The 72,089-nt window shown below is 39.6% G+C and overlaps 2 protein-coding genes and 1 long non-coding RNA gene across 4 annotated transcripts, besides 1 other annotated feature; 1 reads left to right on the top strand and 2 right to left on the bottom strand.

Moving 5' to 3' along the window:
• The first annotated feature begins 8,450 nt into the window (after window positions 1-8,450).
• AGR2 (anterior gradient 2, protein disulphide isomerase family member) lies at window positions 8,451-21,639 on the top strand. Of its 2 annotated transcripts, none has more exons than XM_005249581.5 (8): window positions 8,451-8,497; window positions 11,647-11,792; window positions 12,067-12,130; window positions 12,247-12,299; window positions 13,633-13,706; window positions 15,756-15,819; window positions 18,431-18,514; window positions 20,493-21,639. In XM_005249581.5, the coding sequence occupies exons 2-8, from the start codon at window positions 11,654-11,656 to the stop codon at window positions 20,540-20,542; spliced, it is 528 nt and encodes a 175-aa protein (XP_005249638.1). In that variant the 5' UTR covers window positions 8,451-8,497; window positions 11,647-11,653; the 3' UTR covers window positions 20,543-21,639. The 2 variants fall into 2 exon arrangements, with proteins under 2 accessions (XP_005249638.1, NP_006399.1); NM_006408.4 differs by having other exon boundaries at window positions 8,451-8,515.
• Window positions 21,640-28,913: 7,274 nt separating this feature from the next.
• Window positions 28,914-59,695, bottom strand: TSPAN13 (tetraspanin 13). The gene is made up of 6 exons (NM_014399.4): window positions 59,420-59,695; window positions 37,072-37,239; window positions 36,328-36,408; window positions 35,539-35,652; window positions 34,334-34,447; window positions 28,914-30,033 (listed from the first exon to the last, which is right to left on the bottom strand). The coding sequence occupies exons 1-6, from the start codon at window positions 59,480-59,482 to the stop codon at window positions 29,959-29,961; spliced, it is 615 nt and encodes a 204-aa protein (NP_055214.1). The 5' UTR covers window positions 59,483-59,695; the 3' UTR covers window positions 28,914-29,958.
• LOC124901593 (uncharacterized) lies at window positions 30,904-33,102 on the bottom strand. The gene is made up of 2 exons (XR_007060228.1): window positions 31,667-33,102; window positions 30,904-31,266 (listed from the first exon to the last, which is right to left on the bottom strand). It is a non-coding gene; the product is annotated as an uncharacterized LOC124901593 (long non-coding RNA).
• Window positions 56,812-57,106: a silencer, noted in NCBI's record as "tiled region #12164; HepG2 Repressive non-DNase unmatched - State 24:Quies". NCBI's record gives its function as "represses a minimal TATA promoter and a strong SV40 promoter by Sharpr-MPRA in HepG2 cells {active_cell/tissue: HepG2}" and the evidence as "EXISTENCE:reporter gene assay evidence [ECO:0000049][PMID:27701403]".
• Window positions 59,696-72,089: the final 12,394 nt, after the last annotated feature.

Below are 72,089 nucleotides of genomic sequence, written 5' to 3'. Positions count from 1 at the left end.
CTATTAGCATAAACTGGCCCCCTGGGCACTATTTTTGCATTGGTCACTTCCTTCTTCTGAGCTTAATACGTTTGTGTTGGGTTATTGCCTAACCTGAAATGTTCCTCCAGAGTGCTTACCAAAGTGAAAATGGCCACAAAATCCGAACCTCAGAATAAATATGTGCAAAACTGCCATGTAAAAGCTGTCATTAAAAAGAAATTGTGTGCTAGTCTCAATCTTTAGTTCCACTGAAACCTGCGGTGTTTTCAGGTGACAAGATGCCACAGGATGTACTATTGTTTCTGGTATAATGTGCTTTGGAGACTAGTTTTTATTTAATTTCTCTTGGATCACATATGCCAGAATAAATATTATATTACTTTATACATGGTCTCTGGTTTACTCTGGCTCAGAACATGTAGTTAGTCAATAAAGGAAGGCAGTTTTGCCAAAATTCAGTCGTGTATACTTTTCAAAATAGTTATAAAAGTAACACTCATAACCCATAAAAATATAAATTTCATTTTTACTCATGAGTCATCTTATAGAAAAATATCTTCCAAATTCATATCTTAATAATTTCAAAGCAATCATTTTAGGTCCTTTAATCAACTTTTCCACAGTCTAGTAATACTAAATTATGTAAATGACCCTAATAGGCAAAATTATGCAGAAAAACCTTATGATAAAAAGTTGACAAATAGTGCTGAAAGTGCAGTAACTATGGCAACCAACTCACTACAAATAATTTGAAAAATGCAGAATATAAATGACCGATTACATTTTGAGAGTATCATGGTTAATAAACAAGTACCATAATAAAACTTCAGAAATCATAGCTATAGATATTAATAACAATTTAAAACATATACGAAGGTGTGCTTTCAGAAATTTTTAACACAATTTTCACAGCTTTTCTGCTTTATTTCCTTCCTCTGTGTTCAGGAAGTCCTTAATCTCAGTTTTCTAAACTAATCTGAGCTGAAAATGATACACTTTGGACATGTCACATAAAAGTAATTTGAAAGCACCCTGAGAAAAAATATTTTCATTTAAGAGCAGTATAAAATCAGCCTGAGCCAGGCCAGTAAAAATGAATCTAATGAGATCAGTCTTTAAGTCACAAACAAAATGTCCATATATTCGTTTGAAATTTTTTTAAGTTACTTTCCTATCTATAGTTTGGTGCTTAAAAAACAAAAATTGTCTTAGTGCTAATTCTGGTTTTTTAAACAAAGTGATCTTAATCATGTCATATGGAAATCTCCTTATAAAATATCTACACTTCATGCCTTGGATACATTCAGATATCCCTCAAACCACATTGGCAGCCTCAGAAAATTCACCAAATTCATCAAATAATTTACCATTTATACTAATTAGTTGGTTGAATTGCTTGGACTAAGTGATCCTTTCATTCGGCAAGCCAACATAAACTGGGAATAATAGAAAACTAGTTTAACTGTAACTAAGAGACACGTATAAAGTTACATCATAAGTATTCACTGAATTGAAACCCATTTTCCCCCATTATACAGAGTCTAAAAGCCCATAAATAATGAACAAGTGTGATCTTTCCCTAAAATCACAGGTTAGAAAAAAAAATGGAATGCAGTGAATATAGCAAAGCTTAGTCTTGAAATGATGACGAGGACTTAAAGAAATCAGGAAGAAAGTAAATGTGACAAGTTTCTTCTCTGTTTGCTTTCTAGGCTGACCTATTGCTGAGGACTATGAGAAAAAAGTTATTACAGAATGAGTCATATGGAAAACACTTGCAAACAGAAGAATATTGAGAACATAGTACGTGTTATTCTCTCATTGGTACTTAACATTAAGGATAAAACATAAAAAGCAGGGTAAAGCATCCCAAAATAATCTGTGAAAGCAATAAGTGATTCTGCTTCTTTAAGTAACAATATGGCAGGTTTTTTTTGAAAACCCAAGGTTACCCAAACTCTGACCTTTGAAACCAATTCCTCCATTTGGAGAAACAATACAATAAAACCAACTGGTATAAAAGACAAGCACAAGCCCATTCACTAGAGGCAAGTTTGGAATCATAGATCACAGAAAAAGTAGTTTGGCCTTCCTAGAAATATATTCAATTACATGCACACAAAAGGTGAGGTCTTGGAAAGTTACTTATTACTATTTGAAAGATGAGAAAAATATAATCATAATAGTATTTTCTTTTGAGCCTATTTAATAATAAAGTGTGTATTCTGTTGTGAATTTAAAATATTATAATTTGGGGGGTTTTGCCTGTTAGAAAAAACTTCATAAACTGAAGTATTATATTACATGTTGTAGTATACCACGTGCTATATTTACCAAGTTAATATTGATATGTAATACACTTATTATTTCCATAATATGTTGGTTTTTTATTTACTAATGTTCCTTATGAAACACCTGCCTTTTCAGTATACAGATGACTAGATAATGAGATAGAAAATTCTAGATCTAGTCATGACCACAAGATAACTGTTTACATTTGATAATAACTATGTAATAGTTTTCAAAGGAATAAGGTTTAAAAAAAAAGAATCAGAAGAAATTTCATGGAACTTAGTCAAGGTAAAGCTGTCTTACAAGGTGGAATTAGGCCTTTTTTTTAAGTCACTTCCATGCTTAAGGAAGAATGACATCTTCTGACAGCATCTCTGTTTATTCAGTGCTCCACCCGAAGGAGTGTATTTATCATCTAACAATATTGACTCTAGGGTCAGACTCGAACTGCTAAGGACACGTCGTCTTAATCTGTACAAAATCTGCCTTTCATATATGGTGAAAGTAGTTACTGAACCCAATTTGTTTTTTAATGCACTGTTTGTAGCCTATTCAACCTCATTAGCAGCATATCATTTCGATGGAAAATTCTTATTGACTGAGATTACTCACTGCAAATTCTAAAAGAAAGATCTTAATGTCTGCTTTATAAATACCCATCTTCTAAAAGATAAGAGTTCGTGGGGAAATCACTTAATAACTCTAGGTGTTATTACATTTTAAATTACTTTTTATTCCTCCTCCTCTACAAAGCACACCTCCACCATGATGTAAAAGAATTTTAGGCTGTGGGACTTTATTCAGAGCAAACAAGGGATTTGAATGGCTGTGAGACTAGGATTCCTTCCAGCTTAGTACAGGGTATAAAATTTCTGCTCACCAGGAAGAAAGATTAGATTATGCTGTAAAACAAGTGTGGAGAGTTACATGCCAAATCTCAAGCTGTGGGCTCCTTGAGAATGGCTAAGCATAGAAACTTGAACACAAGAGCAAACGTTTGAGGGTTTATAAATCCCTCAAAGAGATCCTAGGATTGGGTTCAGTATATAAGTGAACCCTCTGAAGTAACTGTAAAATTTTGCATATGCCTATATATGTGTATCTTACCTGCAGATAAATTCAATAGATTTCATCATCCAGATCATGTAACTTATTGTCCAAATCATGGTACTTTTGAGAATGAAAGAAGACATTCTCAATTATTATACCCAGCAACAGGCTTAAACTGAGGCTCTCCTGGGCAAACTGAGAAGTATAATCACCTCATTCATGACCCCAAAAGGTAATACACTACTGCACCAGAACACTTAGCTTTTCATTATTTCAACCCAAGAACCCTTCATGAATTTTCGTTTAAAGCCACTGATTTTTATACAATCAGTGTATTCTCCTAGTGTCTAGTTACAAGTCTCGCCGCATTTGGCACCAGTTGTTGCCTTGAGATTTGTAGCTCCTACTGGACTTGGATCCAGGGCTATGACACTATCCTGCCTGTCCTCACACTTTATACTTTCTGTGCTCTGCAAGTATTTCTTTTCCTCACTCCTAAATGGACAATCATTACCAAAGTTGTATGCTGGTCCTTTTGCTCTATACTTTCCCGCAAGAAACACATCTAATTGTATGACATTAAGTTTAACATATCAATGACTGGTTCTCAGCCTTTGACACATATCATGGTCCCAAACTTTAGACCCAGGAACCTTCATCCACCCAAGCAGTAAATCTGCTCCTCCATCACTAGTCTCAGGAAAGAATACAAAGAAGAGTAAAGCTGATAAGCTTACTCAAAGAAAGGTTTTGCTAATTATGTTTGCAAATCTGCTCTGTTGGGCATTTAGAAAGTTTAAGAGAATTAGATATATAAGTACAGTTTAAACTATTTTTAACAATTTCATTACTGGATATCAATTAAAACTCCAGAAACTCTAAACCATTCTGTGCACAAAAGCCCAATTCAGAAATTAAAATAAATTCAAATGGTAACCAAGTTTTCCTCTGTCAAAACACAAATTTTTATGTGTCCATTTCTCTAAGCTAGAGTTAGGGAGAATTTATTCAGCTATTTGGTCAGCAGTTAGATATGTTTTTGACAAGTCTTCTCTGAGGCAAACCCTTTGAGTACAAGAAGTCATTTGCACTTCCCTCTGCATAAGGCTCATAATAATTCAGTAATGTGGAATTCTATGCATCTACAGGCTTATCTCATTATTTCCTGACATCAGAAGGCAGCCTGATGGACTGAAAGAAATACTGGATTAATTATCACCAACTATGGAAAATTTTAGATCTTCTCTCTGTTCATCAATTTTGTGGCTTTGCGCTAATTATGTCCACTCACCTGAGCCTTTTTACTTTTTTAAAAGAAAATAATGAAGTCTGGTGAGATTGTTATAATGACAAATGAATATTTCCAATGAATATATGTGAAAAGTTTAAGACTTGTGATAGGCTATAATCAAAGGGTAATCCAACAAAGATTCTGCTGTCATAGACTGAGACCTAAATGATCATAATACAGAGAAGTAATACATTCTGTATTACTAACTAATATTTTTGAGTGCTTACTATGTGTTATGTACCATTCTAAGCACTTTATGTCTATTATCTTATGTAATCTTCCACAGATCCTATATAGTAAAAAAGTAGGGATAGGAAGACCTACAAGTGAGACAACTAAAGCACAGAGAAGTTAAGTAAGTTGCCTGGATTAGTAGAGTATGTAACAGTCAGGAAACTTGATTCAAACTCGAACCTATCTGAATCTACAGCTTGCCCTCTTAACCCTCACATGCTTCCTCTTGAGGGTAAAGTCTAAACTTAGAATGGCATTAAAGGCCCAGGCAAATAGCCCCAAAACACCCCTCCAACCCTATTGTCTATGAGCTACCCAGATGTCTCTCACTTCAGCTAGGCTCGTCCTTAAATATCCCACAAATATATTTTGCAAATTCTATATCACCGTCTCTATTTGGAAATCTTGCTTTCTGCCGTCAAGTTGAGCACTCTAGTAGGTAGCAATCTCTACTCTCTCTGAAAAATAATCACACCTGACGTCTATCCCACTTACTTGTTTCTTGTTGCGTGCCATTCTCATGTGAATGGCTAATTTTTAGTGTTGTTCCATCTTAATTCTTCAATCAGATCGTAAGTAACCTTAGAGTAGAAACAGTGTTGTAAACTGCTACATGTTTTCCCCATAGCATGGCCCATCACTCCGAATTGCAATTATCTATGTGTGTGTCTGGCTACCTCAATAACTGACCATCATTTTTTCATTTTTATATATTTAATGCCTGGCACAATATTTGCTACATAAACAGAGTTGATGAATACTTGGTGAAGAAAATAAATGAATGAGTAAATGAAACACAAGAGTTAGCTACTCATGCATGCTAGATTACACAATAATTGCCAGTTATAAGTCTCCTGTTTTAACTCAAAAATAGGATATAATCCACTTTAAAATATGCTTGAATATGGATGCAGCTGGAGGTCATTATCCTAATCAAATTAATGCAGAAATGGAAAACCAAACACCACATGTTCTCACTTAGTAGTAGCTAAACATTAGGTACACATGGGCACAAAGATGGGACCCATAGACACTGTGGACCCCAAAAGGGTAGAGGAAAAGAAGGGAGAAAGGGCTGAAAAACTACCTATTGGGCGCTATGCTCACTACCTGGGTGATGGGATCAATCGTACCCCAAACCTTAGCATCACGCAATATACCCATGTAACAAACCTGCACATGTACCCCCTAAATTTAAAAGTTGAATTTAAAAATATAAAATAAAATATGCTTGAATAAATGCCTCTAAAATTATAATGTAATAAACATTTAAAACACAAAGGTATAATATCCACTTAATTACAACCATTGTTATAGGATCCCTGGTACCAAGCTTAGTTTTACTTACTATAATATTAGACCGGTATATCAAATTATCAAATCCTACTTCAGGAAGTCCTACTCAGGTATTATCCAAAATATCTACCTGATAGCGACATATTTTTACAGTATCAGGCAAACCTGAAGGACTGATCACATGGCATCACTGTTAAAAGTGATGAAGTTTAATAGCATAAAACAAAAACCCCTCCTTTGCTTGTCTCAAAGCATACTATATGTACCATCTACAGAACCCTAGTTACCTCACACCAAGACAGATATGCCAAAGATTCCACAGCCTCAATAGCATGTGTAGGATATCTGCTAATAATTACCTCCTCCTTGCCATCCGTCAGCCACTATGACAAACTCTGGGTTTTTCCCGACATGAGATTAGGCACATGAGTATAGAATAATTATATCACTATAATTAACTGTAACAAATCAAAGACTTTTTTTTTTAAGTTCCGGAGTATGTGTGTAGGATGTGCAGGTTTGTTCCATCAGTAAACGTGTGCCATGGTGGTTTGCTGCACTGATCAACCCAACAACTAGGTCTTAAGCCAGCCTGCATTAGCTACTTTTATCAAATGTTATGGGCTGAATTGTGTCCCCCCCAAAAATTCATATGTTGAAGTCTTAATCCCCAGGACTTCAGAATAGGATCTTTACAGAGGTAATTAAGTTAAAGTAGGTCATTAGGCAGGACCCAAATACAATATGACTGGTGTCCTTATAAGAAAAGGAAAAAAATGACACAGACAGGTACAGAGGGAAAAACCATGTGGCAATACAGGGAAAAGTCATTTAATATTCAAAATGGTCCCGTATGTTAATATTATCCCCATATTATAGATGGAGAAACTGAAGTTTTGGGGATGTTAAATGAGATCTCAGATCATCCTATGAGCAAGCACCAGGATGCAGGATTCAGATGGGAATCTCGTGACTCCAAATCCCATCCACTTGTTACTTTCAGTGGATAAGGGACTGAAGGACTTTGGTCCCAACTCTGCCCTAAACTAGTTGTGAGACCTTCAAAAAGTTATGAATTTTTTGCCATCTTCATTTATTCATCTGTAAAATGAAAGACTGGAATTGAATATTACAAGGGTCTATCTAAGGGCCTGCTAGTTTTAAGAATTTTGCTCAAATCATCGTTTTCAAACTCCTGAAGAAATTACTTCTATAAATTCATTAGAATTGAAAGGAAATTCAGTATTTGGAGAATCACGATTTTGCCCACAGAATTCAAGGATTTATTGGAAAAATATACATACTTGCAAATGTTTTTGAAATATTATGACCTTAACTCATTTTAAAAAGTCATTTATATAGGGCTTGCATCCCATTCATTAACTTTCTGTTGTTAACATTTTCTTCATTCTGAGCTTTTAAAGACTGCACACAACTTCATGAACAAAATACAGGATTAAAATTTTCTGACAGAAAATTTAAATTCCAGTTTTAAAATCTTCAGGGAGTAATTAAATGGTCTTGAGGGGAAAAAAAACTTGGTTGCAGACCTTAGTTTTTAGGTCTGAGAAAATGGAGTAAATGGCTTCCTGCTTGCGTGGCAGGAAAGTTTGCCTTTAAATAAGAGATTATCTGTGAAATACCTTTGAACTCTGTGGAGGGAAGTTGCTGCATACATTCAATGGCAAGGCATTTATTACAAGCTCACGATATTAGGCTGTTTTTTTTTTTTTTTTTTGCCAATACTTCCTCAGTTTTGAAAAATTACGTGGGTTACTTGATTTGTATTTTTTTTCATACCTGTAGAAGTTAGGGTGCATTGTTTTGACAGGAGCAGGGAAGTATTGTAGAAAATAATTTTTATCATAATGGAGTATGGCAGGTTATATGACTGCGAGGATCAGAATTGTGAATCATCTCTTGTGTGTCTTCAAGTAAATAAAGGCAATCTGCCCACGGAGCAGAAAAAAAATCTACAAACTACAAACTCTGTCCAATCATGTAAAGACAAATCAGCCTTCAGGCAAATCAAATGTCTTCATTCAAAGTCTACCTGGATTTGGCACTCTGCCCATCGTTTCAAAACCTCTTAACAATACGTTTCACAAATAGTTAAAAACATGCATACTGAAAAGCATACTTTTGCAATGTTATTTTTAAAAACAAGGAACTCTTTAACCCAGGGAAGATAATCACTTGGGGAAAGGAAGGTTCGTTTCTGAGTTAGCAACAAGTAAATGCAGCACTAGTGGGTGGGATTGAGGTATGCCCTGGTGCATAAATAGAGACTCAGCTGTGCTGGCACACTCAGAAGCTTGGACCGCATCCTAGCCGCCGACTCACACAAGGCAGGTGGGTGAGGAAATCCAGGTAAGGCTCCTGACAGCAGCTTTAGAAGGGTACTTGCTGGAGTGAATTCGGGCCTCTGATTGCTATATAAAGTTGTAGGCAATCAAGCAACAGAGAACTGCAAGTTTCCAAAGGCAATGAAGTAGGATACGGAAGGGAAATCATGGAATTTCCACAAAAGTCTTACTGGGGCCTTTCTTTGGCTAGAGCTGGCACAGTGTGACGTTCCCGAGTTAGTTCAGAGAAATGCTTTCTCTTTTGCGAAACAAAATTTCCAAGAGTAGGTGAATCCTAGGATTTTTCAAGCCTGGGACAGGGTCCAGGGATTTTCGTCTCAGTCACCATCTAAAGCTTTCTTTCCCACGGGCTAAAGCAAAGCCCCATAGGCTTCTCCACTATGACACCTCAGCTCGGATTGCCCGCTTGGAATATATTATTGCAAATCAGAAAACAGTTTTCTTTCTCTTTTTGCTGCAAAGACATTCTTGTTGCCTCTGCAATCTTTAAATTCATGGGATAGGCTATTAGAGGAGAGAGCTGGTTGCTTTCCTGAAGCATCTACAAATAGGGACACTAAAATGTCTTGCAAGTTCATTATTTGCTAAAGACAAGAAGACAGGGATACGGTGATGAGTAAAAAGTGCTGGCTTCACATAATGTGTGTGTGTGTGTGTGTGTGTGTGTGTGTACCTATGTCTGTGTGTGTCTCCAAATTATCAATATTTTCCATGGAATTGTGTTTTGAGGTGGTTTATGCAGGAAATTTGCAGAGCAGAATCTATTCACATTACGAAAACTCAGTGGAGTGAATCTCAGAAAGTCACCCCACAGCAGGATGTTTGTACAGCAGGAGTTATGTTAGCCTTCCTTGAGTCATCCTGCCGTAAAACACAAGCAATATATCAATAGTTCCAACCTGTGATCTTTGGAGATACTGCAAGGTCCTAATAGCTACTTGGAAAACAAGAACTGTAAATGGGCTAAGTAAATAAAAATGCCTTACCATCAATTTACTATTTTTTAGAATATATATAGATGCTGTTATAAATAAAAGATAAAATCAAATGTTTGTTGATAGATTCAAAGAAATTATTTGCCATATGTTTCTGAACCAGCCAGTATTCCAAATGTATAATTATTCTCATGTAAAAGTTCTTGATTTTTTTAACATTACAAAGAAGTCTTTATACAAAGAGGGCTGAGAATTGTTGACTTACAGTGAACACTTAGGTTGTTTTTGCAAAACTCTAGAAGACAAAAGTTATTGGCATTTCCACATCTTTGTAGGTATAGAAAATGAACAAAGTATATCCCTGATTTTTGCTTACATCTTTTCTGAGTAAGACATTTTGTGCTTACATACTATGGATTAGTTAATCATTGGTCAGTTAAATACAAAACATCATTTCGATCTGGTAGCTTAGCAACACTTAAAAAAAAATCAGCTAATGCTTAGCAAAGGTTTCCACTCAAGATATTAGATTATGAAAAACTTCCTGCTTAACAATAGTAATTCCTTGCAGAGTTTATTTGACTTCATTCAAAACCATTCACCAATACTAGAGTTAGGTGCCGGGGTTTCATATTTCCTTTTTAGCACTTTTAGTGTTTGGTTTTATCAGAATCCCAAATCTCCAGCCTTCCATGTTACGGCCCCGTGGACAACCTTAGTGACTTGCTAGAGCAACTCACTTTGCTCCCTCCCTCCCTCCTCACTCACAAAACTTATCTTGCCATGTACTTTCCTTTTCATAGGCTTTAGTTTTTCCTGGGAATCAACTGTGGCATACCAGAAAGAAAAAGTAATTTAACTAAGATATCAGCTAGGCGTGGTGGCTCACTCCTGTAATCCCAGCACTTTCGGAGGCCAAGGCAGGAGGATCACTTGAGGTCAGGAGTTTGAGACCAGCCTGGGCAGCATGACAAAACTCCATCTCTACTAAAAAATACAAAAGCATAGCCAAGTATGCTGGCACGTGCCTGTAGCCCCAGCTCCTTGGGAGGCTGAGGAGGGAGGATCACTTGAACCCAGGAGGTGGAGGTTGCAGTGAGCCACGATTGTGCCACTGTACTCCAGCCTGGGCAACACAGTGAGCCCTTGTCTCCAAAAAAAGTAAATGTAAATTTTCTTAGCTACTAGAGTATGTATATCTATTTTCTCAAAATATATCTCTATTTATCTATTTCTATATAGATATATATATCTATATAGATAACTCTATATCTATAGAGATCTATATCTTTTTGTCTTTATCTATGTGGATCAATAGACAGCTATCCATACTATATACAAACAGTCCCAACTTACAGAAGTTTGACTTAATTTTTTGACTTTATGATGGTGCAAAAGCAATACACATTCAGTAGAAACTGTATTTCAAGTATCCATATAACCATTCTGGTTTTTACTTCCAATAGAGTATTCATAAAAATTACTTGAGATATTTAACACTTTACTATAAAATGGGCTTTGTGTTGGATGGCTTTTCCCAACTTTAGGCTAATGTGAGTGTTCTGAGCACATTTACGGTAGGTTCAGCTGTGGTGTTCAGTGGGTTAGGTGTATTACGGTAGTTCCCCCATTATCTGTGGGGGTTATGGTCCATGACCCTCAGTGGATGCCTGAAACCGCACATTAGTACCAAACACTACATATGCTATGTTTTTTCCTATGCATACATATCTATGATAAAGTTGAAATTATAAATTAAGCACAATAAGAGATTAATAAGAGCTAATAATAAAACAGAACAATTACAACAGTATCTTATAATAAAAGTTAGGTGAATTTGGTCTCTCTCTCAAAATATCTTATTGCACTGTGCTCACTTATTTTGGACGCGGTTGACCGTGGTTAGCTGAAACCGCAGAAAGTAAAACCCTGGGAAAGGAGAGACTACTCTGGATGCATTTTGACTTGCAATATTTTCAGTTTACAATGGGTTTATTGGAACATTACTCAATTGTAAGTCAAAGACCACCTGTATTCTTAGGAAAATCCCATGGAACAGAGCTATTTACGCCAATCTCGTATGTCCAGTCTCAGCAGAGCCTCAGTTTCTGGTATATTCCACCGTTGTGGGGCAACCTGCAGACCCTGAAGACTGCTAGTTCAATTTTGTTTACTGATTTTGGTTGGTTTTCCATACTAGAGTTGCCATGGAGAAAATTCCAGTGTCAGCATTCTTGCTCCTTGTGGCCCTCTCCTACACTCTGGCCAGAGATACCACAGTCAAACCTGGAGCCAAAAAGGACACAAAGGACTCTCGACCCAAACTGCCCCAGACCCTCTCCAGAGGTAGGAGTCAGCTTCTTGTTGGCTTCCAACTGCTACTTAATTGGAAAAGATTTCCTCTCTCTTGGTGCTTAAACCTGGTTCTAACCTGGTGCCAGGTTATTTTTGGTTGTGTTCCTTCTAGACTTATCACTGTTTATAATTATTTCTACTTTCTCCAGGGGTTTTTCTTCTTCTTTAGTATAGGGTCTATTATCCCAGTCTTTACCATTGCTTTTCAACAGCTTTGGGTCTGAATTTATACAAGCTTCAAATATACTGATTCATTTCATTCTAGGTTGGGGTGACCAACTCATCTGGACTCAGACATATGAAGAAGCTCTATATAAATCCAAGACAAGGTAAAGATCAGGATTACTCAGAGCTCCCTCAAAGCTCTCAAGAGCACCACCTAGTGACATCTAGATATATGTGAAATCTTACTCATTAAAATTTGTCTAATCTCTGTCTTTTAAAGCAACAAACCCTTGATGATTATTCATCACTTGGATGAGTGCCCACACAGTCAAGGTAATTTATTCTTCTAAGTATGATTTCCTTTATAGGCTTTTAGCCTTAGGGCCAGGGTTCAGATCACTCATGTTTGTATCTTTAGAACCACAGTTGCATTAAAGAAAGAATATTTTATATAGTAAAAACATATTTAAAAGTGACTTCAAATATCTCCACATTTTGTGATAACCATTGGTACATATTTTGAAAAACTAGTTTTAGGATTCATCTTCAACTTCTTGATTTCTCTTACAGTCCACATTCAATACACCAGCAAATACTGGCTTTATCTTCAAAATATATCCTTAAACCAGCACCAGCTTCACAGGCATGAAGCCTGTGCCATCTCACAGGGCCCCAAGCTTAGAAGGTTCCCAAACTTGGTTTAAACTTGGCTATCATTGTCTTAAAAGTCTTAGTAATTCTTCAACAAGGGGCTCTACCCTTTCATTTTGCACTGGGCCCAAATCCAACCACTTCCTATTGCCTCCATGCTACTGCCCTGGTCCAAGCCCAGATCAGATCTTGTCTAGACTACCATAACAGTCACCTAACTGGCCACCCTACAGCCAGTCCACACAGAAGCCAGAGTGAGGCTGGTAGACATAAATCAGATTCCATCACTCACGTGCTCAAGTGGCTTCTTATCACAGAACTAAATCCAAATTTCTGATCACAACCTATGAGGCTGACATGATCAGGCCAATGGCTATCTCTCCCTTCCTACCACTCTCCTCTTGCTTTCTTCACTCTCTCCAGCCTGGCCTTCGTGCTGTTCCTCCCACAGGTGAGCTCATTCCCACCTCACAGCTAGTGCTTTTGCAGTTCCCCCTGCCCACAGTGGCCTACCCCAAAATGGACCACTCCCTCACTTCAACGTTAGCTCCTCAGGAAGATCTGCCCTGACCACTCACAGTTTTTAAACCCTTTGCTTTGCTTTATTTTTCTTCAAAGTACATATCTCTACCTGAAAGTATCATCTACTTATTTCTTTGTTTATGGTTTGTCTCCCACACAAGTATGTGAGCTCTGTGAAAAAACACATGCTTTTTTTTGTTCACTGCACCATCCCTAGTACAGAACACAGTGCGTAACACATGGCAGCCATTCAATAAATATGAGCTGGAGAAAAAAATGAATTGATGAATGAATGGATGAATGAGTGAATAGAAAGCAGAGGTAGTCAATGCCATAGATATTACTTCACTAATCATTTGCTAAAAGGCCAAAGTAGAATACTGTATTTAAAATGCAATTCAATAAGTAAATAAAATGCAATTTAACTGAAAATTGAACAAAGCTTTTAACCAATGCTAAGATGGATGCTTAATGATTTTTCTTTATATTATAGCTTTAAAGAAAGTGTTTGCTGAAAATAAAGAAATCCAGAAATTGGCAGAGCAGTTTGTCCTCCTCAATCTGGTTGTAAGTTTCCTTTTCATCATTACTAACATTTCTCTATGGCTCATTACTTGAAATGGATGATTCATTTTTCCTATACATCTTAGTTATACTGCATTAACTGGGATTGCTTCCAAATATCCCATCTCATAAATTAGAGAGAAAAAAGATATTTCGTTGTATTAATAATCCATTTGGTGTGTCTGTTTTTATTTAGTAATTAATCATCTTAGTTTGTCTGAAAAATTATCTCCCGTAGTCAGAATTTTTTCTGTTGCTGGAAGGTTTTTGTTACTTGCTGTGCCTGTCCCTCTATAGTCCTGGCTTCTCTACACCCATTCTTAATCCTGGTCATCTCTTGGGAAGAGACAGCTCTCTGGCTTTCCAACTCTAATCATGCCTCTTGTGCTTTAGCTTCATGCATTCCCACCTTACTTCACCACTACCACCCCTCACGGTGCTCAAGCTTTCTGTCTCGGCAAGTTCTTTTTACTGTATACAAATGTTTCATTTTCCTTCTAAAAGCAAGCCAACAAAAAAATGACTCTACCTAATCATATGTCCTTTTGAGCCCTCCGGCCCTTCCTCTTCACAGGTTGGCTTCCTTAAAGACCACTTCGCACCAGTAGTTCTTCCTTGCCTCTCTTCCATGGGCTCTTCCTCTTCCTCTTCCTACTCCTTAATGTGAGTGACATGATGAATCTCTACTTGACCCTTTTCTCTTTCCATATTTTGTATTCAGTGAACAACTCCATCTACAACTGCCTTTAATCAATTCCGACACACTAATAATTCCTACATCTTACCCAAACATGAAACAACTTCCAAATTGTCTATCCAACCATATTCCAGATATCTCATAATCAGCTTAAACTCAGTATGTTCCTCACTGCACATTAATCATCTTGGTTTGCGCTTTTCCAATAGCTCTTCTTTCTCTATTCCCTATTTTACTGAAAGTGGTACTGTGCTAGATTGGACTCTCCTACTTACCTACAGCATGCAATAAGCCCTGTGCTTCTAAATTCCAAGTATTCCTGCTACTAGTCACTTCTCTATAAACTCAGGACCACTATTTTAGTAAGCCTCTTTCACTTTCCCTAGCTTACTGTAATACTGCTAAATGGCTCCTGGTCTACAAGATAAACTCTGTCTAATCCCACATGGCTGTCAGAGAAGTTGCTTTACAGACCAAACTGGGGTCACAGTGCCTCTTCTAACATCCCTCCAGTGGTTCTTAACTATTTCTGAACAAAGGAAAACACTATGGCATGGTGTGCAAAGTCATTCCTAAGCCGGCCCCTGAAGCAGCTCTAGCACCTTCTTTCGCCACTGCCCTCGTGCATCCCCCCAACTCAGTCCTTCCCCAGCACTTGGCCATAGGAGAAAATGCTCCACCTGTCCTCTCCATACTCTTCCCCCTGCATGAAGTGTCTTTCTTTTCCACCTAACTGACTCCTGTTCATTTGTAAAGATTCCTCCTTATCCACTTCAGAAAGTCCTAGTCGGGGTGGAATCTGCATTCTGGGCTAAATGTCTTGCTCAAGGCAATCACCAAACCTGCATATCCTACACCGTAACATTTCACCCACTGCATCCTCAATATTCATTTTCCTACCTGTATCTCTCAATAGAGTGTGCATTCATTAAAGATAAGCACCATGCCTTGCTAAATACAGTTCTAAATAAAAATTGATAAATGGATAAATGAATACTCAAGAAAATCCCGTACTTGTCTCCGTAATTTCTCTAGAAATGACATCTGCTTTTTTCCTTAATAGCCTCTTATTTCATCCCAGATGTCTTCCCCAAACACAGTAACTCCTTCCAAATTCTCCCTTAATTTTTTTGCTCTTTATCACATCCATTCAGCACTTTATCTCATGTTCTGCTCTATCTTATTTATTATTTCATGCTTGTAACTTGTCTCCTCATCTGTACAATAAACTCTGTGTGGAAGAGTTATGATATCTTGAGATGCCTGGCCGGAAATGGACAGATTCTTGTATTAACAAGTTTGAAAACGACTGAAAAGTCAAAGTAAACTAAAAGATGCTTTTCTTTTTATTTTAGTATGAAACAACTGACAAACACCTTTCTCCTGATGGCCAGTATGTCCCCAGGATTATGTTTGTTGGTAAGCGGAAGTGACAGTGAGATAACTCGGAAACACATACTAGTGCTGCCATCCTCCTTCTCTCCTCCCCACTGTCCCTTGCCACGTTGCCATGGCCAATGTCATCACTAAGCTCTAGCAAGGAGCATGACATTCCTTTAAGTTCCGCAACATATTTTCTTTAGAAAATGTGAGCTTTTACCTATTTCCACACAACACTTTCTTTTCTCACATGCTAATTGTAACTTTTCATCTTCTGCTATAATACTTCTGAGAACAAAGCACCCTATTCACTATTTAAACATATTGATAAATTTCCTGAATACGAGAGGCCTGCAAATATTTATTTTTTAATCCAGCAAACTTTCACTTTGTGTGTTAGATTTTTCTGACATTTTTTATCATTATTTTTAAGAAAGTTAGGAATAAGGCTGGGTGGCTCACGCCTGTAATCCTAGCACTTTGGGAGGCCAAGGCCGGCAGATCACTTGAGGTCAGGAGCTCCAAACCAGCCTGGCCAACAAGGTGAAACCCCATCTCTACTAAAAAATACAAAAAAAAAATTAGCCAGGCGTGGTTGCAGGAGCCTGTAATCCCAGCTACCTGGGAGGCTGAGGCACAAGAATTGCTTGAACCCAAGAGGCAGAGGTTGCAGTGAGCCGAGATGGCACCACTGCACTCCAGCCTGGGCAACAGAGCGAGATTCTGTCTCAAAAAAAAAAAAGGAATATGAGGTGGGAAAAAGAAATGAAAGGAGCCACATGCTCCTTCCTGCCACTGGTACTTTTCATATGCTTTCCCCACTTCCTTCTCTGTCCCCCAATTTCACATCATTAACTCCCCAATCATCATTATTCATTGACCGAGTCAAATCCCTACTATGTGCTCTTGTAGTCATACTTTCCTCAGGTATAATTTTGCAGTTTGGGGGTGGTTATGTAATAAATATTTCCCACATTGGACTATAAGCCCCTATGGCAGGGACTGTACCTATTTCTGCTCACCATGATATTCCCAACGTGACCCTGCAGTAGGCTCTCCATCAATATGTGTTTAATTATTGAATGAATGTACTGAGTTTGGCTTTGTTCAAAGTCATACTGATTTAAGGACAATCCATAATGAAATCCATCACTTACAACAATTCATGCTAATCATATGATTCACCTGTGTAATTCATTAAAAGTTTACACTGAATGTACAAAGCAGGGAAAAGAAAAACAAGAAATAGAAAAAAAGGAAGAAGGCTGAACTAAAGCACTAATTTTATAGGTTTAGTTTTGTCAGAATTTAGGACATTTGGAATCCTAACATTAAAAGGGAATTTATAGATGTCTGTTCATACCTTGTACAGGAATTCTTTGTACAGCATCCCTGTGGAAGGGCATTTTAACCCACATTCAATTCCTTCAGTCCTAAGAACCAGCTCCAAGGCAGCTTGCTCTTCTAGCTCCGTAGTAGCCACCCTGACTACATGTTTGAATCACCTGGAGGATTTTAAAGATCAAGTTGCCCAGGCCACACCTCAAACCAATTAAATCAGAATCTCTGGGGGTGGGAGGCAGGCATCCATAGTGTTTACAGCTCTCCAGATGATTCCAATGTGCAGCCAGGTGAGCTGCTAGTTGGGTATTTAAAAAGCCCTTCTTAGGTTAATTTCTTACAAAGATTAGACCGTGTCTTTGTATCCTCTGCACCAAACAGAAGTATAGTTGGTCTTAAATCTGGTGAATAAATGTACATCTGCTTCTTGTAATTTATGTGTCTGGCCTTAGTCCAACATTCTGAAATGACAGATTGCCCACTCCAGTACCAGCGACAGACTTTGCAAACATGCAGATGGTTCTCACATGTCTTCCTTGTCTCATTTTCAGGGCACGTGTCCTAGGTTCTTTCGATTACGTCTCTCAAGGCAAGGTTTCCAGATCTCTCTGTATCCTCACGCTTCCCTTTTGGATGCACCTTAATTTTAAAATACCTCTTTTTCTCATTAATTAGATCACTTCAAGTTAAATACAAAACATGGCAAGATGGATTTAAATTTAGAGGGATATAAGTATACATAAGAGAAGACCAATCTCTACTTTTAAAAATGCAGTTAATTAACAATAAAGTAAAATATAGTGAAGGTACTATATGCTTATTTGAACTTTGCTGTTGTTAAGGACTTGCATTCCTCTATTAACTTTTTTTAAAAAACTCGTTTTGAAAACTAGCATTGGATGTGGGTTTCCAATGATCTAGAAACATGTAAACTACAACATAATCGTTTCAAGAATTTAAAATAATTTTGCAGTAGAGAATGTTAATGTTTTCACCAAAAAAAAAAAAAACACCATGTCACCCCTAAATATATATTATTCTGTTTTCAGGTTGCCATAGATAGAACAGAAGGGTTCATAACCTTTTCCACAAATAGCACTGCACAGCTGTTGATGTTTCCAGCCCTGCATTTGCTACTAACTGCCAGGGGCTGGGTAGTAGAGTGGATGGATCAGAGCTCCTGTGAGTGCAGACACACTCCATTCCCTCACAGGACATGAATACATGAACTTCAGCTCCCCGGGGCAATAAATACAGGTTGTTTGAAAACAAACCATTCCATTCCCTTTTGCTTCATTTATCTTTGCAGACCCATCTCTGACAGTTAGAGCCGATATCACTGGAAGATATTCAAATCGTCTCTATGCTTACGAACCTGCAGATACAGCTCTGTGTAAGTGTGACCTTCAATTCGGATGTTGCCCAAGAGTTGAACACCTCTATTGCTGTAGTGATGGGACTAGAGGCTGCATGGTGAGGTGAGAGAGAGCTAGGCTTAGGGACGCCTCGGACTCAGTTTGACCCTAACTAGCCTTGCATCTTCAGGCAAATCACACTCTTTCCATCTCAGGTTTGTTTGTTTTTAATCTCAATTGAAGATGAATTATTTAGATTAGGTATCTTTTTCTCTAGGAGGATTCTATGACCACATTACCTGATTTTCAGGTTTTCTGTTAGGTACACGAGCACACACTCCTTCTATCACAGAACTGAGTGTAATAATTGTAATAATCTGCATGTCTTAATTTTTTAAATAACAAAAGTGAAAGAATGTGCAGTCCAGCTTAAAATTAAATTCAGGTTCAGTTTAAAGATCAGTTTCAAAGATGATCCAAATGATTGCCAAGAAAATTACCTTCCCTATGGTTGCCATCAATGGAAGAGAGACAGAGAGAGAGAGAGACACTGACTTAAGGCAGATGAGGTACCTCAATGCAACGCTGTAGCTAGCTGTGACATCTGATTAGTCCTCTGGGAAGAAAAGTGGGTTTTATCCTAGGAACCAACTCTGATCAATTAGTAGTGGCTGCCTAGAACTGCACTGTCCAATATGTTAACCATTTGCCACATGTTGCTACTTAAGTTAAAGTTAGAAATTCATTCCTTCAGTCACACTAGCCATATTCCAAGTGCTCAATGCCCGGACACTGAACATTTCCATCATCACAGAAATTTCTATTGGCCAGTGCTGACTTAGAACGTCATGTTGGGAAGAGAAGTGAGGCCGTGTCTAGGAAGCAGGAGAGATCATCATGGTCCATTAGCAATGTTTCCAGTGTGTGCTGGACCAGGGGAAGCACATTCCAAGTACTGTCAGCCATTACTGAGATAATACCATACATTTTAATAAGACTAAGCTCTTAAAAGGCACGTGTCCTACACAAGTAATATCACAATCCCTTGTAGAACAGGCACTTAATAATTAAGATTTGTAGGAAGAGTGAATAAGCGGCTGTTCAATGCCTATCGAGTGGACATCTTATTTTTAGTAGATCACATACCTCATTTTGATGAATTGCTGTTGAAGAAACAGTGACCCAGAGTTTGGGCTCTGGAACAGTAGCTCCATTACTTGTTAGCTGTGTGACCTTGAGCAAGCTACTCAGCCTCTCTCTGCCTGTTTCATTATGTATATATAAAGTTCTAATCGTGTTTGTATGAGGATTAAAGAATTCATCTGCATAAAGCACTTGGTTTGCTATTATTTATATTTCCCCTACTTCTAAAACAATTTACACACACCTACTAATAGACATTTCTTTTAAACATGATTTAAATTTACTTCTAAATGAGCCAAAATTATCTTCTGCTGCTAGAGCTTATAAAAGGATTCTTTTGGAAGTGAGGGTTGGAGATGAAGGATCTGGGAAGGAATGACTACACTAGAAAACTAGATTGTCACAAAAGCCATTTCATATAATTTTTTTAAATTACAATAAGATTACCAACTATTCACCTCATGATAAAAAGCATCCTATCAGGCTGGGCACAGTGGCTCACGCCTGTAATCCCAGCACTTTGGGAGGCCGAGGTGTGTGGATCACTTGAGCTCAGGAGTTCGAGACCAGCCTGGCCAGCATACCAAAACCCCATCTCTCCCAAAAATACAAAAATTAGCTGGGCATGGTGGAGCACACCTCTAATCCCAGCTACTCAGGAGGCTAAGGCTGAAGAATCACTTGAACCCAGGAGGCAGAGGTTGCACTGAGTGGAGATTGCACCACTGCATGCCAGCCTGAGTGGGAGTGAGACCTTGTCTCAAAAAAAAAAGCATCCCATTAAATAATGAATTGAGCATCCAAGTTTGGGGTTTATTATATCGATATAACGCACGATGGTGTCTTGACTCTCCTGCTTTTATCCCCCATTAGTGCTTGACAACATGAAGAAAGCTCTCAAGTTGCTGAAGACTGAATTGTAAAGAAAAAAAATCTCCAAGCCCTTCTGTCTGTCAGGCCTTGAGACTTGAAACCAGAAGAAGTGTGAGAAGACTGGCTAGTGTGGAAGCATAGTGAACACACTGATTAGGTTATGGTTTAATGTTACAACAACTATTTTTTAAGAAAAACAAGTTTTAGAAATTTGGTTTCAAGTGTACATGTGTGAAAACAATATTGTATACTACCATAGTGAGCCATGATTTTCTAAAAAAAAAAATAAATGTTTTGGGGGTGTTCTGTTTTCTCCAACTTGGTCTTTCACAGTGGTTCGTTTACCAAATAGGATTAAACACACACAAAATGCTCAAGGAAGGGACAAGACAAAACCAAAACTAGTTCAAATGATGAAGACCAAAGACCAAGTTATCATCTCACCACACCACAGGTTCTCACTAGATGACTGTAAGTAGACACGAGCTTAATCAACAGAAGTATCAAGCCATGTGCTTTAGCATAAAAGAATATTTAGAAAAACATCCCAAGAAAATCACATCACTACCTAGAGTCAACTCTGGCCAGGAACTCTAAGGTACACACTTTCATTTAGTAATTAAATTTTAGTCAGATTTTGCCCAACCTAATGCTCTCAGGGAAAGCCTCTGGCAAGTAGCTTTCTCCTTCAGAGGTCTAATTTAGTAGAAAGGTCATCCAAAGAACATCTGCACTCCTGAACACACCCTGAAGAAATCCTGGGAATTGACCTTGTAATCGATTTGTCTGTCAAGGTCCTAAAGTACTGGAGTGAAATAAATTCAGCCAACATGTGACTAATTGGAAGAAGAGCAAAGGGTGGTGACGTGTTGATGAGGCAGATGGAGATCAGAGGTTACTAGGGTTTAGGAAACGTGAAAGGCTGTGGCATCAGGGTAGGGGAGCATTCTGCCTAACAGAAATTAGAATTGTGTGTTAATGTCTTCACTCTATACTTAATCTCACATTCATTAATATATGGAATTCCTCTACTGCCCAGCCCCTCCTGATTTCTTTGGCCCCTGGACTATGGTGCTGTATATAATGCTTTGCAGTATCTGTTGCTTGTCTTGATTAACTTTTTTGGATAAAACCTTTTTTGAACAGATCTTTTGGCATTATTAATTTTTCCAGGGATATATTTTCAATCTTTTCTATCTCTCCTAGTGACTACTATCATTAGTAGGTGTTGAGCATATACTGCTGATTTAATGACATACAAATCTTCAGCAAAAATATCACAGGTTAATCAGCTCCCTTCTCACAAGTAGATAACTTACATGTGCTGAAAAAGGTAAAACATTCCATTTAAAAAGATCTCTGAGGGATAACAAGAGGAAAAAGAGGTTTCCCTTCCATAAACAAATATTTTAAATGACAAGTTCTAAGTGATTCAAGTTTCTCCTATAGTATAGCAAAATATTTTTTCATTGGGCGGACGTGAAATAAGGTTAACTTCTTAAAATGTATTGAATGGCAAAATATCTTAACACATACAAATACTTTTTAAATATAAATAAATATTTAGGAAATCAAATGTTACAGCTGTAAGGAAAATAAGTCCCCCTTTTAAAAGCATTGAAGAAACACAAAGCATGAGTCATTAATTGACTTTGTCCCATCAGTCTCCTCCACCACTGAGAATTTATCCTAAGGAAATCATTCAACAGAAACAGTTCTGTCAAGATGCCAATGGTAACATTATTTAAACGTACCACAGAAAAGCAACCTCCCAAAAATATAATGGCCACATGGTATATTAAGACAAAATGCAGTTTTTTAATCCTGTCTAGGTGAGTAGTCATAAAAATTCTTCTCTCCCTCCCCCTCCCCCTCCCCCTCCCCCCCCCCCCCCTCTTTCCACGGTCTCCCTCTCCCTCTCCCTCTATTTCCACGGTCTCCCTCTCATGCCGAGCCGAAGCTGGACTGTGCTGCTGCCATCTCGGCTCACTGCAACCTCCCTGCCTGATTCTCCTGCCTCAGCCTGCCCAGTGCCTGCGATTGCAGGCGGGCGCCGCCAGGCCTGACGGGTTTTCGTATTTTTTTGGTGGAGATGGGGTTTCGCTGTGTTGGCCGGGCTGGTCTCCAGCTCCTAACCGCGAGTGATCCGCCAGCCTCGGCCTCCCGAGGTGCCGGGATTGCAGACGGAGTCTCGTTAACTCAGTGCTCAATGGTGCCCAGGCTGGAGTGCAGTGGTGTGATCTCGGCTACAACCTCCACCTCCCAGCCGCCTGCCTTGGCCCCCCAAAGTGCCGAGATTGCAGCCTCTGCCCGGCCGCTACCCCATCTGTGAAGTGAGGTGCGTCTCTGCCTGGCCGCCCATCGTCTGGGATGTGAGGAGCCCCTCTGCCTGGCTGCCCAGTCTGGAAAGTGAGGAGCGTCTCTGCCCGGCCGCCATCCCATCTAGGAAGTGAGGAGCGTCTCTGCCTGGCCGCCATCCCACCTAGGAAGTGAGGAGCGCCTCTTCCCGGCCACCATCCCATCTAGGAAGTGAGGAGCTTCTCTGCCCGGCTGCCCATCGTCTGAGATGTGGGGAGCGCCTCTGCCCCGCCGCCCCGTCTGGGAGGTGAGGAGCGTCTCTGCCCAGCCGCCCCGTCTGAGAAGTGAGGAGACCCTCCGCCTGGCAACCGCCCCATCTGAGAAGTGAGGAGCCCCTCCGCCCGGCTGCCACACCGTCTGGGAAGTGAGGAGCGTCTCCGCCCGGCAGCCGCCCCGTCCGGGAGGGAGGTGGGGGGTCAGCCCCCCACCCGGCCAGCCACCCCGTCCGGGAGGTGAGGGGCGCCTCTGCCCGGCCGCCCCTACTGGGAAGTGAGGAGCCCCTCTGCCCGGCCAGCCGCCCCGTCCGGAAGGGAGGTGGGGGAGTCAGCCCCCCGCCCGGCCAGCCGCCCCGTCCGGGAGGGAGGTGGGGGGGTCAGCCCCCCGCCCGGCCAGCCGCCCCGTCCTGGAGGGAGGTGGGGGGGTCAGCCCCCTGCCCGGCCAGCCGCCCCATCCGGGAGGTGAGGGGCGCCTCGGCCCGGCAGCCCCTACTGGGAAGTGAGGAGCCCCTCTGCCCGGCCAGCCGCCCCGTCCGGGAGGGAGGTGGGGGGGTCAGCCCCCCGCCCGGCCAGCGGCTCCGTCCGGGAGGGAGGTGGGGGGGGTCAGCCCCCCGCCAGGCGAGACGCCCCATCCGGGAGGGAGGTGGGGGGTCAGCCCCCTGCCCGGCTAGCTGCTCCGCCGGGAGGGAGGTGGGGGGCTCAGCCCCCTGCCCGGCCAGCCGCCCCATCCGGGAGGTGAGGGGCGCCTCTGCCCGGCCGCCCCTACTGGGAAGTGAGGAGCCCCTCTGCCCGGCCACCACCCCGTCTGGGAGGTGTACCCAACAGCTCATTGAGAACGGGCCATGATGACAATGGCGGTTTTGTGGAATAGAAAAGGGGGAAAGGTGGGGAAAAGATTGAGAAATCGGATGGTTGCTGTGTCTGTGTAGAAAGAAGTAGACATGGGAGACTTTTCATTTTGTTCTGTACTAAGAAAAATTCTTCTGCCTTGGGATCCTGTTGATCTATGACCTTACCCCCAACCCTGTGCTCTCTGAAACATGTGCTGTGTCCACTCAGGGTTAAATGGATTAAGGGCGGTGCAAGATGTGCTTTGTTAAACAGATGCTTGAAGGCAGCATGCTCGTTAAGAGTCATCACCATTCCCTAATCTCAAGTACCCAGGGACACACACACTCTGCCTAGGAAAACCAGAGACCTTTGTTCACTTGTTTATCTGCTGACCTTCCCTCCACTATTGTCCTATGACCCTGCCAAATCCCCCTCTGCGAGAAACACCCAAGAATGATCAATAAAAAAAAATAAATTAAAAAAAAAAAAAGACAAAATGCACTATGTTGTCATCCATAAAAATAATAAACATAATGGCAAAACAGAAAAGGCCTAAGTAAAAAAGAATTTAAGACCTTCTATGCTATAATTGCAACTACAGGAAATGTGTACATACAAGGTTAAAAACAGAATTGAGGTCAATCGTGGTGGCTCATGCCTGTAATCCCAGCACTTTGGGAGGCGTATCGCTTGAGCCCAGAAGTCCGAGACCAGCCTGGCCAACATGGAGAAACCCCGACTCTACTTGAAATACAAAAAAATTAGCCGGGCACAGTGGCCCATGCCTGTAATCCCAGCTACTCGGGAGGCTGGGGCATGAGAAACCAAGGGAGGCGGAAGTTGCAGTGAGCTGAGACCATACCACTGCAATCCACCCTGGGTGACAAAGAGAGGCTCTGTCTCCAAAAAAAAAAAAAAATAGAAGATACAAACATGGTTGTTCTAAACTCATTGAAATATTAGCAATGTCTGTTCTTTCTACCAAATCCCTCTTCTGTCATCTCACAATCTATCATTTGCATTTAAATAAATTTCAAGTGAAAGTATATCTTGACTACTTCTCTGACTACAGAGAAGTAGAAGAGTACTAGAAGACTGAAGAGTGCTATTTCAAACAGCCAAATAAAAATGTTAATAACATAGTGGGAATATAAAATGGTGCAGCCATTTTTGTTTTGTGGAAAACAATATGGTGGTCTCTCAAAAAATTAAATACAGAACTACCATCCAACCCAGTAATTCCACTCTTGGGTATATGCTTATGAACTAAAAGCAGGGAACAGATATTTATACACCCACGCTCATAGCATTATCCACAATAGCTAAAAGGTGGAAGCAACTCAAGTGTCCATCAATGGATGAATGAACAAACAAAATGTGACATATACATACAATGAAATATTATCCAATCTTGAAGAAAATTCATGGCTGGGCGCAGTGGCTCACGCCTGTAATCCCAGCATTTTGGGAGGTGGAGGTGGGAGAACTGCTTGAGCCCGGGAGTTCAAGACCAGCCTGTCCAACATACCAAGACCCCATGTCAATGGAAAAAAAGAAGAAGAAAGTTCTGGCATATGTAACAACGTGGATGAACCTTGAGGACATTATGCTCAGTAAATAAGCCAGTCACGAAAGGACAGCTACTATACAATTTCACCCATATGGGGTACCCAGAATCGTTTTCATATAGAAAGTGGAGTGCAGGTTGCCAGGGGAAGAGGGGAATGAGGAGTTATTGCTTAATGGGTACAGAAGATTAAACGTTATGGAAATGCATGGTGGTGATGGTTGCATAACAATATGAATGTACTTACTGCCACTGAACTACAAGCTTATGAATGGTTAAAATGATAGCTTTTATGCTATATGTATTTACCACAATAACAAAAATTTCAGTTTTATCTGAGATTCAATAGCTTAGGGAGAAAAAAACAGGAATTAACTGTTAAAAAAATGTAGCTAACATAAATCATCTGTAAACGTCATTTACACAGACGGTCAACATGCCTAATTAAACCATTTTTACCAATTTCGGAACAACAGTCTTCTTCAAGTGATCTTCCATGACTGTCTAAATCTGTTTTCTTTCTTTCTTGAATTCAGCAATTCTAAGTAGTCTACTGAGAACCCTCTAACTAGCAATCACTGATAAGAATACCAGTCAGGAGAAAAATCATTAAAAGCTCTAAGGCAAGAATAGAACTTCCTTCAGTTCAAGGACCTTGACTTCAAAGTCCAAGTCAAGTCAGCTTAACCTATTAAAAGGCTACTTGTCAAGTTATGACTCCCTGATCTATGAAAAGCAAGATCCTAAAAGTAGGCAAAGTGGTTTCACCCCCCAAGTGATGTCAAAGTCCATTCTTTGACATATATTTTAACTCACAGGCCTCAAATCCTCATTTGAAAATGAATTCCAAAAGCTGGTTTTCCTAAGGAGAGTGATGAGAATTGGCCTGCCACATGGCAGAGTTTGATTTTCCCCTTTCTCATATTTTCAAGAGGTATTTCAATGACTACAATTGCTCAGTTATGACATTTAAGAAAAACATCCACATGACAAGCCCCGTTCCCTTCTCTCCCTCTCCTCTTCTCGTGGAGTGGAGGTGTTGGGGAAAGGGTGGATTGCACTCTTAAATTTATTTAGAACACATTCACTAACACATATTGTAATTTCATTTGGCACAGAAAGCCTGGTCTAAAAATTATTTTAGTCCAAAACGTACCAAATACAGAACAAAACTTTACACCAATCCCTTCACTTATCCAGAACCCTGGAAAAGCTGGTTTTTAACTTTATTGTCATCTCTAATAAAACAATTCACACATGAATGATCATGTCTGTACAACCACAGTGACTAAAAGTGTTTTTCTCCTATGAAATACTATGGAAAAATTTGATTCTAACTTTTTTAGTACCAGCTAAAAATTGAAACAGTTTGACGTATTTAGTGTATTTGCAAAATAATGAATAAACTTTAACAGAGTTAAACAAATATTTAGAAAAATTGTAGGAGGAGGTTTTGGCTCAAGGAAACGAAGAACTAAAAGCCACACTTCTGGTTTCCTTTCCTTCTATGAAAGGTTCCATTCAGCAGCATGTAACTTAGGTTGAACATGCGAAACTGGTTTTCATACCAAACACATTGTTGCTTAGATAACAGAGTATCTGAGATGAATTTAAGCTACAACAAGCTCAGATTTTAGAAATTATAGCTGAACTCTTTCTTCCTTTGTATTAGTATTATATTCTCTATATAAAATTTAACCCTTAACATCAAGGCTGACCGGGCAAATGTGCCAAAAAACATTCCTATAAATGGAATGTGCAAATAGAGAAGAGATTTTTTTAAGCAGCACAGTTCCTTTTTAAAGAAATGCTAGGTTTGGGAAGAAAGGACATCTAGGGTCTACCCTGATCTGAAACTCATCCTCCTCTGACACTACGTGTTTATGGCAGCATTTCTGTGCCCTTGGGCAGTGGCCCTCTCTAATCCTGGGATCAGGATGACCTTTGCAGGATCATAGCAGGGCCATCTGGGATTCAGGACTGACTTATTCAGAGGGTTTTCCACTAAATATGCACCCCGACACAAAGATCCCAGGAAGCATCACAGAAGGTGTTAGGTAATCTATCACCTTCAGATCTGCCAGAGAAAACAGAAAGCCCAGACTCATTTGACAAGGACAACCTTGGTGCTTGAAAATGTGTATTTCTTGAGTGGCTAACTGTCATTACCCACTCTTATAATCCCATAGTTTAGTAGTCCTAAATATTCATACTTCCCAGACCCTGGCTTTCTTTTTCATTAACTTATTTTACTAAAATCTTAACATCTTAGATATCTTTACATTTTGTTTTATTTAATATTTAGATATACATGTTTTTCTTAGCCATAATGATTTAAAATCCTAATTTAATGAACTCAATTTCATGAAGCCTTGAGCACGATTAAATGCATTTTGTCAGCACCAGGCTACTTTCAAAAATGTGTTTAGACTTCTCACCCTGACAGCTGTTCTCTTTGCACTTTGCTTTTTAAGTAACACACTTGAGGAAGGCTGACATCAGTCAATCTATATTTGAACAGAAGAAGAGACCTTCCTTTGTTAGAATTTCCAGGATGCATCATTTAACTTCAGCATGAAGCATACTGTGTTGACCCAAATAAGGGCACTGCAATTAGAGCACAAACCAAGGTAAGGGCTGATTCTCTATGGAATAGCCTTTCCACATATAATCATTTGTACCAAGGAAAGTATTACATTAGGAGATTCCAGGGCCTTATAATAATTTCAAAATGTAACAAAACAAACATGGAAAATGCCAAATGCCTTAAAGGAAGACAGAATTTTAAAACTTCCCACCTCGATGGCAGGTTAATAGGTGCAGCAAACCCCCATGGCACATGTGTACCTGTGTAACAACAACCTGCACATTCTGCATTTGTATCACAGAACTTAAAGTATAATAATAAAAAATAATAATAAAATCTCCCTTCATATGTCACTTATAATCCCATCTTATGGTATAAGTGGGGACACTGTTAGGGCTACCCCAGAGCTCATAGGACATTGTGAAAATGGCACAATTCTGTTTCCTTGGAAAATTAGCTAGTGTTGCAAAGTCACGGAAGTGACAAACCTACAAAATGCTCTAAAACTCTACAGATCAACCATTTACCCTCTCTCGGTCTAAAAACCTAGTAAGACAATAAAATACCACATGCTACCTAGAATGTAAAACAAGAAATTAATAATTTTTCGTAATGGGAAAGAACGTATATATTTTTCCCAAATAAATATTAATGGCTTCTCTTTTTAGAAAAACTTTTTCTCACCATGGAGATAATATTAGCCACTGAAACATTTCAAGAAAGGATTTGAGGATGACTACCAATAGACATTAATGCTGGAAATTTATTTCCACAGCTTGATTATACACTAAAATAGCAATACCCAGCTCTAAGTCCAACAGAGAGAAGCTAAAGCAGAAAGAAAAGAATTCCACCTCACTTAATTCATCGATCAATTCTTCCATTACTTTCTTTTAATTCAAACATGCATACACAAAGAAAGGTTTCTGTCCTTTAATTTTTTAACAGAATATACAGAGCCACACAATACGATTTCAATTTCAAATTATGGGAGATCATATTCAAATATGCTTAGGTTTGACAAGTTGCTGTTACAATACTGAGAAATTTCATGAAAACGGTATTTAACAATTTTTAAGATAATCAAATATCTTTTTGCTACGTGGGCCAACGCATTAATACTAACTTGTTTAAAAATGCAGTCTTTTAGACTTCAAATTATTATAAAACAATATCAAGATCATATAGATATACTTCCTGATTACTCAAAACTCGTTCCATTCTGATGGAGGCTGAAGGTAAATGTTATTATACATTAGAACATTTCATGAAACCACTTCTCCTTTGCACTTACCTGTAAAAGTCAAAAATTAAACCACAATTTCCTAAGACATAACTATTTCTAGAATACATTGGTGTAATCATAAAAGACTACAAGTAAATTATCATTTTTATACTAACACTTTTTACCACAACAATCTTTCCTAAAAAGACCAAAAAAAATTGGGAATTTGGATTTCCCTTAACATAACAGGATCTCATACTTTCTGATTTTAATAAATTTCCACTCTTTTTCCAGTAGGAACTATCTACACAGCACAGTGCTACATATAATTATACCAGTGAGATGTACGTTCAGATTCACCATATAACCAACACAGTGGTACCATACAAAGTTTTTCTGCAGGTAAAAATGCTAAGAAAGGCCACAGTGGACAGTGCCCGACAATGAATACAGTAAATTCCAGGTGCCACCGAGCTTCAGAGACCACAAGTTTCAAATATTTTTCAGCAACGGAAAGAAAAAAACATGTAGAGAAACATAGAGTAAAAATATATAATTCCACTATCAATAAGGTACTTTTCCAGATAGTGTTTCCTTCCTTAAACTGGCAAATGGAGCTTAACAGAAAATTACAGAAAGTGAACAAGATCATAATACGAAAGGAAATCTTCCTTGTTTTCTCATCAAAGGAATGCACTAGGATTCGCGCGGGGGTCTTTCTGGTTCCTGTATCTGTAGGTCAGCCAAACACCCAGGATCTGGAATGGGGAAAAAAAAATAAAGTAAAGAAAAAGAAAGTAACATTTATGTATATTTATTCAGTTGATCAATAAAATAACTTTGGACCCTCTCAATCGCTTTGCATCTTTTGTTCAACGGGGAGAGATTTTTTTTCTTTTTGAAATGAAGTAAACCAAATGACGGGCGCTGAGAAAAAATTAAAACGAACACTGTGGTAAACTGAATGACTGGCCCTGAAGGATGTCCATGTCCTAACCCCTACGACCTGCAAATATGTTACCTTACACAGTAACAGGGACTTTGCGGGTGTGGTTAAGGGTCTCAAGATAAAGAGATTATTACCCAGGTGGGCTCAATGATATAATCACAGGGGGACACATATGACGGAGGCAGGAAGGACAGAGTCAGAAACATGGAGAGAAGACACCGTGATGGCAGAAGTAAAGGGAAATAGAAAGAGAAGCTGCAACTCTCCTAGCTTTGAAGATGTAAAAGGAGGGCTGGTGAGCCTGGCCTCCAGAAGGTACCTTTATTTTAAACTTTTGATCTCCAAAACTGTAAGACAATAAGTTTGTGTTGTGTTAAGCAACTATGTGTGTGGTAACCTGTTACAGCAGAAATATGGAAAACTAATACAAAGTCAAAGTAGTCTAAATAGCTAAAATAGCATATATTTTGATAATTCAGGAATAAACTAAGTTCAGTAAAATTTAAGTAACAGCAAAAAATCTTAAAATGAATAAATTTTCCAACACAGAAATTTAAAATGTTATAATTCCTACCTCTCTTGGTAGGAAGAGATGAAGCTGTTACTGTGCCATTTCCCGCACCAAGTTCGCTAAATTGTTAGCCAGTATAGTTTTTTAAATTAAGAAATGTGTGCTCTGTTTCTGTTTCAAAGTTGGTTTATTTTAAATAAATGAAAATTGTAACTCTTTAGGCTAAAAAAGATACAAAATTTTAATAGAATAAAATGAGTTTTAAACTGTATCTCCCACTTTATACGTGTGCCAACTTTTAACCTAAATTTTGTTTATGTGACTTTGTAGCCACCATTAGCCCTTTTAAACTACTTCTAGAGAGTTAGGTAAGTCCCAGATTCTCTCCACTGACCACAATAAGAATCCACAAATTACTGTAAGATTCATAACTGGCAGTGTTTATAGCTGGTGGACTGAGGTCTGCAGGTTGAATCAAGGAAAGGTAAGCCTGATTTGAAGATGTGGAAAGTCATCTGTTTTGGAATCCATCTAATGGGGAAAAAGAAATGTATTTAACAAACATAACAAAGAGTTCTTTATGAAAGGTACCATTCTACAAACTACAAATTCATATAATCCCCCCAATAGCTTTCACAAAATAGATACTATCAATATCGTCATTTTACCAGTGAGGAAACTGAGGCAACAAGAGGTTAAACAAAATAATCACACAGGTCCTCAGTGGTAGAGCCCATGTTCAAACCTGGAGCCCATAAACTACCCCACTTTTGTGGTTTTATTCGGTAATCTGACATGTCACTGGCTGTTCTCAGCCACACTAGCTGTTACAACACGGAAATACTTACATATCTGTAGTTAAACAACTATTTCTTTGAGTCCCCCCGCCCCACCTCAACCTGCCCAAATATCACTTGCCAAAGCTCCCCACCTTGGAAATTTTCAGCACAGGGAGCTTCTGGTCAGAATTTTTGAGGATGTTAACATTTTGACTATCACCCCTGGATATATGCTGAGAGGGTAAATCACAGTCCTTGGGGGAAGAAAGCAATCAAACAAACTAAATACTCATAATCCGGAGCCACATTTTACCAGAATTGTATTCCTCCAACTTGGCTATAAGCGCCAAAAGGGGAAAATCTCTCCCCTTCCTTGCCCGACTGTTCAGAGAGGGATAGAAAGGAAGGCTACATCCAAAATGCAAAAAGATCAAAACTGGATAATTATTGAACTTCAAGCTTACAAAAGTGCTCATGATTAAGAGGGCACTTTTCAAAGGTAACTTTGATTAGATGTCATCAACTCTGCGGTCTCTAGAACCTACACTCAGTGTGCAGTAGGTCACCAAAATATATTGCTCATAACATGAAAATGTATGTAGAAAAATAAAGTACATGTAGAATATGCAATAAGCTGGTACTCATTTTACTAAATATAGAACGGGCAGAAGGAAATATGCCACAATATAAATGATTGTTTCTGAGTAGGTAATTTTAGTAGCTACGTCTAATTTTTCATCTTCATAATTTTTTGTAGTTTCTCAAGTTACTACAAAGAACATATATTAATCATAGCTTTTTTCAGATTCTAAATCAATGTTTCTCTCATGGTTTAGGTTTGTTTAAAGGTATAATAAATAGTTCAAATCAAATCTTTCTATTTCACCTATGAGAAGAAGTTGTCAGCTAAGTAACTGCATCCCTTCAAATTCTGAGAATCTGTGATTCTGTGAATATTGAGCAAAATATAAACTTAAAAAGTGAGAGCCTACCACTATCACTATCTAAAAAACCAGGTTGCATAAGTTATAAAAATCTCTAGCCAGATTTCCAAAGGAGACAGTATGTAAGATATAAAGCAGGATTCCATGAAAGAACACTTTAGAAATCTAAGACTCATGAGTTCTATTTTTAAAGAACTCCTACTTAAAAAATAGCATAACTGAAGGCAGTGTGATCTGATGACAAGAAAACTGGGCTGCTCAAAAGAACTAAATTCTCAAAATAAATTCCAGATATAAAAAAGAAGCCACGTGGCAAAATTCTGATAACTGCTGACTCTAGCTGATGTGTAGAGAGAAATTACTCCAGTTTTTCTCTATCTGTATTTTTAAGTTTTCATAACAAAAATCTATGGTTTTTAAACAAAAGAAGAGAGAAATGCACAGAATTCTTGTCAAGCTGTATATCATTTTTCTAGAATTAATGTCACAACCAACTCACAAGTCAGATAGCTCTTTTCTGAGAAACAGTGAAATGAAAAAATGGTCAGACTAAAGAGGGAAGTCAGAAGGAACTTTAAAAAAATGAATATTGGGCCAGGTGCAATGACTCACACCTGTAACCCCAGCACTTTGTGAGGTTGAGGTTGGCAGATCACTTGAGGCCAGGGGTTCCAGACCAGCCTGGCCAACATGGTGAAACCCTGTCTCTACTAAAAATACAAAAATTAGCTGGGTGTAGTGGTGCATGCCTGTAACCCCAGCTACTCGGGAGGCTGAGGTGGGAGAATCGCTTGAACCCAAGAGGTGGAGCTTGCAGTAAGCCGAGATTGCACCACTACACTCCAGCCTAAGCAACAGAGCAAGACTCTGTCTCAAAATAAATAAATAAAATAAATAAATAAAAATAAAAAATGAATACTAGGCCAGGCACGGTGGCTCATGCCTGTAATCCCAGCACTTTGGGAGGCCGAGGTGGGCAGATCACGAGGTCAGGAGATCCAGACCGTCCTGGCTAACATGGTGAAACCCCGTCTCTACTAAAAATACAAAAAATTAGCTGGGCGTGGTGGCGGGCGCCTGTAGTCCCAGCTACTCAGGAGGCTGAGACAGGAGAATAGCGTGAACCCGGGAGGCGGAGCTTGCAGTGAGCCAAGATTGTGCCACTGCACTCCAGCCTGGGTGACAGAGCAAGACTCCATCTCAAAAAAAAAAAAAGAATATTAATCTTGGTCTTTTTTTTTCCTATGCTGTTAATGACAGCCAAATGTACATATTTCATTCTTGATGAGAAAAAAAGAAACTGAACTTGAATAAAATATATGATAAATACACATACATAAATATTGTACTATATATTAATTGCATATTATACACAATACATTATACACATATAGACATTATGCATAGGTTTTAGAAGGCTAGGAACAGGGGAATGAAAAATGGTGTAGGAAGGCAATTTTTCAAGATATATATAAAAAGATATATAATCTTTTTATATATGTATGTCTGTGTATTATAGACATTAACATACATATTAAACAATGTGAATGTCCTACCTTTTCCAAATTAAATTTAAAATTATAATTCATCACACAACTGTAGAAATAGAAGAGACCCTAGAGATAATTCAATCTAATCTCACTCATTAGTTCATTAAATTTTACATAAGAAGAGACAGATCAAGCCTTTCACCCGGTCCTAAAGTTGGTGCTATTAATAGACTTGTAAGATCTTCTGATTCTAAACCAAGTTTCCTCTTTTTACAGTGCTAGTTCTCAATGAAAATGCTCACTGATAACAAGAATCAAGGCCCTTTGTCATGCAAAACAGGAATCTCTGTGACAAAGGAGGAAAAATATTGTTATTTGCACATACCTCTGTAAAACTGAAGAACAGGCCAATGCCACCAACAAATCTCAAAACCTCTCCAGCATATTCTCCTATGATTGGAGCACATGGCGAGCACGAGTGGTCACTTTTAACACAGCTCTGCACCAATTAAAGTAAAAAAACCTTTATTTCAAAATACATTTATAAAAAGCCCATAAAAACTGCATACACACAAAATTAGTGTCTAAGAGTATTATATCCAATTTGAGGCCTTGGTTTTTTAGTGTGCAAATCTCTAACACAGCCCCCAAGACTCCCACCCTCCCCTCTCAATGGTGTACACACCCTATACAATCACTGCTCTTGAGTATGCGTGGAACTTGTGAATATGATAGGACAGTCACTTCCATGTTACCTTACATCAGATAAGACTCCATTACGCATTACAAAAGACTCCATCTTAACAGAATGGAGAGATTCTCACAGTGACTTTGATGCTGCCACATTGTGAAAGAGTAACATAGGACCTGAGAGCAGCTTCTAGTTGCAGAGAGAGACCTCCAGCCAACAGGCAGCAAAAAAACAGGGGTGGTCCCACAGCCACAAAGACTGAATTCTTCCAACAACCACTGAGCGTGGGGAGAGGACCCCAAGCTTCAGATGAGGCTGCAGCCTCAGATGACACCTTGATTTCAGCCAGGTGAGCAAAGGACCCAGCCAAGCCTGACCCAGGGAAACTGTGAGATAATAAATGGGTATTTAAAGCCACTAAATGGATATTTAAAGCCAGTGTGTTTCTATTGCTGTGTAATAATGTGTTACGCAGCAACAGAAACATAACACAGACCCCCTACAAGGAGATAATCTCACAAAAGAAGCCTCACTGAGGAAATATTCAGCTTAGGGCTCAGAGATGTGATAACAGGAGTTTCCCCAAAATATGAACACATGAACTGACGTACTATTATTTCTTTCACAACTTGTTCTAGGAAGAGAAGGATGGGAAGAAATTAGGGACAATAAACCATTAGCATCTGTGTCCAATAGGGCCTTGAAATTCTCAACACTCTCTGGAGTGGGTATTTGAGAACAGGCAAATGATATAACAGAGGACATGGAAATATAATGTAAATATATACATAAAATAATCCTGAAAATACAATTCAGCATCAGAAAGTCCATTTCTTCCACATTAATCATTATTTATCTGTAATACATTTCCAAAAACATATATTATACAATGTACTTACAGCCAGACAGGTGTCATTTGGGTTAACACTTCGGAACCCACAGCAGTTTAGATTTCTCTGGATGTCATTTCGAGCACTTGCCGTATTGTTCCAACCAACCTCCAGAAGCTGACCCTAGTAAATGTGTTTAATATATAAAATGTGTCATCCCTGCAGAAAATGTATAAAGCTGGAGCCTGTAACTTTTAGTACTAAGTGTACCTAAAATAATTTTTATTTTAAAAATCCTTAAAACTTTTCAAAGGCTTATTCCTCAGTTTGCAGCAAAAATTAAGGCACTATTTCTATCCCAAGATTGAAAAACTCCTAATTTTTTACATGCATTTAAAAGAATTTACATGCAATTTAAAAGAAGCACTTGGTTCAAAGGCATAATTCTCGGAGTGTTAACAAGGCAAAAGTTCTGTTGCTCCATGACAGAAACCTGGATTTGTCTACGAATTAGAGCTTGAAAACAGTCATTGCTAGACTGGAACCACAAGCATTCTGGAGCAAATGTTTCATTGCATAATAGTGGGAAAAGATTGGGGGAACATCTTTTAGCCATAGCACTTTTTAACCCAGTGAAAGCAAAATCCGATTTAAAAGATACCGAAAATGGCAACACCTGATGGTGTCCGGCTCCAACCTGCTGCACTAATGCAAAGGGAACAAGAGAGTTTTGCTATCCAGAGTGAAGGTGGCATTCTGTGCAAGACGAAATTATTTTATATTCTAATCATTACCCTCCTTTTTTTCATACTCATGCTATGTGGTATAATAAAGTAGAAGAAAAAAGTCTTAGCTTACCTGTTGCTCCTGGTTCAGGGCTAAACAAGCGCAAGATACAGAAAACTGAACAATAAATACAAGTAACAGAATAATCATATACTGAGAGTTAGAAGTTAAGGATACTTCTAAATATTCTTAGAATGGCATAAAACAGAGGTACAGAGGTACTGACAACTTTAGAATGCACAAGAAGTAATTAACCCAGAATACAGAACAGATGGCACTTAGAGAAAGTTCAAAAAGGATACACATATTATTATTTTGGTAATACATAGTTGCATCAAATTTATAAAGAAAAATATTAGTCATAATTACATAACTAAAACTAGATTAGAATTTCATTCAGAATAAAATAAAAATTCTTACATTTACAAAACAGACATAGGTATAGATAAATACATGTAAGCTTTTTTAATATTAAGTCTAAAAAAAACACTGAAATTCTCAACCAAACATTAATGTGTAAAAAAGGGCCTAGAAGTCACCAAATCAATTCAATTTAACTCTGAATTTACAATACATAAATAGGACTACACTGAACTTGCAGAATATATTCTTCAGGGTGTCACAAGGACAGGGTGAGAATATGAAAACGTACAATAACATTACCCTAAGAAATGTTTCTAATAGTTCTTGAACAAATATGCATAAGGCTTGCTTGGAGTTGCTTTCTGGCAATAAATTTCCTAGTGATAATATTAAATTAGTTGTAACCATCAAAATAGTCATCAAGAGTAAAATCTTGATTTTTAAAAAGGATACAAAAAATAGCAACACCTGATGATGTTTTACAGCTCCAATCAGACCCACTAAAGCAATCAGGAACAAGAAGATGCCCACTGCAATGACCACGCCGACCACTCGGAGACTGGAAATCAGCCCGAAGCCAATGCCCCACGCAGCAATTCCAATTAGCAGCAGACTAACCAACTGCAAAAACACCCAGGGGGCAGGGGTAGAGGACGAGAGAGAGGAGAGAGAATGGGGAAAATGCCAGTTAATTAAATATCAACAATATCCTTCAGGCACCTACGTAGTCTCTTACAAATAAGCACTAAAACTTAATACAAGAATACACACAAGATCTCAATAGGCAGTATTGTTTTAACAAATTACATTAATCCCCAGGCGTGCTTTATTCTTGCAAAAGAAAAAAAAAGACTGATAATACGCAAAATTCTCACAGAGCCTCAGAAGTCATCTGTTTACTAAGAGCCTAAATGCATGCTACTGAAGATTTTGAAGAAATCACATACACAAAAACTTCCAGATGCCAAGCTCGGTCCAACATATTGATCTCTTCAAATGGACATCACCTATCTTTCCTTCAAAGCCCAAATGCACTGTAATTTTCTCTGGGAAGCCCTCCTAGTCCCCAGCTGACTAAAGAAATCCCTCCGTTGTCGGGCCGATCTCTGTTACTGGAACACGGTTCTCTTGTTCCCTTCATCACACATTGTGTTTCCAAGCTTGTCTCTCCAGAAGACTGGCAGCAACTTGAGAGTAAGGACCCACATCTTTTCACCTGGCTATACAGCCCCAGAATCTATCACAAGACCGGGTCCCTGGGGAATACTCAAAAACTGCTCATAGAATTGCTGCTGAAATTAACTGCTTTAAATGTCATCATCTATTTTATTAAAAATCATATATAGAGAGATCATTAAAACTTTTAGCAGAATAAAAAGAATGTAAGAGACTTTAGCTATTTAAAGTGAACTAGTATTCTGAGCAAAAAGAAATTCTTTGATATGCCAATTGTTTTATTCATATATTTATAAAACAACACTGGTTGAAGAACACATGCCTAGTGGTTATGACCTGTAAAAGTCAAAATGATATTACTTCTTTAAAATCCCACTTAAAAATAGTATGCCACATAAAGATGGTAATTCACTTATAGAAGATGAAGCTTACATAGGTATTAGGGGAGGAGTGGGGGACAGGTTGTTGAACAGGAAGGAAACAGTATCTTCAATCATGAGTCAACCATTGCCTGGAGCAATCTGACAGCATAATACCCAATTAGGAAAAATCAAAACATAAAAAAATATATTTTCTAGCACCATTTAAAAGCCTGATAAACTTTGCTTAGAAATATAAAAATAAATTACCACTTACTCAAATGCATCTTTTTCTGCTCAAATGTGTAAATTTTCGTATGTAATACAATAGTTTGTCAGGCAAATTTTACATCTACTGGTACAGTAAACCTTACATATGTAGAGATACAAGCAAAACTGCTACATGAGTGTCTATTTGTACTCATAGAAAATATTTTTTTGTATTTTTTTGCCAAAGAGACAAAACTTGAGAATAAAAGGAACCATCTATAGCATAATATAATCAAATTAGAGAGTTATATGAACTTGGTGGGCTCCACTGCAGCTGGTACACCCAGCAAGCTTTTCTTTTCAGAGGGACAAGGAGAGGCAAAAATTTTCACAAATTTTGCCACTCAGAAATTCGTCTAGTCCTTCTCATTTTCCCAACTGCTCCTTATCAGTAGGCCCATTTGCCTCTGTTTCATTTTATCATACTCACTGACAGTCTTCTCACAACTTCAAACAGTCTTGGACTGAGAAAAAGTCCTCTGCCCCTTCACAAGTGAGCTTATTTCTGACTCTGTGGTATTCAAATTTAACACATTTCCCTTCAGGAGCTGTAAAAGACAGAAGCCTGAAGGAGGTGCGAAGGAAGAAGGAGTGCTGGATGATGCGTGGCAGGAGGGCTATGCTTAGCATCCTTGCTGCATCATGGTACCAAACGCTGAAGATGGGCCACATGTGCAAGACATCAGAGCAGCTTGCTGTACTTCTGTTTCCAGAGAAACAGAACCAATAGGAAATACATCTATATCTACATCTATCTATCTATTGAGTGAAAATCCAACAGTGAAACAGAGACAGAGAGATTTTAAAGAATTGGCTCACATGATTGTCGTGACTGGCAAGTCAGAAATTTGTAGAGCTGGCCAGCAGGCTGGAAACTCAAGCAGAATTCCTTCTTCCTCAGAAAACCTTAATCTTTGTTCTTAAGGTCTTCAACTGATGGGATAAGGCCCACTCACATGATGGAAGGTAATAGGATTTAAAGTCAACTGATTGTAAATGTTAGTCACATCTACAAATATTTTTGCGGCAACATCTAGACTAGTGCTTGACCAAACAACTGGGCACCACAGCCTAGCCAAGTTCACATATAAAATCAACCATCACATTTGCCAACACCCAAGTCCTGGGTGTGATGCATATATCCTAATTCAGTTAAATTCACCAGAAGAATTACATTGTATCTTTTAAGTCTTAGAGCCAAAAAAGATAAGAAGCATGAATAAGAGTATTACTAATAAAATTCTTCTAACCCCATAGTTCTTTAAGATCTTTAAAAGATTCTTTAAATCCTTTTGGGAATTATACTACATCCTTACTATATTACTGAAATCCTTAAATATGAGAATATTAAAAGTTACACCTGCTTAAATAGTAAATTAAAAGTTAATTATTCACCGACAAGTACTTGATGCTATGTGCTAAAAGCCAGAGACAAGACATCCCTATTAGAACAGGGCTTGGCAAACTTTCTCTGCAAACGGCCAGATATTTATTATCAGGCTTTGCAGATCACATGGTCTCTGCCACAACTACCCAACTCTGCCCCTGTACACAAAAGCAGTGACAGACAATATGTAAACAAATGAGCAGGCAGGGCTGTGTTCCAATAACTATTTATACATACCAAAATTTGAATTCATATAATTTTAATGCATCACAAAATATCATTCCTCCTTTTTTTTTTTTTTTAACATTCAAAAATGTGAAACCATTCTAAGTTAGCAGGCTGTACAAAAATAGTCAATGAGATGGATCTGGCTGTGGGCTGTAGTTTTCGGACCCCTGCTCTAGAAGTCGGTATAGAAGAGAATGAAAAATTACAATAGGACAAATAATCAAATAATTGCTAACCGCCCCCCCCCAAGATTTTTTATAAGGCGAGTAAGAGTATAGAACAATAATCTCCCCCTGACACACAAAAAAATTCAGATAAACAGAATAGCCCAGCTGACCCCTCTGTGAATATAATCTTCAGTAGTAAAAGAATAAGTATTTATTATTTATTTATTTTTTATTTTATTTTATTTTTTGGAGACAGAGTTTTGCTCTCTCACCCGGGCTGGAGTGCAGTGGCGCAATTTCGGCTCACTGCGACCTCCACCTCCCGCGTTCAAGTGATTCTCCCACCTCAGCCTTCCCAGTAGCTGGGATTACAGGCATATGCCACCACGTCCAGCTAATTTTTGTATTTTTAGTAGAGACGGGGTTTCACCATGTTGGCCAGGCTGGTCTCGAACTCCTGACCTCAGGTGATCCACCTGCCTCGGCCTCCCAAATTGCTGGGATTACAGGCATGAGCCACCGCGCCCGGCCAAGGATAAACATTATCTTATGTGGTAAAAGATGGAACTAAATTAAGGATCTTTAAAGGAGGTGCTTATCCTAGATTATGAGGTGGGCCCTAAATGTCATAACAGGTATCCTTAAGAGAGAGGCACAGGGAAATTAGAGAGAGACACACACAATGTAGAAAGTGACATAAAAAAAAGAGGCAGAGACTAATGCAGCCACAAGGAATGCCAGCAGCCACCAGAAAATGGAAGACGCAAGAACAGATTCTCCCCCAGGTCCCTGAGAGAGCCTGACTCTGTGGACACCTTGATTTTGGACTTCTGGTCTCCAGGACTGTGAGGGGATAAATTTCTGTTATTTTGAGTCACCATGTTCGTGGTAATTTGCTACAGCAGTCCTAGAAAAGAAATACAGAACAATTCACCTATTTGGAGTTTGACAAATCAGGAACCTCTCACTGTTATAGAACCTGCCTGGAATTTTACCATCAGTGGAATCCTTATCATGTAGCTGGGGTGAAGTGTTCTGGTACCCTCATGGGCATCCTCGCCGCAAAGCAAATACATTATCTGCATCATCGTTTCGGCAAAATGAGGAAACTCTTCAATGCTCACTCAGTTGCCAACTAATAGGCTCATTAATAATGAGAATCTATTAATGTAAATGTAAAGAAAAGATCTCTACAACCAAAAAGAGGGGAGAAAACACTATTTAGTTCTCAGATTAGGCTTTATGCTATTATTGAGAATGTTATCTAGAATATTCACAAGTACCTCTGTTCTGGTTTTTTTCTTTTCCTGCAGATAGAGGCAAAAAAGAGGCTGCTTCCTTCTACATAACCCTCTGTCAAGGGCATTCCTCACCAAGTTGATTCTGCTGTGTCTTCAATATAGTTTTCAGTCTACCCTAATTACCACTACCAGGCAGTCCTCTAAAACCATCAAAGAGGGTTTCCTATCGCTGCTTTTGCAAATTAACACAAGTGTAGTGGCTTAAAATAACACAAATGTATTGCCTTACAGTTCTGGAGGCTGTGTTGGTCAGGTTGTACTCCTGAAAGCTCCAGAGGGAGAATCTGTTTCCTTGCTTCGTCTAGTTTCTGAGGGTTTTCTGCATTCCTTGGCATATAACCCCTTCCTCTGTCTTCAAAGCCAGGAGCATATCATGTTCAAACCCCTCAAATATGCACATCATTTTTTGACTCTGACCCTCTTTCCTCCCTCTTCCAAGGACCTGTGTGATTCCATAAAGCTCACCCAGATAATCCAGAATAATCTCCCCATCTCAAGATTCTTCATTTAATCACATCTTCAAAGTCCTTTTAGTTATGTAAAGTAACGTGTTTGTAGGTTTCAAGGATTAGGATATGAACGACTTTTTGGAGTGTGTGGTTATTTAGCCCACCACAGAGGGTTCTTGGAACATGGGCAACTGAGCTACCACAGAATCCTTTCAGCTACAAATATTTTAAAACACTGAAAAGACTGTAACATTTTATTTAAATACGTAAGTGAGCACAGAAAAACTATGGGAAATTCCTACAGGTCAGAAATGAAAGGAGAATCGAAAGCTAGAACTGTAAGCATACAGCTGGTGCTGTGGGGTCCCATGAGCAGGTGGGGAAGGAGTTCCTGGATCAGAACAGTCCCTAACGGGAAAGGATTTAGGTTTCATAGCAGAGCTAGGAAGTGGAACTGAGACCCTTGCATAACTGGGATCTCCAAAAAGCTGTATTTTCAGTGTCAGGGGTTAGAGAAAAACCACAACAACCTATCCAGAAAGAGAGCAAAGACTTTTCAGTCTCTTCAAAAAGTTTTCAAGAAAGAGAAACACGAGCCTATCAAACAAGAGCCTATCATGCCCATGCTTGCAGTCTAAGAGTACACTGCCTCAGGCATGCAGGAATCCTCAAGACAAACAATTCAAATAAAAGCTGATTACAAGAGGTGACGGCATTTGGGGGAGAAAAGCTCATAAACGCATATCCAAAATTTGCTCAGGAGGGACCCTTCCAAATCCCAGCCCTTACAGGATTCCCAAAGAAAAAAATAAAAACATTGCTGCCAATCAAAAAATCACAAAATGACTAAGAAAAAAATTTACCATGAGAGAGATATGACAAATATAACAAAAGAAGGATAAAAGCTCCCAAGAACTTGAGATGACAGAACTAACTGAAGGAGACTAAAACAAAATATTTTAAACTGACTAAAAAGATAAAAGGGGGCTGGGCGCGGTGGCTCACGCCTGTAATCCCAACACTTTGGGAGGCCGAAGCGGGTGGATCACTTGAGGTCAGTTGTTCAAGAGCAGTCTGGCCAACATGGTGAAACTCTGTCTCTACCAAAATATTTTTTAAAAAATAGCCGGGTGTGATGGTGGGCACCTGTAATCCCAGCTACTTGGGAGGCTGAAGCAGGAGAATCACTTGAACCCGAGAGGCAGAGGCTGCAGTGAGCCGAGATTGTGCCACTGCACTCCAGCCTGGGCAACAGAGTGAGACTCCATTTCAAAAATAATAATAATAATAAAATAATAAAATAAAAAATATTAAACAGAAAAATAAAAAGATAAAAGGGGAATAAAAACTATTTTAAAAACCCATATTTTTAAAAATGCAAACTTAAAAAAGAGTCACATAAAACAAACCCAATGGTAGGAGAAAGAAGAGAAACTTACAATAGAAAGAATACATAAAGCTTCATTAAAGGAGAGAAAAGTAACAGCCCTTGGCAAAATTATTTAAGAGAAAGGTTAATAATAAATCCTTCCAAATTTTTAAACTGATAAATACCGATCAAAAAGCCAAAGCAAAAATCACACTCAGTGACAAAAGATAGGAAAGATTATTCTAGCTAATGGTAAGATAAAAATAAATCATAAACATTTTCTCCAAAATTCAGGAATAAGACAGGGTGTGGACTTTCACCACATCTATTCAGCATTGTGGTGGGGTTTTAGACAACTAAGTGTAAATACAAAATAACAATGGGAGGAGAGAAACACAGCTTTCATTATTCAAAAATTATTAGGAGCATCTACAAAGGAAATCCAAAAAATCAAAAAAAAATTAAAATTGGTAAGAACCAGCAAAGTTGCTAGAAACAGAATCAATACACAAAAATCAACAACATGCTGATGCACCAAAAAAAATTTTTTTCACATACTTTTTAGGATATAATTTGTAATATACCCCCAAAATATAAGATATATATGAAGAAATCCAACAAAAGTAGTCCAAGATCTTCATGAAGAAAATTGTGAAATGTATTTGAAGAACATGAAAGAAGACCTAAAATAAACAAAGAGATAAAGAAGATTAAGGAGAAAAGCTTGTATCTGCTGCACTTTTTCTTAGCCCAGCTGCACTGTCACCAGAACCATGAAGAAGAAATGCTCCTGGTGGCAAATCAGTCCTGTCAGTGGTTCAATCTAACTGTCCTGAATGCCACCCTTGTTGTTGTTTTCACCCATGTCTGCAAAACTTGAGCCTGACTCTACATATTTTGGATATATTTCTTTTTTTTAAAGTAAAATTAAATAGATTTTAAAAATTTAAAAACTAAATAAGTTAAAAACCATCTAACAAATATCAGAACCTATTATAATGGCCAGGCACAGTGGCTCATGCGTGTAATCCTAGCACTTTGGGAAGCCAAGGCGGGATGATCACTTGAGGTCAGGAGTTCGAGACCAGCCTGGCCAACATAGTGAAACCCTGTCTCTACTAGAAATACAAAAATCAGCCAGAAATAGCTTGAACCCAGGAGGCAGAGTTTGCAGTGAGCCAAGATCACGCCACTGCACTCCACCCTGGGTGACAGAGCAAGACTCTGTCTCAAAAAAAATAAAATAAGAGATATGACAAATACCTCATTTTAATGGTTCAGTCGTTAAAGCAGGTAACTGATACAGATCTAAATAAGCCAGCAGCATAGTCTTTGAGAGAGGCAAAATTCTAAGTCAGCAGAGAAAGAGTAGACTTTAATAAGTAGCCTTGTGACAACCACCTTCTCATTTTGAAAACTGATATTATTAATCCCTACCTCAAACCATAAACTCTACTTTAAGCACAACTTAAAAGTATAGAAAATATTTTAATGACTTTGTGGGTAAGGAAAAATTTCTTTGAAACAAGTTTCCAAAAATGCGCATATAACACTGACATGGCATTTACTCTGTTTAAGAAAGTATTATAAGGGTTTTACATTTATTAACTAATTTAATCTTCACAAAAACCCTAAGAGGTAGGTACTGTTGCTTCCATTTTCCAGATGGGAAAAGCTGTGCACAGAGTGAGATGTTAAGTAACTTGCCCAAGGTTAGACAGTAAGGAAGGGATAGAGCTGGGATATGAACCCAGGCTACCTGGCTGTAGATCTGTGTTTTTACCTGCCGTACCATCCAACCTGTTACAAATTTAAACTTCTGTACTGTACAGTGAAAAATACGAGACAAATGTGAGAGACACCTAGGACTAGGAGAATATATTTCCAGCACACATATTAAAAAATGCCTACAGGCCAGGTGCGGTGGCTCACGCCTGTAATCCCAGCACTTTGGAAGGCCAAGGCAGGCGGATCACCTTAGGTCAGGAGTTCAAGACCAGCCTGGCTAACATGGTAAAACCCCATTTCTACTAAAAATACAAAAAATTAGCTGGGCGTGGTGGCACCCGCCTGTAATCCCAGCTACTCGGGAGGCTGAGGCAGGAGAATCGCTTGAACCTGGGAGGAGGAGGTTGCAGTGGGCCGAGATGGTGCCACTGCACTTCAGCTTGGGCAACAAGAGCGATACTCCATCTCAAAAGTAAAAATAAAAATAAATAAAAAATAAAAATGAATACAAATGAACTTAAGACAAAAAGCAAACTGAAAAGTGGTGAAAGGTAGTAAGAGTCAATTCACTGAAGAAGAATTTGAAAGGCCAATCAACACATGAAAAATGTTAAATCACATCAAAAATCAGGGAAACAAAAATTAAAACAAGGAAATACCATCTCACATGCACTAGACTGGCAAAAACTAAGCCTGATGACACCAAGAATGTAAAGAACCTAAAACTTGTGTACAAGTAGGAATATAAATTGTTGTAGCTACTTTATATAACAAATTAACACCACCTAGGAAAATTATATGTATCCCTTACTACCCCAGCAATTCTGTTTCTAGGTTAATCCCCAAGAGAACACCTATGTACCCAACTAGATATATACCAGGATTCTACCACAACCTTGTTTGTTACAGTAAAAAATTAAAAACATTTTCAAACATCACGACTAGGGAATTCACAGACTCTGGTGTGATCACACAATAGAATACAAATGATTTTTATCTATTTCTATTAAATTGACAAATTTCAAAAAAATGTAAAGGAAATCAGACAAGTTGCATAAATACAGATAAAACATACCATTTATATAAATTTTCAAACACAAAAAACAATACTATATGTTATTTGTAGATAATTAATGTATATAATATATGACATTGTCATACACATTCATGGAAGTGACAGATCTTGATTTCAGAACAGTGACTACCTTTGAGAGGGGAAAATGGGAAAGGGACTGGAGAGTTGGCCTTTAGCTACAGAGTAACATTTAACTTCTTAAAAGAGAGATTAGCTGGGTTCAGTGGTGTGCCTATAGTCTCAACAGTAGCTGGGACTTGGGAGGCCGAGACAGACTGCTTGAGCCCAGGAGTCCTGGGCTGCAGTGCGTTGTGACTGCACTTGGGAATAGCCACTGCACTCCAGCCTGGGCAACAAAGAGAATCCTCATCTCGAAAGAGAGAGAGAAAAAAAACACTGGCATATGTGAAATGTATAAAGCCAGTGAGTTCACAGGGGTCTACCATATTATTTCCTGAGCATATGAAATTTCCTAATTAAAACTAGCCTTGAAAAATGTAACACCCCCTTCTTACTAAGTCACCAATTCTAAATTCTTCTGCTTTGCATTCCTCTGTAAATTGGTCTAACTTTCCTCATTCAGCCTTAGCTCCCACTATCTCCCAAACCCAGCTACTTAAATCTAGACATTCTCACTTGTCTCTCAGATATTTCACCTCAATCCCCATCTATGCATATTCAAGAGCAGTCCACATTCCCTCCTATAATTTGTTCCAATTTAGGAAAGAGGAGGCTTGGGAATGAAGGTGGTATACAACTGAAGGCAACAGGCAGTAAGTTGCTGATTCTCCACACGTTTGTAACAAAAGGCAATGCTCTAGGTCCATCACACTCAGATGGTTTCAAAAGTGAACCAAGACACTGCCCTATCCCATTTTCATGCCCAACTCCTAGATGCACATATGCACACACATGCACACGCAAATACACATTCTCATTTGTAAGGGCCATTCCCAAAGGTGAAAGAAAACATAGAATCAACTGTCCAATCCAAAACAAATTTTGCACTTATTACAGCAACAGCGAAACTGTACATCATAAACTTGTTTGTGCTAATCAATTTTCTAATGAACACCCAAAAATATGTTGGATTTTTTCATTTAAAAAGCTAAAAACAATGTGTTTTCTTGTGTATGACTGGTGTTTCTAACACATTATTTTAAAAATCCCCCAAATACCCAAGTTAACTTTTAAAATTATAACACCTAAAGACTTATAATATGCCTCTAATGAGATCTGATTATCAGTGTATCCTTAACTTTACTAAAAAGGAGACTTTTAAAGATAATAGTAAAACAATTTATTTCTCAGTAGTGATAATTATGTGTTATGGCTGGTTTGTAATTGTGAAGAGAACAAGATTATATGAGGTCTTCCAAACCAGTGATCTAAAAATTGTTGATTCAAACAGTTAACTCTAACAGCATAATTAAAAAGCCTAGGTTTGTCACTAGAACTTGCTAGACAAAGGAACTCCAAAGAATCTTTTGTTCTATTATAATAACAGTTTCCTTATGAAATCAACTGGAATAGAAAGTAAATGTACACCTATGACAGTTTCCTTCCCTTTGGGAGACAATGCTGATAAAAAGGAATTATGTGTCTGTTAATTCATTGCTGGTAATGTTTTTATAAGCAGTAAGCACCAACCTTTCCTGTTTTCTCCTTAAGACAAAGAAAGGTGAATCATATAAAAAGAGTTTTAAAAAGAGAACTAAAGGAGCTGTAATGGAAAAGGTACACCAAAGCAAGACCATAAAACTGGTCATAAAAAGTGTCTAAAACTGGCATTTCTCCCCCGAGTAAACGCCAAGAGAAAGTGGCAATGGCAAAACTGCAAGTGTACACATGAGTAGAGTCTACTGAAGGGGGAATAAACAGGAAGGTGCTACTGCAAGGAACATAGAAATTCTCAGCCAGGCCAGGCGCAGTGGCTCATGCCTGTAATCCTAGCACTTTGGGATGCCGAGGAAGGAGGATTGCTTGAACCCAGGTAGCTCGAAACCAGCCTGGGCAACATGGGGAGACCTTGTCTCTACCAAAAAAATAAAAAAAATTAGCCAGGTGCAGTGGCAACCAGCTGTGGTCCCAGCTACTTGGGAGACTGACTCAGGATAGCTTCAGCCCAGGAGGTCAAGGTTGCAGGGAGCTGTGTTCATGCCACTGCACTCCAGCCTGGGCAACAGAGCAAGACCCTGTCTCAAAAAGAAAGAAAGAAATTCTTAGCCAGGGCTCACAGCACAAACACAGAACGCTACAGCACAGGTGGGGCATAGTGGTTCACATCTATAATCCTAGCACTTTGGGAGGCCGAGGCAGGATCACTTGAGCCCAGGAGTTTGGAGACCAGCCTGAGCAACATAGCAAGACCTTGTCTCAAAAAAAAAACAAAAACAAAAACAAAACAGAGACAGAGAGAGAACACCATGGCACTAAACTACCTGGCCAGGGATCCTAATCTGTTCCTTTCATTTTATAGGTGAGGAGTAATGTGACTTTTTTTTCTCCCTATAGAACTGCATCATAGTGCCTAGGAAAATAATTAAGAAATTTTTAACACTGAGATGTAATATTAAAGACACTATTACAATGCATAAGAAATTGTAGTTCTTGCTTTATAGGCATATCAACAGGTATGTGAATAGCATCTCTTTAATTTACTTCCTAGGAGACTTGGTCACACAGTGATGTGTTAATAAGGACTCCACTCATATGACCTTTCCATTAGTTAACTACCAAATGTTAAGCTTATTCATTTTGTGCTTGTTTACTTTTATCTAATTCAGAAATTTTGTCACATACACGTACATTCACATACAAGCAGAAGAGCACACTGTGTGTTGCCTAGAGTAGGGGAACAAGAAATTCTACTTGGAATTAGAAACTTAATATATTTGAGATCACTCTAGCAAACAGAATTGTTTTAACATTAAGCACCATGTGTTTATGTGTCTTTCAGATTGATACATACAATAATGGTATTAAAGAACAAAGAGAGCCAGGCGCGGTGGCTCACACCTTTAACCCCAGCACTTTGGGAGGCCAAGGCGGGCAGATCACGAGGTCAGGAGTTTGAGACCAGCCTGGCCAGCATGGTGAAACCCCATCTCTACTAAAAATACAAAAAAAAAAAAAAAATTAGCTGGGCATGGTGGCATGTGCCTGTAATCCCAGCTACTCAGAAGACTGAGGCAGGAGAATCGCTTGAACCCGACAGGCAGAGGTTGCGGTGAGTCAAGACTGCGCCACTGTACTCCAGCCTGGCAACAGAGCGAGACTCCATCTCAAATAAAAATAAAAATAAAGAACAAAGAAAGATATATGCATAATGTTCTTTATAATCTAGCATAAGCGGGTGTTGAAATATTAAACCACTACACTAAGACTTGCAGATGATGAAGAAATTGCTAGGATATGCTAGAATTAAGAACAGAAGAACTGGGGAAGTTGCTGCCCAGAATAAGAATGACCTCTGTCTTAGACACATGTTGTTTTTGCAACCTAACACATATACTTCCAGTACGACCCTTAATGACTGGCCCCTCTGACCATCAGCAGCAGCAGACACACAAAATTCTGGCCCACCAATCATGGCTGCCCATCCTTCTATCAACAGTGATTGATCCAAGGGATAGGTCCATAAGCCAACAGGGTCAATAAGCGTGTCCTGCAAGATCGATAAAGGAATATTGAAAGCAGAAAACAACAGGTTCATCTGACCTAGCAAGGTATAAGGACAACATTGATTCTGCCAGTAGCCATCATGGACAGGGAAAGATCTAGCCCGTAAAAGAAACTGAGCAGAGGCAAGCTAAGCTGAAAAGCGGATGAAAGGGGCGAGCGACTTCGAGCCCCTTGATCCAGCAAAACCTTATGACCCAACTACTGGATGTCCCACTTATATGAGCCAACACATTGCTTCAAGAACATCTATAACCCATGAAGTATCCTGATTCACACAAGCTTCACCTTGTGTTGATCATAAACTTTCAATACCTGCAAAATTGCACTGATCCTATTTACCTTCACCATGGTGATCGCCTTCCCTACCAACACCAAATCTAAATTCTCGCCTTGTCAATAAACTTTTAAAAACATGAGCACTCCTTTTAGCTGAAAAGACGTCCCTAAAGCTTCTTACCCTGCCGTCAAAAGAAGGTAATCAATGAGCCAGAGGAATGTCCCATCTTTTTTCTACAAACATCCTCCTTAGCGTTACTAAATTTAACACCAATGTAAGTTTTACCGCTGAGCAGGTCCATGGTTGCCTGCAGACTAGGTGGGGGGTTTAAGGGTGGGAAAGAGGGATTTCAAAGAAGGATGAGGAGATTTTCAGGGGTCTTGAATGTGGTCATGGGTTCACAGGTGTACACATATGCCCAAACTTATAAAATGTTATACTTTAAGTATATTCACCTTACTGTGTCGATAATATTTCAATAGATCTGTTTCCCCCCAAAAGACAAGGCTTTACAAGGAAAGACATTTTAGACCATCTTCTGCCTGGCCTGGAACAATTCATGGTACCTAGAGTTTTATATGTAATTTGGTGGCATGCCAAGGATAGTTGGGCAGGAAAGCAGATGGAGACTGGGCCCATGACAATATGCTTGAATTATGCACATGCCCTGGGTTACCTGGGTCTTGACTTCTTTTTCCGTGAAAATAATAAAACTTACCATTTTAAGCAGTGATAGCTGGGTTTCTATTACTTCCGGCTAAACTCTATTCCTAACATTGTGGTCTTGGTTTTAAAGCCAATCAGATCAGGTCATTTCTATGCTGGCTGTCCTTTGTTTCTGATCTCGAGAAAAAGTCCATACTCCCAGGCTGACAAATCCCAAGATGGGAAGGGCCTGGATTATCGCCCGAGGTTATTCATTAGCCACCATTCCTCCTCCCAGCCATACTTGGAATTCTGATGGGCCTTCTACACTTTAAGCACCAGACAATCAAGGCCCATGTTATCTTACATTCCTAGCACCTGGCTAAGAGTGTGAAGCATTAAGAGGTGCTCAAAACACACTGCTGAATCAAAGAGCACATGATATTGCTCATTACCCTTTCAGGACAAGGAAACGCTAATTCTCCAATCTATACAATATTTGGAGGGGAAGAAAGTCAGCCTAATGATGTTCCATATTATTCTCTGTCTACATAACCTTCAATCTTTCATCAAATATCCACCACATTTCAAGAACAAGATGAAAAGACAGATTTTAATATTGTGAAAACAACTACCTTTTTTTTTAGTACCAAAATTCTTCCAAGGTAAGTGAATTGCTTTGAGGATGAAAGAATTTAAAACATTTCAAAAAGACAGATTAGATGTTGTAAATTATTCAAAAATGTTTTGTTAGCACTAACGCAACAGAGAAGTTATGATGGTAGTGGAAGGCAAGCAAATTTAAAACAGTAGTAAGATACAGAAGGACTATACCAACAAAATGTAATACAGCATCCACAGACATGTAAAGAAAATAAAGGTAGGCAGGTTCAGTGGCTCTCATCTGTAATCTCAGTACTCTGGGAAGCCAATGCAAGAGGAATGCTTGAAGCCAAGAGTTCAAGACCAACCTGGGCAACACAGCAAGACCCCTGTCTCTACAAAAAAAAAAAAAAAAAAAAAAAATTAATTAGCTGGGTAGGGTGGAGTATGCTTGTAGTTCTAGCTACTCAGAAGGAGAGAAGGTGAGAGGATCGCTTGGGCCCAGGGGTTCAAGGCTGCAGTAAGCTATCATCACACACTGCACTCCAGCCTTAGTGACAGAGTGAGACCCTGCCCCTAAAAAAAAGAAAACAAAGCCCCAGACTATCTTCCTCAATATGCCTCAACATTCATAATGAGGAATTACACGTGAACACTGAACTCTCTTCTGAACTTCTGCTTAATGTGGAAAACTGAAGAGCAATTCAGAAAAGATCAAGCACATGTTTCTACGATGCCAAACAGCTGGATGGAAATATGAAAACTCTATAAATAATCTACATTTTGCTAAATAGCCAGACATTGAGTGTTGAAGCTAAAACCTCAGTTCTTTTATTGCTTTATGATCATTCTTCAAATGACACAGAAGGCCTGAAGTGCTCTTGCGAATATTTTTCTTCATTATGGCTCTCCGTGATGCCACTGCTTTTATACTTACTAGGCAAAAAAATACAAAGTATATGGAAATTATATAAAGGTGATTGAAAGTAAGGGACCTCCACTTGTCATTTTCCAAGGGTAACCAGTTTGAGGTGACATCCACAGCTGCCAACAAAGTTCCAACCCCACTCTACCACTTCCTTCTTTGGAGCATTTCTGGGAGACAAGAAATGAAGTATGGGCAGAAGAACCCTGTACTGATTCCTGCATTCAATTAACTAAATGCCAACCACATGCCAGGGCTGTGCCGGGCACACAGGAAAGCCAGAATGACTGCGACATTGCCTTTATTGTTCAGAGGATTATAAGAAAAATAAAAGGGTAACTGCTCTTTTCAACGACTTCTTCACTGACAAATTCGAGAACCAACTCTCGGTCCCCATCTCCTTGAAATGGTTTGCACTTGACTTCTGAGACACCAACCTCTCTGCAATTTTCCTCCTACCTGACTGGCCATTCCTTTTCAGGCTCCCTTGCTGAATGTTCCTCATCTCCTGAATCTCTTAATGTTTGAAATGCACTACTTCAATCCATGGACCACTGCCCTTCTCCATCTACCCTCACTAACTTGTTGGCAAGTCCTCTCCCCTGAATAACAGTGTGGTTACTGTAAGTGCTACCTGACATTTCCACTTGGGTTTCTTTAGCATCACGTCCAATACTGAATCCTCTCATTCATCCCAAAGTCTGCTCCACCTGCCATCTTCTCCATCCTAGTTAACGGCAAATCTATCCTGCCAATTCCTTGAGCCTGAGCCACAAATCATAGTAATCTGTGACTTGTCCCTTTCAGTAAATCAGGTCGCCCTACCTCCAAAACACTCTCAGAATCTATTTCTTTTAATTCTGTTGCCACCATACTAATCCAAGCCTCCATCATCTCATGTGCAAATTATAGCAATAGCCTTGTAACTAGTCTCAATGCTCCCACCTGTGCCATCTATAATATATTCTTAACTCAAAAGCCATATAGCCTTTTACATAAAAATCAGACTATATCAGTCCTCAAACCTAAACACACCATTGGCTCCCCATTTCACTTGGTATAAAAGCTCATGGCCCTATAGTGCTCTCCTGGGTCCACCCCTGACTTCTCTGACCTCATTTCCTGCATTGTACTGCTTGCTTGCTCTGTCCCACTCATATTTGACTCATCTGTCCCTTGCATAAACCAGCAATACTCCTCCTGGCCAGGCACAGTTGCTCACACCTGTAATCCAAGCAATTTGGGAGGCCAAGGTGGGAGGACTGCTTGAGGCCAGGTATTCAAGGCTAGCCCAGACAACACAGACCCCGTCTCTACAAAATATTTTTTAAAATTAGCTGGGTATGGTGGTACATGCCTGTAGTCCCAGCTACTAGGTAGGCTGATGTGGGAGGATCACTTGAGCCCAGGAGACAGCTCTCTGGCAGTGAGCTGAGATCACGCCACTGCGTGACAGAGCAATACCCTATATCAAAAAAAAAAAAAAAAAGAAAGAAAGAAAAGAAAAAAAAGCAGAAATACTCTTTCATCAGGGTCTTTTCAAAGACGATTCCCTCTACCTGAAACACTTTTCTTAGATAACTGTTCTTCATCTCCTTTAGGCCTTTTGATACAGTTTGGATATTTGCCTCCTCCAAATCTCATGTTGAAATGTAATCCCCAATGTTGGAGGTGGGGCCTGGAGGGAGGTGATTCGTAGGGGTGGATCCCCCATGAATGGTTTGGCACCATCCCCTCAGTGATAAGTGAGTTCTCCCTCTGAGTTCACGTGAGATCTGGTTGTTTAAAAGCGTTTGGCACCTCCCCCTCACTCTCCCCATGTGACACAGGGACTTCCTTTCCCCTTCTGCCATGATTGTAAGCTTCCTGGGGCCCTCACCAGAAGTAGATGCCAGCACTATGCTTCCTGCAGAACCATGAGCCAATTAAACCTCTTTTCTTTATCCAGTCTCAGGTATTTCTTTATAGCAATGCAAGAACAGTCTAACACCTTTCGTACACTGTTTTCTTTCCATGCAGGCCAAGCATGACCACCATATGTGAAGCTGTGTACCCATCCTCCCACATCCGCTCCACTGCCCCACCTATCTTTCCTTTTACTCCGCTTTATTTTTCTCCATAAAACTTGTTTACCTTCTAATACGATATATAATTTACTTACTTATTTATCATCTGTCCACCCCCATAAATATAAACTCCATGAAGGCAAGCCATTGGGATTTTGTTCACTGCTATTGATGCTCAATTAATATTCATTATTAGAATAAAAAACAGAAAATAACTTGGGCACATCTCAAACTTACATTAGACTCACAAATAACCCCAAACAGTTACAATTATAATACAATTTTACAGGAAGTAGATTCATTCAAGAGAAACGGTAGAGGAAACCCACAGACACGTTTGAAAGGTTGGCCAATTATGTAAAAAAAAAAAAGGGTATTACAAGAAATATTCGATTCTACAGTGGATAAATAAAAGTAATTCCTACTTAATATTACTACTTTTTAACCTAATGCCAACTTTCATGCTTTAAAATATTTAGCTGTGCTTCTGCACTTAACCTTGATCATTGCAGACTAAAAGTAACAAAATATTGTTTTATACGAGTTTTCTTTATGCAAGTTTTACCTGTGAAGAATAGCTGGAAAGAAGAAGCCAAGTCTATAAATTCAGCAAAATTCAACTTTTTCCACCTGAAGCTGTAACAACTTAATTTTATTTCTATTATACATCTAAAGCATTTATATACTATCTGATTTTATCCTTACACAGCTTCATGAGGGGACGACTGAAAAATATCATCACCAATTTATATATGAAGAAACTGAAACTCAAAGTAAGCTGTTTGTCTAGTAACAGAGTTGGAAAAGTTTCAGTTTTCTTCATAAATCCAGTGATCTTTCTTCCCATAATTTGTATGGACATATGTTTTTTATCTAACAGATTAAAAACAGAATTTTCTTCCCATAAATTGTATGGTCGTATTTTTTTATCTAACAGATATGGCACACTTTATCTACTATAAAATGCATCCCAGGCCGGGAGCATTTTATAGTAGATAAAGTGCTCATGCTTGTAATCCCAGCACTTTGGGAGACCGAGGCGGGTGGATCGCCTGAGGTCAGGAGTTCAAGACCAGCCTGGCCAACACGGCGAAACCCCGTCTCTACTAAAAATACAAAAAATAAGCTGGACATGGTGGCGGGCACCTGTAATCCCAACTACTCAGGAGGCTGAGGCAGGAGAATCGCTTGAACCCAGGAGGCGGAGGTTGCAGTGAGCCAAGATCGCGCCATTGCACTCCAGCCTGGGCAACGAGAGTGAAACTCCATCTCAAAAATACAAATAGAAACAATAAAATGCATCCCAACTTCAGAGGTGATAAAAATATAAATTAAGGTGTTTATGAAGTAATTCAGTATAATTTTTATGCTGCATGAGAATTTTTCTCAAAACAACCAAAAGTATAAGGAAAAAGAATCACGAAAAAGAGAAAGAAACAAACATGGAAAGATGTTATAAGAATGAACACACACAGGAGAAACAAAACTGCAACTTCTGAAATTTCCCTCCTGATTTTAAAACTGGCAGGGCAACTCTTAAAAAGTCCCAGTAAATATATGTTTGGTCATATTTTTCAGTTTGGTTCTATTTAACAAAGTCAGCTACCTTTTTTTTGGTTGTTTGTTTTTAATAGAGCTTTCTTCTCTGGTTAAGAAGCACAAGGAGACACATTATAAAGCTTCAAAATATTACGTATTTTAATACAAATTTTATTTCATATTTTCTAAAATTTCCCACAAATCACTAAGCATAATTTTCAAAAGTTTTTTTCACTACTTGTCAAAATCTTTTCAGCCTAAAATATTCCTATAAACTATTAAAAATAAGTCATTTTCCCAAATCATTTTCATTTTTATGTATATCCTAAATGGTATCAAAAAGACCCACACACTATTTCTACATTTCCTTGATTCAATCACACCTCCTTTATTCCCCCAACTTCTCTAACCCACAAATATCTGCCACAGTCCTAAATTTTATGGTACCTAAAGTCAGTATATTCCTTATACGCCATTTAATTTTCCCATTCCATGTCTCTCATCTAGATCCTGTCTTCACAATGCATTTGCCTTTATAGGTATTTATTATTTCCCACAGTTCTCAAAAGAGTGCACACAGTAGACAAAAGTTTATTGACTGAATACAATTCCTGAAAACATATGTATAAAAGGTAGTAAATAAAAAAGAGCCTTCATAAAAGCACATTGATTTTTACGCCCTGTTTGGTTTGCTGCTGTATTTCCAAACTGAGAACAGAGCCTGGCACACAGTAGGCACTCAATAATTGTTGAATGAAGAAACTGAAAGTTTCTTTAAATGCAGGAAGCTCTGAGGCAAGTCATTCTCTTAGAATACTGTGAAGGTGAATTCAGGAATGTAGCTTCCCCCTTTTCTTCTATATTTACAAACTGTTAACACATACTACACTAATTTAAGCTTGTCCAGTACTGGCGATCCTATTAACTAAAATAATCAAGCCATAAACAACAAGAAAAATCAACTGTTAACATTTTGCCTAGTGATCAAATTTCCTTGTTTGGGACTTCCAACTTGTTTTTAGTGACATGCTTTCTGAGCTGATCATGAATGTGGCACGAATCTCAGGCTCATCAGCAAGCCACCAGAGCATGTGGACAGTTCAGCTGATACAGTCCTAAGTTCCTCAGTAAAATGCTTCAACACAGCAATGATGATGTTTCAGGCATCTGCCGTTCCCATATGCAATCCTGGTTTAACCAACACTTTTAGAAATGACCTCAAATGTAATCCTGTAGCGTTGAGCACATTTTAGAGGCAGTGACCAGGGTGGGATTAGAACCTACAAAGAATGTTTCTATTCATGACTTATAGAGAAATGTCTCCCAAGTCTTCATGCTCAATCCCATCCCCAACTGCCTCACATTTTTTTCATCTTAAAATGTTGAGAAAGAGATCAGGGGAGAAATAGAAGCTAAATAATGGCCATGGCACATTTTCAGCATCTATCTAAGACTTGATCCAACTTTTACCTGTCACTTGCCTCCACTTTAAACTGCTGCAGTTATTTAAGCCTATTTACAATGTAAAAGAAGCAAGCAGCCACTAATTCATTTTAAGAAATGTCCCTTTGTCTAAAAAGTCTATGATTTAAAAGGGCTAGCCATTTTTATTGTCCCGTGAATTTCCAATTCATTAAGTTTTACTGCATAGCTATTAAAATCAATAGAACACACACTTTGAAGGTCAATAATTTAGAATAGATATTAAATAGTCTTAATATGTCCCTTTAGAATCACCTTTCTTTCGCCTCACTTTCCTGATATACTCTAAATACAACTAAAAATGATGTCTAGAAAGCAAGGAACTTCATTTTAAAATAACTTGCCTTTTTAAAAAAGATTATACATTGATATAGACCCTTCAGTGAAGTAAGTATGCAAAGTAGACATTCCACTCTGTGTAAGCAGGCACTGTAAGACTAAGTGTCTGGCAAACAGATGACTAAATCATTGGCAGAAAAAAAACAGAACTCAGGTCACAAAATAAGGAATTTAAAGTTCCAAGCAGGCCACTCACACTGATTTAAAAAAAAAAAAAAAAACCCTAGAGAACTGGTCAGCATTTACTTAATAAACAGCCAGGGTGATAAGCATACCTCAGGGTGATACAGATGAATTTTGATCTGAAACTTGACATGTATCTCCAAGGAACTGTATCACCAGGTGTTCTAAAATTTTTTTCCCAAGTCTACTATTAATGACCATGTTGACCAGATTCTTACTAACTAGCCATAAAAGCGTACTCAATGCCTGTTTCTGTCTTGCCTTCAAAGCTTGCAGTCATGTTCACATACAAAGGAACAGTAAAGGTAAAATGACCCAACCTCCTTCTCCTGTTGGTGACCACAAGGCAGCCTCTCTATTCCAAGGAGGTAATCTAAGCTTGCACAGATGGCCTAGCTCTCTGCTAATGCAGGGGTGCTGGGTTTGTTTTCAGGGTGGGTGCTGCAAAGCGCCAGGTATATTTATAGAAGGGAGCAAGACTACTATGGAGGGATGATGACAGAAGAGGAAGTTTCTTCCGCCCGGTAGAGACAGCCTGTGGAAAGATCTGGATTCCACAGCCTAGGTTCCACTCCTGACTCGTCAACTACCAGCTATGTAAACTTACTAAAACCTTTTTGGTCTGTTACCTTATGTATAAAATGCAGATAATGCCCCATTCCCTCAGAAGGTTGTCAGAATGATGAACGAGCATTGTGTATGTAAAACCTGGGACGTGATAGGCATTCAATAAATGTCGATCTGTCCTGCCCATCCTCCTGTTCACCCAGAATTGCGCCTCAAAAAATCACAAAGAGAGCCTGCAGCGTTAAAACTAAGAGGCCCAAGCTGGTTGGCAGGGAAAGAAACGACTTGGGTGGGGGCTCGCTTATTTCCTGGAGGACTTGGTTTAAAATGGAGTTAGGATATTGATCATGGACAAGACACACAGAAAAAGCACCAAGTACTAGCAAAACTGACAACAACAAAAACAAAAAGACATCCCTTTACTGTGAGCACGAAACAAACTTCGGAAGCAGCGGACATCCTGTGAACCTACTCAGTGGCCTCAATTAAAATCCCGAGGGTACCAAGAGCTAACCCAGAGGCACACCAGCCATATGCCGCCTCGTCAGTTTCAGGCCACGCCATTCCGCAAAACTGTCCGCAAGCCCTGACGGCTCTCGCGCCTCCACGCCTGGCCCAGATGCGTCTGGATGTCAGGAGCGAGCGGCAGAAGGGTACGGGGTGGGAAAGCGGAGAGGTCCGGTTGAATGTTTGAAAAACAAGGCGGTGGGTGAGGGGGCGGGGTGGAGCAATGTGGCAGAGACGCGGCCAGCGAGCCTGAGAGACCGCGGCTTCACAATGAACGAAAGGAAGAGACTGCGACAAGCGCCGGCGCCCGGTCCCCGGCGGGGACGGATGGTGAGGCCGGGGGCGCGCAGACGTGGGAAGCCGGGAAGGGGGCGCGGGATGCAACGAGTGAGTCGCTGACCAGGCAGGGAAGCCAAAGAGCTCCCAAGCAGGTGCAAAGCCCCCAAGCGAGCAGGAACGGACTGGGGATACTCACGGTGTAAAGCAGGTTGAGGGCGCACAGGCAGTTCTTGGAACACGCGAAGCCCCCGCAAACCATCTTGGAACCTGTGGTTGCCGGCAGCTGCACGTAAATTCGACTCCGGCGGAGGTTCCCTGACAGCTGCTTTGTCCTTGCCTTTGGGGCCTGGCCCAGGCGGGGCAGCAACGCAGACGTGGGTGGGGGGCCGGGGCCTGGGGCTGCAGTGCGCGGCGCGCGCGCGGCGGCGGCTCGGACCCGCTTTGGAACCTGCGGCCGCCGCAGCTGAGCCGGAGCAGGAGCCCGAGCCCCGCCCAGCCCCTTCGTCTCGCCCCGCGCGCTGATTGGCCGCTGGCAGGGAACAAAGGTAGAAATATGCAAATAAATGCGCTCCGCCGACCGGGATCCGGGAGGGGCGGAGCGGTCCCGGGGCGAGGGGGAGAGGGCCAAGGCCGTGTGGGAGGGAGCCCCAGGCCAGAGCGGCGGCCTTGGTGTAGTTTCCCCAGGAGCAGGTGAGGAGGGAGGGCGGGGCTCGGAGGAGATCCACGCTGGCAAGGAGAAATATGACAGCACCTCTGGATTCTTGGCCCTGGCAGATGACGTGGCACCATTTTGAATGAGATTTCAAAACTAAGCACCTGGCCTTGTTTGAGGGAAGGAAGGCAGGAAGCAAGTAATGAATGAAAACATGTGAAAGATTTAAAAGAGAACGAAGTAGAGGCAAATGAAAGGGAGAAAATAAGTGAAACAATAAAAAATAAAATAAAATCCCTGCTTCTCTCAGAAAATAAGATATGTGCCCTATAATTGTGACCTGGACAGGTCAGACTTATCCTACAAAGATTTGCAAAATACTAATAAACTTTATGAATACATGCATGCAAAGGAAAATCAAGAGCGGGAGAAGGTGGGGATGGTTAATAGGTCCAAAAAAATAGAAAGAATGAATAAGACCTACTATTTGATAGCACAATAAAGTGACAATCGTTAATAAGAACTTAATTGTGTATTTTAAAATAACTTAAAGAATGTAATTGGATTGTTTGTAACTCAAAGGATAAATGTTTCAGAGGATGGATACCCTATTCTCCGTGATGTGCTTATTTCACATTGCATGCCTGTATCAAAACATCTCATGTACCCCGTAAATATATACATCTGCTACGTGTCAACAAAAGTTTTTTAAAAAATTTTAAAAAGAAAATCAAGAGAGATTATTTTTGTGTTCTGGTCGTGAATTTCAATAAACTTATTTTTTCACAAAAATAACTGAAAATCTTCAAATAACTCAGACTTCACCTCAATTAATTCATTATCAGTTTACTGCTTCTCTACTATAGAAATGCATCTTGTATCCTTAATTCCTCACCTATAAATTGAGATTTTAGAAGTATGTCAAGCACTTTTTGCATAGTGGCTGGCACAGGGGAAGGCCTCAATAAATGTCAGCTAGTATTCATAGATCTGACATTTTGTAAAGGCCTACTGTGTTCCAGGCACTAAGCGAAGGCAATAAAGGTTTATTTACTTCATAGTAGTTTCTACCAAAGAAAAAGGTTTTATAAAGAGATTTGCAAGTTTACAATACTATATCTAACCTAAAGGTTCATACGGAGTAAATTATGTAATTGCAAATGCTAAATTGTATTAAATTAAATTAAACATTGCAGCTGATTAAAATAATTCGTCTTCTTAGAATTCTCTGCTCCCTCTTCCAGCCTCTCCTTCCCTCCCCTGACCCCACCATACCAACAAGACCTCATTAATTTGTTAGGCTTTCTATTCCACATTAACCTTTTATATACAGCTAGAAATATTTCAAAAACTAACCTGGAAAATGATCCTCAAACACAAACAATGCTTTGATGATGCTCAACTTTCCTTTTTAATAGCCAGAGGTTTACAAAAGATGAGGCATTGGCAGGGAAATCTATTCATTCTCTTCCCATTCCTGGGTGTCACCAACATTAGTACCACTTCAACTATCACTCAACCAACTATTGCAACTCTCTCTTTGGCTTCTGCATAATATCTTCACTATCTCCCTATAGGCTGAATCACTTTGTTTTCCCAGAGAAGTACCACCTATCAGTCAGGGTCCCAGCAAAAAGGAGATGACTCGTTCAAATAGCATAACTGAGAAGAATTTCAAAAAGGGACTATTTTCAAAAGTGTGGACAAAGTTAAAGGAAACCGGCTGGGTGCGGTGGCTCACACCTGTAATCCCAGCACTTTGGGAGGCCGAGGGTAGTGGATCACCTGAGGTCAGGAGTTTGAGACCAGACTGACCAACATGGTGAAACCCCGTCTCTACTAAAACTACAAAAATTAGCCAGGCGTGGTAGCGGGCACCTGTAATCCCAGCTACTTGGGAGGCTGAGGCAGGAGAATCACTTGAACCCAGGAGGTGGAGGTTGCAGTGAGCCAAGATCGCGCCACTGCTCTCCAGCCTGGGTGACAGAGTGAAATTCTGTCTCAAAAAGAAAAGGAAACCAACAAAGCATGATGAGGCAGCTCAGAGATAGTAAGAGCAGGAAGTTCTAATTACCCCTAAGACTAAGGGGGTGATTTAAGGGAACAGTTACAGAAGCCAGGCAAGAGCTATAGTTGTAGGAGAGTTGTCTGATAGGAGATACGGCTTTTGATAGAGGAAACAAAACAATGTCTGAAAATAGGAAAACAAATGGACATGTTGCAATTTCTCCTGATTTGGATATAGAAATTTTCAAAAGACCATTTGTTCCCACCCTAATAAGAACAAGCAGTCTGGACAACATAGTGAGACCCCATCTCTACTAAAAATTGAAAATATTAGCTGGGTGTGGTGGTGCATACCTGTAATCCCAGCTATCCCAGCTACTCAGGAGCCTGAGGGGGAAGGATTGCTGGAGCCCAGGAGATCAAGGCTGCAGTCAGCTATGATGGCGCCACAGCACTCCAGCCTGGGTGCAGACCAAGACCCTGTCTCAAAGTAAGTAAAAACAAGCTAGATAAGCTACCAAATCATACTTACAACAAAAAACTATCGAAGAACTGAGGGGCTAAAGGCACTAGAGGAACTAAAATCCAAGAAGTGATGAGACATTATTAGAGGGGGAAAAAAACTCATAGTCACTTTCATCTCTTATAGACTGGCTGTGGAAGGGAGAAACTACCTTTGAGAGGGATAAGGAGAAACTAAATGACTATTTAACCATCTTCTACTGCCCCTACCTGGACTATGTGACAGTTTATAATCCAGAGCCCCAGCTACAGAATGACTGCAACTATTTGCCAGCTCTAACCCATGGGCTTTCTTTTAAAACAAGACATATAAGCTACAAAGGCCGTGGTCAGGCAAGATTGCTGCATTAGTTCGTTTTCATGCTGCTGATAAAGACGTACCTGAAACTGGGCAGAAAAAGAGGTTTAATTGGACTTATATTTCCACATGGCTGGGGAGGCCTCAGAATCATGGTGGGAGGCGAAAGGCACTTCTTACATAGTGGTGGCAAGAGAAAAATGAGGAAGAAGTAAAAGCAGAAACCCTTGATAAACTCATCAGATGTCATGAGACTTATTCACTATCACGAGAATAGCATGGGAAAGACCGGCCCCCATGATTCAATTACCTACCCTGGGTACCTCCCAAAACATCTGGCAATTCTGGAAGATACAATTCAAGCTGAGATTTGGGTGAGGACACAGCCAAACCATGTCAAGTGCTAATAGATATTCTTCATCTCCAACTATTTCAAGGTGTATAAGCCTTCCCCAAATGCAAGATAGTGGCTAAAAGCTGGGGTAAAGTGAGGAAAAATAAGAAAAATTCCAGCAAAGCAATCTGGTTCTTTAACTCCAGGACTAACGTAGCAGCAGAAAAGAAAACTCTCTCTATGGTACACTGAAAGAGCCCTCCAATGGCTGGAATAGGATTCCACACAGGATAGCAAGAGATCTCACAAGATACAGAAAGCCAAGGATGTGAGTGGAGAGCAAAGACTATTCCCCAGCAAACAAAAAGGTAGCAGGCTGTAAAGCACAAAGATCTCCCAAGGCTCAGATTGCTGGTGGCTAGGCTGCAAAGCACGAAGAAATCTCTATGCAGACCTCCTTTCTGTAAGAGGAAAGTCTTGATCATGCCTTCAAGAATATTTGAAGCCAATAATGAACTGAATCTATTAAACCTATAACAAACCCTAATTCAGCTTAACTATAGTTTAGATGGACTTAGGCAACCACACCAGCAGCCTGACAGAATAAGGGATGTGCCATTTTCTGGGAGTAAATATTATTTACTTCAGGCTCTATTTTTCTTCAAGTTTGCAAGGCCACATTTTGGAAGAGCATATGTGATGAGACGTACTGTGGTGTCTTTAGAAAATAAAATCTGCCATAGGCAATGTCCTTCTTTCATATTATGCCTCCATATTGTTCCTTTGATGAAAAACTGCCTTTTTTTAAGTGAAAAAAAGAATGGGACACTGGACTACAGTTCTTCTCACAGAGTTATACTGGAGACTAAGCTATGAGATTACATATATTTCTGAGTGGAAGGAGAGCTTTTATTTTATTTTATTTTATTTTTAGATGGAGTTTCACTCTTGTTGCCCAAGCTGGAGTGCAACGGCACTATCTTGGCTCACAGCAACCTCCACCTCCCGGGTTCAAGCAATTCTCCTGCCTCAGCCTCCCAAGTAGCTGGGATTACAGGTGCGTGCCACCAAACCCTGCTAATTTTTTGTATTTTTAGTAGAGACGGGGTTTCACCATGTTAGCCAGGCTGGTCTGGAACTCCTGACCTCAGGTGATCCACCCACCTCAGCCTCCCAAAGTGCTGGGATTATAGGCGTGAGACGCCGGGCCTGGCCAAGGTTTTATTTTTATACAATAAAGTTGTCTTTATCCACAAAATCAATAGAATGGATAATTGAATTGTATTTCTTAAAAACTGGCCTTCTAAACTGTTTTAATTTAAGATCTTTAAGATGTAGAGTACTCCTCCAATGATTAGAAGAGACACAAGATGGAAATAAAGGTTTTATTACTTACTGGGTACCTGCATGCCTGGAGGCCACACACAGAGATATCCAGGAGTCTGCGCAGGGGGAGAGAGGGGGGTCTGTGGGCAAGTGCCCTTATTGGTTCCGGGGGTTTCCCGTGGGGAGTTTTAATTAGTGAGTTCATAACAAGCAGGCATGACTGCCAGGAGGTCACACAGTGACTGACAGGTGGTCATTGTGGCATGTCTGCACAGTCCATGCAGGTAGTGAGGCTCAGCGGGCCAGTCAGGCAGGCTGCACTGATTAATAGCCGTCCCACTGGGAGGTGGTCACCAGGAGGAAGCTGTATAAGGTAGATGTGTGGATTGGCCACATTGAGGAACTGGGAAGGTGTAGAACTGGAAACTGAGCCCTGCTTCTGATATGAGTCCAATTTCAAAATGTATGCCGTGGCAGCATAAAATTATAAGAATATACTACAGCCAGGCACGGTGGCTCACGCCTGTAATCCCAGCACTTTGGGAGGCCAAGGCAGGTGGATCAAGAGGTCAAGAGATCAAGACCATCCTGGCCAACATGGTGAAACCCCGTCTCTACTAAAAATACAAAAAATTAGCCGGGCGTGGTGGTGGGCGCCTGTAGTCCCACCTACTCAGGAGGCTGGGGCAGGAGAATCACTTGAACCTGGGAGGTGGAGGTTGCAGTGAGCCAAGATTGCGCCACTGCACTCCAACCTGGTGACAGAGTGAGACTCTGTCTAAAAAAACAAACAAACAGCAAAATATATATATATATATGTATATATACTACATAAGCAAACTATTTTTAACAGTTTTCAATTAGGAATAACAAAGACAAACATCAATTTTTCATATACTTTCTTAGTCTCTGAATAAATCTTTAATGTGAGATGACCTTCTAACAATTTAGGAGATCGGTACGCTTCCTTCCTCCTCCTTCTCCTCCTCTTCCTCCTCTTTTCCCACTCTTCCTCCTTTCCCCCTTCTCCTCCCCTTCCTCCCCTCCTCCTCTTCTTCCTCCTCCTTCTCCTTCTTCTTCCTGCTCGTTTAATATGTTTTTGAGGCCGGGCACAGTGATTCACGCCTGTAATCACAGCACTTTGGGACGCCGAGGTGGGTGGATCACCTGAGGTCAGGAGTTCCAGACCAGCCTGGCCAACATGGTGAAACCCCGTCTCTACTAAGAATACAAAAAATTAACAGGGTGTGGTGGTGGGCACCTGTAATCCCAGCTACTTGGGAGGCTGAGGCAGGAGAATCACTTGAACCCGGGAGGTGGAGGTTGCAGTGAGCCAAGATAGTGCCACTGTAACCCAGCCTGGGCGACAAGAGCAAAACTCTTCTCAAAAAAAAAAAAGTATATATATATATATATATATATATATATACTTTTTAAAAATGTATATACGTATATATACATGTTTTTGAGTCAGGGCAATAACAGAATTCTTGTGCATTAGTCTAGATCTTCTGAGAAGCAGATGCCAAAACTGGGTTAGATGTGCAAGCAATTAATTAGGAGAAATGTCCATGAGGGGAAATAGGGAGGGAACTCTTGGAGGCTGGGAGAGCTAAAAGACCACAGTGCAGGTTTGACATCTGTGAAGGAGAGAGAGAATAAGGCAAGAGAAGAAAGGAAGGGGAGAGAGAGGAGGGAAGGAAGGGTCTATGACTGCAGTGCAGTTTTAAGGAGATTTGGCAAGGCCAACAGGGAGTCCAAGCCAGATGTCAGAGAAATCCCACATGCTCTCCTGGAATGACCCTGCCTTAGTGTTCCTGCCACGCTGTCACAGGCTGGAAATATCAGCACAAATGCTGTGATGGATTTCAGAGTATAACATGGGACTGGCTTCATTTATGCTCCCCACAATAGATCTGAGAAGTACATTTTCTTGAAAAATAATTCTGATTACATTTTTTCCCTGTATTCTACAAAGATTTCTCTAGTCACATTTCAAACCATCTTTCAGTTTTGCAGTCTTCATCATTTTATCAGGGAAGAAAATTCTCTCACTTCACTGGGTAATCAATTTCAGATTTTAATAATTCTTTTCTTTTCTTTATTCTTTTTTTTTTGTGTTGCGGGGGACAGGGTCTCGCCCTGTCGCTCAGGCTAGAATGCAGTGGTGCGATCTCGGCTCACTGCAACTTCCGTCTCCCAGGTTCAAGCAATCCTCCTGCCTAGTTGGGATTACAGGCACGTGCCACCATGCCCAGCTAATTTTTGTATTTTTAGTAGAGACAGGATTTCACCACTTTGGCCGGGCTGGTCTTGAACTCCTGACCTCAGGTGATTGGCCCGCCTCAGCCTCCCAAAGTGCTGGGATTATAGGCATGAGCCATCGCACCTGGCCAGATTTTTAAAATTCTTATTGTAAAACTCTTTTCATGGTTAAGGTTTAGTTGACATTAACTCAAATTTATGAAATTCTTATTATTCAAACTTAAGGTCAACATTTATTTTTAAATAATTCAACATGGCAGTCAGGTGAAGTGCCACATGCCTGTAGTCCTGGTTAATCAGAGGGCTGAGGTGGGAGGATCACTTGAGCCCAGAAGTTTGAGTCCAGCCTGGGCAACATAGGGAGATCCTTTCTCTAAAAAACAAACACACACAAACAAAAAAAAAATCCCAAATATTATTCAATCCTTTTCAGACAAGACCATAGGAGGAAAAAAATAATAATAATTGAACACTAGGATCTGATCGTCCTCAATAAATCCTAAGCTAAATTACTCCTAAACTGTTATACAGCACTGTTACCGACCCTACCAAAATACTTTCTTGACCTCCAAAATATAAACATGAAATTAGATAAACTTATAATTGCTTATCTAATTGTTTATCATAGATAAGTTATAGCCACATAAAATATCAGTGGTATAGTTAATTTTAAATTGCTTCAACTATAGTCCACATTGCTATAAACTTCAGTGTAATATTTTCTTAGCTAATCAAATATTATTATTAAACAAATTGACCATTTAAAAAATATCTGTCAATGATTTTAAGTGGATTGATTCGGTTAAATTTTTTCTAATGACAGATTTTTTATTACACCTTTTTCCATTTTTCCTCTGATTCTGCTGCTTCCTAAGCAAACAAAGAAAAGAACTGGAAACTTTCCTTTGTAATGATTTGCAATCTTTAGGATTGAATGAAGCATAGGCAGGGAGCTTCTTGGCTGACAATGAGACAAAGAAGCTGATCAACAACAGAAGTCTCTCTCCTTCTAAGTCTACCCTTTGCTCTATTTTCTCTGTGTTATCCTACTCTTTTGAACGTATTGCCAAACATTAGCCATTAAATGCAACACATTCATTGCTCCTACAATAATAGTAAGTTTCCCTTTTGCTATGCAGGATGTGTCACTGTTCACACCAGAGGACTTCAAACCAGAATTCAATTTCAGAAAATGTTTTTCTTCCAACCACAAATTAAACATGAAGTTTTTTTCTGGCTTTTACCAGCCAGATGTTGGATGTAAATTCTTTTTTTCTTTTTCCTTCATATAATGCCAGCAAGAATAAAACATACATATCTATTTGACCATCTGGTTAGATTATATCAGCACTAACATCCCAATTCTAAATTTCTAGAAGTGAGTATTTTTAGTGGTATATTTAGCTACTACGGTATTACATATAATTCCAGAGCCTAAAGAGCAAATCCAGCTCGACAACCAGACAAATCCAGCCTGGCCACTGACAACCTGCCTTCAGTGAGGGGGACAATCAGCTTTAATGACTGAATAATCTACCTACTCTTTGCCTCTTTATTCTCTGCATCCTCCCTTTCCATTGGTCTTTTACTCCCTTTTGGATTCTGAGGCCTGAATCTGTTTCCATTTTGAATATTGTAGGCCAATGTGTTGTATTTATTTGTCCAAAGGCCACTTCAACAGATGCATGTTTGGCTCTGAAAGCTAATAATGCTGATAGTGACAGGAGGCAGGCAGATGCCTAGGCAGATAGGGGAGGGTCCCCGGTGAAACCGAACCTTCAAGCCAAAGACAGTTTAAAGCCCAGCTACAAGTGCAGGGTAAATCCACAGACCAGATTGAGAACCTGTCTTCCTATTTGGCATGCTTTCCTCTGATTGATCTCCACCCTTCACCTATTGTACATATACCTACCCTTTCTGAATTGGTTTTCTCCCCTGCTGTGCCCACCTTTGAGTATTGCCTTTGCTTTAGGCTTTCTCTACATACTCACTCACAAACCAATCAGTACACACTCCCCTATTCTGAAGCCATAGAAGTCCTGCCCTCAGCCACACTGGGAGAGAAACTACCCGACTGTGGGAGTGGGGGACCATTTCCCCCACCACTTCCCCTCTCCACTGAGAGCTGTTCCGTTGCTCAATAAAATTCTTCTCTGCCCATCCTCACCCTTCAATTGTCAGTGTATCCTCATTTTTCTTGGACTTGTGACAAGTGCTCGGGAGCCACTGAACATGGGTACAAGCTATAGAACGGTGGGCCAAGTGGGTGGGGTGCCTCCAGTGGCAGGCCTGGGCCTGAGCAAGGCCCAGGTGAGGGGAGAGGGGCATCAAAAGTTGTGGAGGTCCCTGGTTGGCAAAGTGGCCAAGAAATATCCTGCATCAATACTGCCTCAATTAATACACATAAATCGGAGAGTAATAGGTAAGAATGAACAGGGGAAAGTGCAATTAAAGTGGCCAGCTGAGTTTATTTAAATAAACTGTCATTGTGTTTAAGAAAATGAAAGTAACCCTGGCATTTATAAGGGTGATTAAATGTTCTTAAGTTTTATAAAAACATCTTTCTGTCTCTTATCTATGAAGAATTTATGAGTCCTAAAAGTCAGATTGATCAGTCTAATGCAGCTCCTGGTGTACTGGTAATCCTCCAAACTGGAAACAACTCAAATATTCATTAATAATAGAAATGGATAACTAAATCATGGTACATTCACATAACAGAAACCTATCCAATACTAGAAACAAACAAACAAAAAAATACAGCTACGGCAACAATATGAATGTGTCTTACAAAGATAGAGTTGAGTAAAAGAAACCAGAAATACAAAAATATATATTGTATGATTCTCTTTATAGAACAAAAACATATAAACTTACAGTGTTTAGGGATGAATGTCAAAGAGTGAAATTATGAATAAAAGTGAGGGCTTGATAATCATAAAAGTCAGGGGAGTCACGCATTTTGGGGGTCCAGGGGCGGGAAAATAGTGATTGGAAAGGACCACAGGGTCTGAACCCCTGCATGTTGATAGCATACCCAGATGATTACTTTATGATTAAGCTATAAAAGAGACCAGTGAAGGTAAGATAAATACTTATAGCCTAATGTGCCAGTAATCTGAGTTTTAGATTATATAAACAATGTTATCATAGAAAAAAATAGTAAAACCATCTGTGTATTTTTTCAAACTTAATTTCTTACACACATTTTTCTTTAGAACCATAGCTGTTTATTAGAGAACGCAGATGGTGAAGTGACCTTTCTCATTTCACTTCAGAGGACTTTGCATATTGGCTGTTACTGCCAAAATTTACCAATTGTGTGTTTGTGATATTTCTGACAAAGTCTACTAGATACAACCTACGACAAAGACACAGAGTTTTTGGAAATAAAAGTGTGTCAGAGTTAAGTCATATCCTGTTTACACAAGTGCAAATACACTGGAACACATTGTTTAGTACTTTTCCGAAATAAGGTGAATGGTTGAAATGTTTAAAGCCCTATTATACACCAGTCAGAAAATACTTTTATTCTCTCTCTTTTGATAAAGGGCTTCACAGTGTATTAAATTCTACACCGTTGGAAATTATTTCCTGCTAGAAGTTTGAGGGCTGTTTGCTATTAAATTTTATCTTCCAGTGGTGTAGAAAGGTCCAAAGCCATTTTGATTCTTTGTATGGGGTGATTCGGATTTGGTTTTATTTTTTTTCTTTCCCTTTGGAAGTTTGTAGAATCTTGACTTCGATTGCAGAGCTCTGAAAATTTGCTCAAGCTCTTTTAGGAAAAGAATACAAAGTACAAAATACAAAATTTGGTACAAAAGTGAATATTTACATTTAAAAAACAGCAAATTAAAAATTTTCAAAACAAATGATATGGTGATATATACCACAAGCCTCCTTCACAAAATCCTGAAAAATATTATATAGTTTATACTAATTAACTGCCTTATAATATGCAAATAGCTCTATAATACATTTTTTCCTACCTTTTTTTTTTCTTTTTTTTTTCTTTCTGAGACAGGGTCTAACTCTGTCTCCCAGGCTGGAGTGATAAGATAATGGTCACAGCTCACTGCAACCTCAACCTCCTGGACTTAGGTGACCCTCCCAGCTCAGCCTCTTGAGTAGTGGAACTACAGGTATGTTCCACAATGCCAGGTAATTTTTTTATTTTTTTGCAGAAATTTTTCCCAGGCTGCTCGCCACATTGCCCAGGTTGGTCTCGAACTCCTGGGCTTAAGCGACCCACCTTCCTCAGCCTCCCAAAGTGCTGGGATTACATGCCTGAGCCACCACACCCAGCATTTCCTACTTTTTTGGCTGCTTACTTTTTCATATCTTCTTCATATGACAATAGTTTTGTAATATTTTCCAGAGAGAATAGAAAAATAATTAAGTCTTTCCTCCAGCATGGTTAATTAAAGCTATTTATTATCAATAATTTATGTTAACTATTTTCTTCTTTACAACTTATAGTCACAATTCATTATTAGTGATACTATATAAATTTGGGGAAATTCCTTGTCTCAATTATTTATTTTTATATAATACATTACCCCTAAATTTAGCAACTTAAAATGCTAACCATATTATTATACCTCGCGATTTTGTAGGTAAGGAATTTAAGCAGGGCTTGGGGGTCCAATTCTGCCCCTATGGTGTCACTCTGTGGTATTCAGGTGACACTCAGTCTGGTCTGGAGGGTCCAGCCTCACATGCTGGGGTTCAACCGGGATGTTCTGCCCCTCCTTACAGCCTCAGGACCTCTCCATGTGGTTTCTCCAGCAAGGTTGTTGGACTTCTTACACAGTGGCTCACTGTGCTGAGACAAAGTGGAAGCTGCCAGTACTCTTAAAGACAGGCCTCAGCACTGGCATTGGGTCACTTCTGATGTACTCTTTTGGGCAAAGCAATCACAGGCCAGCACAGGTCCAAGGAGAGAGGAAATAGACTCAACCTCTTGGTAGGAGTCGTAGCAAAGATTTTGTGGCCAGTGATTCAGTTGCAGTTATCTGCTGCTACCTAGCAAACTACCCTCAAAACACAGAATCTTAAAACTACAATTTATTAACATCTTTCACAAGTTTGTGCATTGCCTAGACTCAGCTCAGTGTTTCTCACTTGAGGTTCCTCATTCTGCTCAGTTAGTTGGAGGCTGGGGTTAGAGTCCTCTGAAGGCTCTAGCGGACTGGACATAGAAGATGCCCTCCTCACCACTTCTCTGGAGCCTCAGCTGGGATGGCTGAAATAGCTGAGGTATACTGGCCTTCTCTACATAATTGGCTTAAGCTTCCTCATAGCATGACAATCTCAGGGTAGTTGAACTTCTTACATGATGTCTTGCTTCCCCTACATATTTCAAGAGATCCAGGCAGAAACTCCAAGACTTTTAGGGCTTAGTCTCAGAAGTCAGCCAATCCTTCTCCCACAGTTTTTGGGTAAAAATAAAGTAATACTAC

This window comes from Homo sapiens, chromosome 7 (assembly GCF_000001405.40).
Source record: "Homo sapiens chromosome 7, GRCh38.p14 Primary Assembly".
NCBI classification, from domain to species: Eukaryota; Metazoa; Chordata; class Mammalia; order Primates; family Hominidae; genus Homo; species Homo sapiens.
Note: the sequence above shows the minus strand (reverse complement) of the source record. Positions and strands in the feature narration are given on the sequence as shown.

Bases quoted from the DNA above. Each gene is read 5' to 3' on its own strand.
- AGR2 (XM_005249581.5), top strand. From the start codon at position 11,654: ATGGAGAAAATTCCAGTGTCAGCATTCTTGCTCCTTGTGGCCCTCTCC. The intron at 13,707-15,755 runs GTAAGTTTCCTT...TTTTTATTTTAG, and splicing joins TTGTCCTCCTCAATCTGGTT to TATGAAACAACTGACAAACA. The intron at 15,820-18,430 runs GTAAGCGGAAGT...TTATCTTTGCAG, and splicing joins CCCCAGGATTATGTTTGTTG to ACCCATCTCTGACAGTTAGA.
- TSPAN13 (NM_014399.4), bottom strand. From the start codon at position 59,482: ATGGTTTGCGGGGGCTTCGCGTGTTCCAAGAACTGCCTGTGCGCCCTC. The intron at 35,653-36,327 runs GTAAGCTAAGAC...CACATTTACTAG, and splicing joins CCCTGAACCAGGAGCAACAG to GGTCAGCTTCTGGAGGTTGG. The intron at 34,448-35,538 runs GTAAGTACATTG...TAATTGGTGCAG, and splicing joins CAAATGACACCTGTCTGGCT to AGCTGTGTTAAAAGTGACCA.